Genomic DNA, 72,089 nt, shown 5'->3' on the forward strand with positions numbered 1-72,089 from the left:
GGAAATTCTCAAAAACTTAACATGAGTATTTAAAAAATGTTGAGTTGCCAAAAATGATAAATATTCCCTATAGGTGAGGAAATAAATTGGCCATTGTTTAAAAAACTCGCTGATTGTGCCAATATTATTTATTATGTAATCTTGTATTTCTTCATAGTTATACTGTATCTTCATTATAATGTATACATTATTACATGTACAAAGTAGGTGTGTGGTTTGGGCTCAATTTTTAATAGTAGTACCTGAGTATTTAGGAAATTTAACATAAAACCTGAAGCCAGCCAAGAGTGAGATACACACACACAGATATTGATTTTTATACAGTCAACCCTCCTTACCCATGGTTTCCATCTCACAGATTCAACCAACTCCTGATGGAAAATATGTGAGAAAAAAAAGAAAAAACAATACAACAGTAAATATGGTACCAAGAAAAACAATACAATATAACAAATATTGAAATGGAATTTACATTGCATTAGGTATTGTAAGTAATCTAGAGATGTTTTAAAGTATATGGGAGGACATGTTTCAAGTTACATGCAATTACTATGCTATTGTATATAAAAGACTTGAATACCCAAGTATTTATGTATCTTCAAGCATCCTGGAACCAATCTCAGAAATACCAAGGAACAACAGTATATTACCTCAACAGTGACTTTCATTTGGATGACTTGCAATTTTAAAGAGTGTCTTCACTATTAGGTCATTGAGCATTTCTTAATCCTCAAATAATAAAAGCAAATCATAGTGCCCAAAGCCTGTGCTCTTAACCTCCAATGTCAGTATTATCTCCATTTTACAAATGATAAAGAAAAGAAAACCTTATATAATGTTCTAAGATACATGAACTATTATATAGAGATGAGAAATTCCATCAGTTGCCATCTTCGAATGTTGAAGACATATGTGTGTGTGCTTTGGTAATAACCCTTTCCCCCTAAGAGAGTCTATATTCCTGTTCACTCAGGATATAGAATAGTCCTCGTAATTACAAAATCACTTAGCACATTGCTCCAATTTTCACCAAGATCACAAAATCAGAACGTAAGAAGGCATATTTATCCCTCAAGAAATTTACCAATAATTTTGTGTAAAGTTGTTGTTTTATTTAGTTCCTATGTCTTAGCCTTGGAATTGTTTCAGACATAGAAATTAATTTATAAGTCCAGTTAGAGTATAGAGATGAAAAAATATTTCAAGGCAGAAATTGAGGATTATACATTCTGTGGAATTTTGAATAGGACACATTAAATGGTTACCTTAATAGGGGAAATACAGGCTACATTGCCTAAATCATAGATAGCATGCCTAAGGAGTGCGAGGCACCATCTTAAGCTTTTTTTTTTTTTTTTTTTTTTTTTTTTTTTTTTTTTTTTTAACCCTGAAGAATAGATACTATTATCCCCAATTTTAAACATAAGGAAAGAGATGGGGCATTTTTTTTTTCCAAACAGTTGCCCAGCTTCAAAGTTAATGCTTTTCCCACTACTGCAGGTCAAAGACCCAAAGAAGCAAATATTTTGACATCACCCCATCTCATTTCTCTCGCTATATCCTTGGTACTCACTGGTAGGACCAGTTTGGGCATTACTGTGAGAGGCAGGTTTCATATGTGTTCTCAGAGACCAGGAAAGCCTAAATATTCAATGATGCTGTACTAAAATTTCATTTCTTGATGGATTTCATCATTAGAAATAGGTATTCCAGGAACTTCCAAGTTCATAAGTAATGTAGCATGTAGTCAGAATAAAACAGCCAAAACATTGGAGACATGGATATGATTTATAAAGTCATTGATACACCAAGGGCCACAACTCTTGCTCTGTCCTTATAACTTATTTTCCCCTCCTTGATCCCTGAGATAGGCTCCACTATTTTCAGGCCATAGGGTTATGAGGGTGATGTTCATAAAAAGATGCTGTGGATGAAGGGTGAAAGAAACAAGTCCCAGGACGCTGCAGAATAAGGAGTATAGAAGATAAAGGAGACTTTCAAAGACTTAACATGAGACAAAGTTCATGAATGCCTTAATTATTTGACTTCTGTGACTCAACATCAATATTTGATTGGGCCAACGTACTTTAAAAGTAACATCATTTTGAGGGTCATGGCTTTATAAACACAAAATGTAAAATTAAGCTCAACCACGCTGGATGAGATATTTACGCATTTAAAAAAAAAGATGAATTAGCAAACGTTGTAGCCATTCTTACAATATCTTTGAATAGTAATTTTCTGTAATGTACAGACTCATCTAAAAGTTTATTATTGTCATGGTTATTACCTTCATGAGTTGTTGACTTTAGCAGAAATTCTGGAGCTAACTAATGCCTATCAAGATGTATTTAGTGTGATCAAGTGATTTTCTTTTACAAATATAGCTTGTAAAATTTAAATTTGTAATTTATAAAATTTAAATTAAATTAAAATGCAATTGTCATTTATAAGATTTAAATAAAATTAAAATTTAAAATATTTAACTACTTTACAGTTTATGTTTTATTAATTTTTTTCAACTTTTATTTTAGGTTCAGGAGATACATGTGCAGATTTGTTACGTGGGTAAACTACATGTCACTGGGTTTGGTGCACAAATGATTTCATCGCCCAGGTAGTGAGCATAGTACTCTCACCCTTCTTCCATCCTCCCGCATCAAGTAGGCCCCAGTGTCTATTGTTCCAATCTTTGCATACAAGTGTTCTCAATGTTAAGCTCCACTTATCAGTGAGAACATGTGGTATTTGGTTTTCTGTTCTTGCATTCATTTGCTTAGGATAATGGACTCCAGCTGCATCCACATTGCTTCATAGGATATGATTTTGTTTTCTTTTATGACTGTGCAGTATTCTATGGTGTATATGCACTGCATTATCTTTCATCAGTCCACCACGATGGGCATCTAGCTGGATTCCATGTCTTTTCTTTTGTGACTAGTGCTGCAATGAACTTACAAGTGCATGCGTCCTTTTGGTAGAACAATTTATATGTCATTTTGGGGATATACCCGATAATGAGACTGCTGGTCTAATGGTAGTTCTGTTTTAAGATTTTTGAGAAATGTCCAAACTGCTTTACACAGCAGTTAAACTAATTTACATTCCCACCAGCAGTGAATAAGTATTCCCTTCTCTCCACAACGTTGCTAATATCTGTTGTTTTTTGACCTTTTGATAATAACCATTCTGACTGCTATGAAATGCTATCTCATTGTGATTTCGATTTGCATTTCACTGATGATTAGGGATCTGGAACATTTTTTCATATGTTAGTTGGCTGCTTGTATGGCTTCCTTTGAGAAGTGTCTGTTCATGTCCTTTGCCCATTTTTTTAATGGAGTTGCTAGGTTTTCTCTTGTTTCATTTAAGTTCCTTACAGATTTTGTATATTAGACTTTTGTTAGATGCATAGTTTGCAAATATTTCCTCCCATTCCTGTAGGTTGTCTGTTTGCTATGTTGATAATTTCTTTTTCCGTGTAGAAGCTCTTCAGATTAATTACCTTTCGCTTGTCTACTTTTGTTTTTGCTGCATTCTCTTTTAGAGACTCTCATGAAATCTTTGCCAAAACCTATATCCAGAATGCTATTTCTTAAGTTATTCTTCTTGTGTTTGTAGAGTTTTAGGACTTAAATGTAAGTTGTTAATTCATATGGAATTGATTTTTGTATATGGTGAAAGGAAAGATTCCAGTTTCAATCTTCTCATATGGCTAGCCAGTTATTCAAGCACCATTTACTGAATAGGGAGCCCTTGCTCCATTGCTTGTTATTGTTGCCTTTGTTGAAGAGCAGGTGGTTGTAGGTGTGCAGTTTTATTTCTGAATTATCTAAACTGTTCCATTCATCTCTGTGTCTGTTTTTGTATCAATACCATTCTGTTTTAGGTCCTGTAGCCTTGTAGTATAGTCTGAAGTCAGGCAGTGTGCTACCTCTGGCTTTGTTCTTTTTGCTTAAGATTGCTTTGGTTATTTTGGCTCTTTTTTGATGCATATGAATTTTATAATAGATTTTTCTAATTCTGAGGAAAATGACAACGGTAGTTTGATGGAAATAGCACTGAATCTGCAGATTGCTTTTGGCAGTATGGCTATTTTAACAATATTGTTTCCTCATACCAATGAGCATGGAATAATTTTCAATTTGTTTGTATCATCTACCATTTCTTTCAACAGTATTTTTTAATTCTCCATGTAGAGAACTTTCACTTTCTTCATTAGCTGCATTCCTAGGTATTGTTTCTGAGTGTGTGGCTACTGTGAATGGGATTGAGCTATTAATTTGTCTCTCAGTTTTGACATTATTGATATATAGAAATGCCACTAATTTTTGTACATTAATTTGTATTCTAAAACTTTAGCAAAGGTTTTTTTCTGTTTTATCATTTCTAGGAGACCATGTACAGATGCTGTGGGGTTTTCTAGGTATAGAATCATATCACCAGCAAAGAGAGATAGCTTTTTCCTATTTGGATTCCTTTTATTTCTTTCTTTTGCCTGATTGCTTTGGTTGGGACTTCTAGTGCTATATGGAACAGGAATGGTGAGAGAGGGCCTCCTTGTCTCGTTCTGGTACTCAGGATAATGCTTTCAGCTTTTGCCCATTGAGCAGGACATTTGCTGTGAGTTTGTCATACATGGCTCATTATTTTGAAGTATCTCCCTTCAATGCCTAGTTTTTTTAAGGTTTTTAACATGAAGAGATGTTGAATTTTATCAAAAGCCTTTTCTGCATCTAGTGAGATGATAAAATGATTTTTGTTTTTAGCTTTGTTTTGTGATGAAATACATTTATTGATATGTGTATGTTGAACCAATCTTTCATCCAAGGAATAAAGCTTACTTAATTGTGATGGATTCACTTTTTTATGTGCTGCTGAATTCAGTTTGCTAGTATTTTGCTGAAGATTTTTGTGTCTATGTCCACCAGGGATATTAGCCTGAAGTTTTCTTTTACAGTTTTTTGCCTTTGCCAGGATTTAGTATCAGAATAATTCTGGGCTCAAGAATGTGTTGGGAAGTAGTCTCTCTCACTCAACTTTTTGGAATAATTTCAGTAGATTGGTACCAGCTCTTCTTTGTATGTCTGGTAGAATTCAGCTGTTAATCCATCTGGTCCAGGGCTTTTTTTGGGTGGTAGGGTACATATTATTGATTCAATTTCAGAACTTGTTATTCATCTCTTTCTCATTTCAATTTTTTCTTGGTTCAGTCTTCAAAAGTTGTGCATTTCCAGGGATTTATCCATTTTTTCTAGGTTTTCTAGTTTGTGCACATACATATGTTCATAATAGACTCTTGTATTTCTGTGGGGTCTGTGGTAGTGTTACCTTTTTCATTTCTGATTGTATTTACTTGGATTGCCTCTCTTTTTTCTCTTTATCAGTCTAGCTAGCAGTCTATTAATATTCATTATTCTTTTAAGAAAACAACTTTTGGCTTCAGTTATCTTTTATATGGGTTTTCATGTCTCAATTTTGTTCAGCTCAGCTCTGATTTTAGTTGTATATTTTCTTTTTCTAGCGTTGGGGTTTGTTTGCTTCTGTTTTTTCTAGTGCATCTAGGTGCGATGTTAGGTTTTCAATTTGAGATCTTTCTGCCTTCTTCATATAGGCATATAGTGCTATAAACTTTCCTTTTGCTGCTTGAACTGTGTTCCAGAGATTCTGGTACGGTATAGCTTTGTTTTCATTCATTTTATTTTTTAAAATTTCTGCCTTAATTTTATTGTTTATGCAACAGTCTTTCAGTAGCAGGTTGCTTAATTTCTATATGGTTTTGAGAGATCTTCTTGCTATTGGTCTTCATGTTTATGGCACTGTGATCTCAGAGTGTGGTTGGTATCATTTCATTTTTTAAAAATTTGTTGAGAACCTCTTTGTGAGCGAACACATGGTTAATTTTAGAGTATGTGTCACGTGCAGATGAGAAAAATATACTCTAAGTAGAGTATTCTGCAGATGTCTAGTGGGTCCGTTTGGTCAAGTGTCTAGTTTAAGTCTCACATATCTTTGTTAGTTTTCTGTTTTGTTGATTTGTCTAACACTGTCAGTGGAGTGTTGAAGCTTCCCACTGTTATTGTGTTGTTATCTAAGTCTTTTTGTAGGTCTTTAAGAACTTATTTTATAAATCTGGGTGCTCCAATGTTGGGTGCATATATATTTAGAATTGTTAAATCTTGTTTAATTGAACACTTTATTATTATGTAATGCCCTTCTTTGTCTTTCTTGATCATTGTTGGTCTAATATCTGTATTTTTTTCTGAAATAAGAACAGCAACTGTTGCTCTTTTTTGTTTTCAATTTGATTAATAGATTTTTCTCCATTTATTTACTTTGAGCCAATGGGTATTGTTGTATGTGAGTTGAATCTTTTGACAGCATCCTGTTGAGTCTTGCTTCTTTATCCAACTTGCTACTCTATGCCTCTTACATGGGGCATTTAGCTCATTTTTGTTCAAGGTTAATATTGATATGTGAGAATTTGGTCTTGTCATCATAATATTAACTGGCTGTCATACAGACTTGATTGTATGGTTGCTTTATAGTGTCAGTGAGTTGTGTGCTAAAGTATGTTTTGTGGTGGCAAGTATTGATTTTTCATTTCCATGTTTAGCCTTCTAAGGCAGGTCTTGTAGTAAAAACTTCCCTTAGCATTTTCTTATCTAAAACCGGCTTCACTTCCCCTTTTCTTATAAAGTTTAATATGACTGGATATGAAATTCTTAGTTGAAATTTCTTTCCTTTAATAAAATTGAATATAGGCCTCCAATCTCTTCTGGCTTATAAGATTTCTACTGAAAGATCTACGTTAGACTCATTATGTGACGTGCTCCTTTTCTCTAGCTGACCTTAAGATTTTTTAAATCTTGTGTTGACCTTGAAAAATGTGATGAGTATGTGTTTTGGGATGGCCATTTTGTGTTGTATCTTATAGGGGGTCTCTGAATTTCCTAAATGTTTATGTTGATCTCTCTAGATAAGTTGGGGAAATTTTCATTGACAATGTCCTCAATAATTTTTCCAAGTTGCTTGCTCTCTCATCTCCTTTAAGACTCCCAATGAATCATAGGTTTGATTTACTTACATAAGCCCATATTTCTCGGAGGTTTTGTTCATTGTTTTCTCTTCTTTTTTCTTTATGTTTGTCTGCCTGCATCGACTCACAAGAGTAGTCTTCAAGCTCTGTTATTCTTTCATCAGCTTGGTCTATTCTGTTGTTAATGCTTCCAGTTATATTATGAAATTTTTGTAGTCAATTTTTTTTTGTTTCCAGAATTTCAGTTTAGTTCTTTCTTTAAATGGCTATATCATCTTGCAACTCTTAGACTGTGTTACTGTTTTCCTTGAACTGGGTTTCAACCTTCTCCTGTATCTTATTGAGCCCCCTTGCTAGCCAGATTCTGAATTCTATATTTGTCTTTCCAGTCATTTCAATCTGGTTAAGAATTATTGCTGGTAAGTTACTGTGGTTTTGTTAGAGGTAAGAAGACTCTCTGGATTTTAGAGTTGTTAGAATTCTTGCACTGATTCTTTCTCATCGGTATAAGCTAATGTTCCTTTAATCTTTGAAGTTGCTGTTCTTTGGATGCAGTTTTTTGCTTTACCTTTATTTGATGTCCTTGAGGGTTTCTCTCTGGTATAAGTTGAATTTAGTCAATTGGCTTCGTTTCTGGATACTTTCAGGGGGCCAAGTCTCAGCTCTCCTGAGTGTCATGTTCTAACCTTCTGGGGCTGGACCAAGTTCCACAGCTTTGTCTTCTGGTCACACGAGGTCAAGCACCTGCAGCACTGGAGGGGTCAAAGTGTTCCCAGTCTGCAGGTGCTGTGATGATAATTGTTGGTAAAAGTGCTATGGCATGGCAAGGGGTGGGCCACAAGACAGTGTGCTACAGTGAGGGGGTCACAGGCAAATGTCCATGGTAGGGCAGTAGGGGAGGGCTGCAGGTGAGTGCACACCAACAGGGCTGTGGAATGATACAGACACATGTGCACACATATGTGCACTGGCAAGGTAGCAGGTAGAAGCTGCAGGAGAATGCACAATGGTCGGGGAAGGCTGAGGGCAGGTGTGTGCCAGTGAGGGGCCATCTGAAAAAGAGTTCAAATGGAAAGGTGAGGGTTTCTGGTGAAAAATCTGTAGTGGTGTTCGCCGGCAAGTATTTCAGCAGGACAGCTAAGGCTCTGCTGCAAGCAGATGTGGCCAGGCAAGAACTGTAAGAGGGATTGTATACAGGGGAGTATTCAGATCAGACTCATCCCATCTGACAGAAAAGACAGCCCTGCTCTCTCCACTTCTGGCAGCTAACAAATGCTAAAGCCACTTGGAGGAATATGGTGGGTCTTAGGGGATGGGCACTTATGACCATGCTCCACTGCAACTGTTCCTGTGCCAAACCTTCTGGGCTCCACACAGACTGGAGTTCTGTCTCTGCCAACTCTCCAGGGAGTCAACCCAAATGTCATGACCCCCATGGGGGGTCATGAGGTCTCCTGCAACTAGGATCCCAGAGGTCCATGGTGAGAGTGGGCTGCTCCACACCTATTTCACCTGTCCCTTCCACAGGAGCCTCTCAGGGCTAGGAACAAGTCTTGGTGCTCTACAACCCCATCCATGGTTCCTGGCTTTTAGCCCCAGGGTCTGTGTCCTCCTTTGTCCATTCTCATTGCCTTCCTTCCAAAGATCTGCTTGAAGTGTCCTGGTCTACTTCATGTTCTGGTCTCTCTCGGGGGAACAAGTTCTTCCTAGCTGCATCGAGTTGGCCATCTTGGCTTCCACTCAGTTTACATTTTTAAACACAGAATCAGTTTACCCCACTAAATACAAGTTCAAAAAATGTTAACAGAGTATGAGTTTAGTCATTAATCATTAGCCATTTGGTGTGTCCATACCAACTTACTTTTAGTAAAACAGGTTTATAAAGGCTGTATATAATCAATTTTGGATTAACAAAATTACTCTCAGTTATAGTAAAAATAATTTCTTATTATCTTACTGTTGTGGACTGAATATTTTTGTCTACCCAAAATTTATATGTTGAAATTGGGGTCTTTGGGGTATAATTAGGTTATGAAACCCTCCCAAGTGGGATTAGTGCTTGTGATGGTTAATTTTATGTGTCACCTTGACTGAGCTAGAAGGTGGACAATAGCTGCCAAAACATTATTTCTGAATGTGTTTATGAGGGAGATTCCAGAAGATATTAGCATTTAAATTAGTAGGCTGAGTAATGAAAATTCTTCTTGCCAATGTAGATGGATATCATCCATTCCACTGAGGACCCAAAGAGAACAAAAAGGCAGAGAAATAACAAAAAGGAGATGAATTATCTTTTCTTGAGCTGGGACATCCATCTTCTTTTGCCCTCAGATATCAGAGCTCCTGATTCTTGGACTCCAGAAACCCCATCCTCATTTTCAGGCCTTTAGACCCCCACCTGAACTCCAACCGAATTACATCACCAGTGTTCTCCAGCTTACAGACTCCAGATGGTGAGACATCTAGGCCTCCATTATATATGAGCTAATTTCCACTTTATACATATATATGTATTTTATATATATATATGCATATACACAAACATATGTATTTCATATATATTTCATATTGGTTCCGTTTGTCTGGAGAATTCTGACTAATCCAGTGCCCTTACAAAAGAGACCTCAGAAAACTCTCTATCCCAGTTTTCCATTATCTGAGGATACATGTAGTAATTGGCAGCCTACAACCCTGAAGAGGCACCTCACTAGTCTCTGTCTATGCTGGGACCCTGATCTCAGACTCCCATGCTTCAGAACTGTGAGAAGTAAATTTCTGTTGTCTTTTATATATGTCTTTAGTTCATTTGAAGATTACTGTAGTTAATGAGTTTGGCTCCCATTTATAAAAAAAGTCACACACTTTCAAGAAAACCAACAGCTTCAAAATATGGGCAGTGTCTTCCTCAATAAGGCTGCAACAAACCTACATGAGTTGATTCCTGCCTCTTGTACACAAATGTATTGATTGCTACCGTTGGCTTTGGAAGACAAAAAATGTACAATCATTTGTGGATAAGATAAGTGATAGAAGCTGCAGGTGGTTAAAATATGCTAACACTTCAATCTTAAATAAAATTTTGAAACTTTTGGCAGATAGGGCAAGCAACAGACATTGGGAAATTAATTGTTCTTTAATATAGGACACCCACACATCCTGAAATATTTTATTTCAAATTATATTGATGACACAAATTGTCTAAGTATGAAAAATTCCCTGCCAGATTATGAGCTGAGGTTATGACATGGCTTCATAGTTTCTAAAACATAGAACTTAACTATGTATGTGTGTTAATTAGATGGATTAGAACTAGGAATAGAGATTTCCCTATGAAAATAAGCAAGTTCAGTCCTGTATTAAGTGAACGTCCACTGAGTGACTTTGCCAGTCACTGTGCTAGACAGTGAGGATAAACGTGTAAAAGGGACAGACAAAAGTGTTGCCCTTAAGAATTTACAATCCAGCAGAGAAGGTACATAGATATGTAACTAGAGTGGAGTTAACTTATAAAAGCATTTCTCATTCAGAACGAGGTACCTCAGACCTTGAAGACTGCATCATTGTCAATAAATATGTTTTTCCCAATTTAATGTTGCTGCCTCAGAGTGTTTCTATTACAGCCTTATTTATACAGGTCAAACATCAACAGAAACATATGAAGCAACTTGAGAGACGTCACATATTATATGTAAACAAGCAAGGCAGAATTTTTACATGTTCTGTTCCCTTTGTTTTCTTCTTTAGTCAAGTTTAAAAGAAATACGTATTCAATGTCTAGCATAGCACTGTGCTAGGTAATAATGGGAATAGCAACCAATATAAATCACAGGAATTCAAATATGTTAGAATCACACTGGTGTTATAGTCAGAGGGGTGTGCCGATACCAATTTACTTTTAGTAAAGCAGGTTTATAAAGGTTGTATATAAATTAACTAATTGATTTTTTATTGATAAAAATAATTTCTTATTACCTTACTATTATGGGGTGAATATTTTTGTCCACCTAAAATTTATATGTTAAAATTCTAACTCCAATGTGATAGTATTAAGAAGTGAGACCCTTGGGATATATGAGGTCATGAAGCCCACGTAGATGGGATTGGTGAAAGAAAGCGTTCCAGGGCCACTTTGAGAGAAATGGGTAAAGCTGGCAAAGAAATAAGCAGTGTGTTTTTATATAAGGAATTTCTGGGAAAGATATACAAAATCAGAGGTGGCTAAACAAATTTATGAAGCAAGTTGCTTATGAAACACTCAAAGAGTGGGAAGTCTGTCTGTATAGGAAGACGTGCCAGAGCTTTTAATATACTGCTAATATGGCAAATCTCAAAAAAGGTGCATAGCATGCAAAATTTTTCAGAAGTATTTCCTTTAAAAATCAATGTTTATACTTTATCATGGCTCACATACTTTGGAAAGTCAAAGTCATGCTAAATTTAAAAAGCAGACCTGAAAATACTAAGAGCCATCTATGACAAACCCACAGCCAACATCACAATGCATGGGCAAAAGCTGGACGCATTCCCCTAAGAAATGGACAAAGACTAGAATGCCCACTCTCACCACTCCAATTCAACATAGTACTGGAAGTCCTATCCAGAGAAATCAGGCAAGAGAAATAAATACAAGTCATCCAGATGTGAAAGGAGGCAATCAACTTATCTCTGTTATCAGATGATACGATTCTATACCAAGAAAGCCCTAAAGATTCTGCTGAAAGATTACTATACCCGACAAAGGACTTCAGCAAAGTCTCTGGCTTCAAAAAAAAAATCAATGTACAAAAATGAGTAGCATTTCTGTAGCCAATAATATTCAAGCTGAGAACCAAATCAAGAATGCAATCCCACTTACAATAGCCACAATAAATAAATAAATAAATAAATAAATAAATAAATAAATAAATAAAATACCTAGAAATACACCTAATCAACAAGATGAAGATCTCTGTGAGGTGAACTACAAAACACTGCTGAAAGAAATGGTAGATGACACAAACAAATCAAAAAGCATTCCATGCTCATGGATAAGAAGAATCAACATCATTAAAATAGTTATTACTGCTCAAAGCAATCTACAGATTCAATGCTATTCCTATCAAATTACCAATATCATTTTTCTCAGAATTAGAAAAAGCTATTCTAAAATCACATGGAGCCAAAAACAAGCCCAAATAGCCAAAGCAGTCCTAAGCAAAAAGAACAAAGCCAGAGGTATCACCCTGCCTGACTTCAAAGTATACCGCAAGGCTACAGTAACCAAAGTGGAATGGTACTAATACAAAGACAGACACATAGACCAATAAAACAAGTTGAAAATTTCAGAAATAAAGCCACACACCTGCAACCACCTACTCTTCAACAAAGTCAACACTAATAAGCAATGGGGAAAAATCTATTCAATAAATGGTGTTGGGATAACTGGCTACTCACATGCAGAAGATTGAAACTAGAACCATTTCTTTAACCACATAAAAAGAAATCAACCTAAGATTCATTAACAACTTAAATTTAAGGCCTAAATCTCTAAAAACCCTAGAAAAACAACTAGGAAATACTCTTCTGGACATTGGCCTAGGCAAAGAACGTATGATGAAATCCCCAAAGGCAAGTTTAACAAAATAAAAGACAAATGTGGTTTAAAGTAAAGAGCTTCTGTACAGCAAAAGAAACTACCAGCATTGCAAACAGATAACCTACAAGAATTAGAGAAAATATTTACAATCTATGCGTGTGACAAAGGACTGGTATCCAGAATCTATAAGGAACCTAAATAAATCAAGAAGAAAAAACAAACCCATTAAAAAGTGGGTGAAGGACATGAAAAGACCCTTCTCAAAGAAGACATACAAGCAGCTAACAAACATATGAAAAATGTTTGACATTGCTAATCATTAGAGAAACGCAAGTCAAAACCACAATGAGATACCATCTCACATGAGTCAGAATGGCTATTATCAAAAAGCCAAGAAGATATTGGCAAGGCTGTGGAGAGAAGGGAACATGTACACTGTGGGAATGCAAATCAGTTCAGCCCCTGTGGAAAGCAGTTTGGAGATTTCTCAAAGAACTGAAAATAGAATTACCAGTCAATCCGGCAATCCCATTACTTTATAGATACCCAAAGGAAAATAAATTGGTATATATTTCCTTTGGGATATATATCCAAAGGAAAATAAATTATTCTACCAGAAAGACACATGCACTCATATGTTCGTTGCAGCACTACTCACAATAACAGACATGAAATCAACCTACGTGCCCATCAGAGGTAGACTGGATGAAGAAAATGTGCTGCACTGACATCATGGAATACCACACAGCCATAAAAAAGAGTGAAGTCATGTTCTTTGCAGCAACATGGATGCAGCTATAGGCCATTATCCTGAGCAAACTAATGCAGAAATAGGAAACCAAATACCACATATTCTCACTCATGAGTGGGAGGTAAACACTGGGTACACATGAACATAAAGATGGGAACAATAGACACCGAGAACTCCAAAAGGAGGGAGGGAGAGATGGGGGCAAGGGCTGAAACACTTCTTATTGGGTACTGTGTCTGCTATCTGAGTGATGAGATCAAGAGAAGCCCAAACCTCAGAACCACTCAATACACTTGTAACACTCCTCTGCACAAACCCCCAAATATAAAATAAAAATGGAAATTTTTTTTTGAAAAGTTATGCTACAAAAAATACCATTCAGTAAAGGCATTTTAGAACTAAAGAGAAGGAACTAGCCTTAGTCCAACCTTCTTCTATTTTAAGATACCATATTAAAGCATACATTCTTTCCTTGCCACAACTTGGAACAAATTCCTTAGCTGGGGAGATTTTCCCCTCAAATAGGAAGAAATATGTGCTAGCTATTTTTGAGTAGTAGGAATGTAAAAAATGTATATTTTTGAAAATTGGAGACTTTTTTGTCCTTGAATAACTCAAGACTTCTTTGTTCTTCAGAATCAAATTTAGCAAGTAATTAGTGCATAATCAGAACCAGTTGTAGCATCAGACTCTATTTAGTTAAAGTGCATTTAAAAATACATAAGAAGACAGATAAAATGAATTTTCTTTCTAATGATGCCAACCTCATGAGTACTGTTGTTGAAGAATACACGACGGGGCTGAGAGATCTATTTTGCTGACTTCCAGAAAGTCACTGGTAATTAATTTTCTCTCCAACTTTGGTTTAACAATATATTTGAAGCAAATTGGAGTTTTGAATCAAAGACTAGAAGCATAAAATCAAAGAGAAACAGTCCAGGATTCTAATTCCAGGTTTGCTATCTATCAACTGAGAAACAGTGGGCAAATTATTTAACCTCGCTGAGTCCTGATGTGCTCATCCTCCCTTTTCAATTCACCTAGCCTCTATGTCAAATTTCACAGCAGTTTCCAAACAGGAACAAGGTGGATATAGCATCTCAGCTTACCTGATGTTTTATACAATGTTAATAAATAGTTGAATAATACAGAGTTATTAAAATAACACAATAAATTATTATAATAATTATTACAACAGTACAATGAATAATACAAAGAAATATAAAGCTAATACTTGAATAAATACAACAAAGCCACATAAACCAAAAGATACAAAGATAAAATAGAAGCAGTTACAAGAGAAGCAGCTCTATCAACCTCTGTTGTCAGACTATTAAGACATGCATCCACATCTTCATTTTCTTATCATATATCTTCTAAACACAGGCTTACAATCTAGCTTTTTCCCCCTACTACACCACTGAAACTACAATAATACAATGGCTCTCACATTTTAGTGTGCATTTGAATCATCTGGAAAGCTTGATGAAAGGCTATGTCCAACCACGCTTGTTTCTGATTCAGTATGTGTGGGAAATGGCCCAAGAATTCAGACTTCTGATAAATGTAAAGGTGATGCTGATTCCAATGGTCCTGGTCGTACTTTGAGACTCTCTCTCTAGTACATCATTCTCAATCTTGACTGAATGTTAGAATCTACTTGGGATTTTTTTTTAATGTCTATTCATTCAGACAAATTAAATCAGAATTTTTGAGTGGTAAAACCAAGGCATAGCTTTTTTTTGTTTTAGATCCCCAGGTTATAAAGTATTGCTCAGGCAAAACACAAATGGTTTTCTTTTCTTTCTTTCTTTCTTTCTTTTTCTTTTCTTTTCTTTTCTTTTCTTTTTTTTTTTTTTTTTGAGAGTGAGTCTCACTGTGTCGCCCAGGCTGGAGTGGAGTGCAGTGGCGCGATCTGCACGCTCCGCCTCCCCGGTTCAGACCATTCTCCTGCCTCAGCTTCCTGAGTAGTTGGGACTACTCAGGCGCCCGCCGCCATGCCTGGCTAATTTTTTGTATTTTAGTAGAGACAGGGTTTCACCATGTTAGCCAGGATGGTCTCCATCTCCTGACCTCGTTATCTGCCCACCTGGGCCTCCCAAAGTGCTGGGATTACAGTCGTGAGCCACCGCGCCCAACCTGGTTTTCTTTTGTATACAGTCAAGTATAATTTGCTGAATCATAGATCTGAAGATATAGTTTGGGTCTGCTAGGTTTACCTTGGAGCCATTGCCTGGAGTACTGCTTGGTTGCATAGCAGGCACTTCTCCACTGAAAAGTAGTTGAAGTTCTTACTGAAGTAGGAGTTGATTTTCTTAACCTGTCTACTGTAGTGGAGAATGCTGACCTTTCTTCTTTTGGACACACCTCTCAATTCATAATTTGCATACTAGGTATTCCTATTTCTTACTGGCATTAATGACGGTTTGCTTATTTGTTTGTTTTGATTGTTCCTTCTCCTTTACTGTATTCAAGTCTTGCTTTTGGTCTTGTGTGTTCCTTTTCCTATTAATATATTAAAGTTGTATTCCCATCCTTCCTCCATGCAAGTGATGTTAGCATTTTCTTTATTTTCCAGGGACCCCCTAATATGAGAAAGGGTTTAGGTTCCTTCCCTTAAATCACTCTAATTTTTATCTTGGAAAGGTAACTCGTCATAGATATCATCCTGGAAAGTAAAAATGTAGTTAGACATAGATAATAATAGCAAAATACCCAGCAATTACTGAACACAAAGCAGTGTGCTAAGGGCTTCATGTGGATCATATAATTTATTTTTTATAATAAATTTATGTCTTGGATACTGTACTCATTCCTATTTTACAGATGAGAAAAATAAGGCACAAGGAAGTTAAACTAGCCCAAAGTTATGCAGCTAGTGAAACTCAGTAATTTCAAAGAGGTAAATTGGCTTCAGAAATCAAAACCTAACAATTCCATTATGGGAGATTATAGAGAAGAGGTTCTAAAAATAAATAGAACCAAGTTACAAGATGTTTAAAAAAGAAAAGAGAGAGAATACCTCCATGAGAGTAGAAAATGATACTTGATTGAATATAATTTTAAAAAAAGCACTAAAATAATGAGGCTCAAATCAAGGAACAAGAAAAAGACCACCGCAGATGTTCACGGAAAAAGAGCTACAGGGTAGGGAAGACCACACATGTCAGGAGATATTGGAGGGAGGAGGGGCAGGTGCATTCCCTGAGTTTGCCAGTGGAAAAGTTTCATGATTATTTCCCATGGATCTGATGTGGGCTAATCAGGAAACATAGAGCTGACTTGTAATCATCATGGTATTTTTGTAATAGATAAGCCTTTGGGGACAGAAAAATGTAGCATCAAGATACTGGATGTTATTTGAAAGCCAGTTTGTTAGGAACTTCAGGAAATGTCTGAGTCAAGAAACTGAAATAAATAGGGATGCAACTGTACGCAGGTCAAGGGAACTGCAGTTGGGGAAGCCTAGCAGGAACCTTCCGAAAAGCTGCAAAAGTGACCCTGTGATTTCAAAGAAAGAGATCTAAGTTCATGCATGAGGCAGGACCAGAAAGCATAAAGTCAGTTATGTGAGAACCAAATGAAGTAAATCTCTTTTCATATGTCACCATGCCCTCCTCCCTTCCTCTAAACTTGAAGTTCTTAGAACCTGGAAAGCAAGCAAATGGGAATGAAGGAGAAGCAGAAACAGAGAAATAGCATAGAAGCCTACCGATTCAGTTTACACTCTAATGCAGGTTAGAGGTTGAGGAGGGAGTGACATTAAACCATTGTCAAAGTTTTGTATATCAATTTACACTGGACATTCAAATTTCTGAAGTAGTGTGTGTTTCTTAAAATGACTATCAGACTGTGTATTGCCTAAGAGTGAGCAAAAACATGGAGGAAGACCAAAATACAAGTCTGTTTTGTTTAAACAGTGAGCTGTGCTTATTTAATAAACTGTTCACACATGGATAACAGCATTCTCAGGTGATATCTTAATGTGTTCACCTTGGAACACGAGTTGGTCTGGAGAGGGCACAGGCAACGCCTGCAGAAAGTGGTTTTCTGTGAAGAACAGAGAAAGCCTTTAGAGTATGGAAAATGAAACTCAAGAGATCATATATTTTCAAAGGTTTGGTTCAAGGAATGTGAAGCCACGTTGGGTAGGAGAAATATCTAAGTGTGTTCATCTCACTGTGACCAAGATTACCTATTAGTCTTCCATGAGTCCTGATATGAGCAATAAACAATTAAAAAAACACATTTTTCTTTATATTTCTAAGTAATATGGTAGGTACTAGAACCCATGTGATGTATTAGTCAGGTTTGGGAATTTTAAAAAAAATTACTCTTGGTATTTCAAGCAGGAATGAATTTAGTACTCAGAATTTGGTCCCTATGTAACTGTTGGAAGGGCTGAGGGAACCAAGATCAGGAAAGGCTGACACTAGCTCTCAGGTTCCTCTCACCAGCCTGCAGATATTCGGGAAATTTCCACGATCAGAAACTCCATAAAACCACTTTCAAATGGTCACGGCTGACTGCAGAATTGAGGCAGGTGACTTCCAAAATGTTCTTAGAAGGCACTAATCATGCTGAACCTCGCATCTGCTGAATTCCAGGTGCTGCCTGTCACTGACAAAAGTATCATGGCATCTGCGCCTTTCTACCATTCCATTTTCATGCAAGCAAACCACAAACACGTAGTAAGAAAAGCTGGGAAATTTTTTTCATGAACGTTTGGCAGCTAGTGAAACTCAGAGCACACAGACACAAGAACACACAAAACAGAACTTGGTGCTGAGGATTATCACACTATTCAGCACACGATTCATTCCCAATGTGACAGACTGCATAGTAGTTTCAATCAATAAACATTTCCAAATAAAATAATAAAAATATTTAGCTCTGTTTGCTCAAATGATTCTGAAAGGATCAATGTTTGACATCACTAAAGATTTGGGGTTTTCCAGAGATGGGAGTTTTTTCTCTTCCCTCTGCAACTCTTTCTGGGAATGCAAAAATATCAGACAGCCTGAAACAGGTGCGGGGAACAATGCACAAAAACATGGCAACTACACAAGCCCAGGCCTCTAATCTCAGAAACAGGCAGACACGCATCATGCCCCACACCGATTCTTATCATGGACAAGTTGTGTGCTGATCAGAATGGACATAACGCTAAGCCAAATTCATGCCCTCAGTGGCATGAAGGTATTATAGTTTAACCTGCAAAAACTAATCAATAGAAATTCTGAGGAAATTCTAACCTTAATCCTGATCAAGGTTCAACAAATCTTCTCAGTGAAACATCTGTTTCAAAAGCTGTATACTGCATGTGTTTTCTCTTATGATAAAAAATTAATCATTTGAAAAGCAAGATTAAAATGTATGTCAAAAACAATTAAGTAAATCTTGTATTGCTGATCCTGCTATCTTCATTCTACCACTTTCTTTCACTCCTAATCAACTTTCCATCCTGCCACCATGGTTGATCTTTCTAAAACTTAGATGTCATTATGTCTCATTTAAAAGACTTCAAAAACTCCTCATGAGATTAAAGAAAAATTATCTTTAACAATATCTACAGGCTTTTCAAAATTTAGTACCTATCAACCTCTCTAGCTCTAATTCTTACCATATTCTTCAAATTCAAGTATAAATGTTTTCATTTCTGAACATATTTTTAATAAACAATATTTATAAAACAAATATTTTACATGGATGATCACATTCTAAATTTATGTGGAAAATTGTTAATGAATAAAGATAAATAGAAGAATTTTCAAACTATATTAAAATTATAACCTGTTGCAAAGAGAAGTTGCTTAATTCAGATCTCCCAACCCAGACCTATTGGCATATAACTTTAAAAAGATTGAATTTTTCTAAATCTCAATTACCTCAGTTGTAAAATGCACTATACATTATACTATGTATATATGTGTAGTATATAGATACTATATATAGATAGATACTATACATACACAGATAGATACTATATTTGATAGTTATTTGTAAACTGTAACCTCAACTTAAATATTGTGAAACTATACAAATATAATTGGATGCATTACTAAGAGGCAGGTTTTTATTTGAAGTTTTACTTTAGATACAGGGTATTCCTAAAATAACTTGAAAGAGAGCCACCATTTAACCCAGCAATCCCATCATTGTGTATACACCCAAAAGAAAATAAATTATTCTACCAAAAAGACACATACACTCATATATTATTGCAGCACTAGTCACAATAGCAAAGACATGGAATTAACCCAGGTGCCCATCAGGGGTAGAATGGATAATGAAAATGTGGTACATATATACCGTGGAATACTATGCAGTCATTTAAAAAAATGAAATCATATCCTTTGCAGCAACACGAATAGAGTAGGAGGCCATTAACCTAAGCAAAGTAATGCAGGAGCAGAAACCAAATACCACATATTCTCACTTTTAAGTGAAAGCTAAGCATTGAGCACGCATGGACATAAATATAGTAATAATAGATTCTGTGGACTACTAGAGGGTGGAGGAAGAAGGGGTGGGTTTGAAAACTACCTATTGGGAATTCTGGACCAAATGGTAATTCTACTTTCAGTTCTTTAAGGAATCTCCACACTGTTTTCCATAGTGGCTGTACTAGTTTACATTCCCACCAGCAGTGTAGATACTTGCACACGCATGTTTATAGAAGCACAATTCACAATAGTAAAATCGTGGAACCAACCCAAATACCAATCAATCAATGAGTGAATAAAGAAAATCATATATATATAAAATGGAATACTACTCAGCCATAAAAAAGGAATGAATTCACAGCATTTTTAATGACCTGGATGAGATTAGAGACTATTATTCTAAGTGAAGTAACTCAGGAATGGAAAACCAAACATCGTATGTTCATACTGATATGTGGGACCCAAATTATGAGGACGCAAGGCATAAGAATGATACCATGGGCCATGCGCGGTGACTCACGCCTGTAATCCCAGCACTCTGGGAGGCCGAGACGGGCGGATCACGAGGTCAGGAGATCGAGACCATCCTGGCTAACACGGTGAAACCCCGTCTCTACTAAAAATACAAAAAAAATAAGCCGGCGTGGTAGCGGGCGCCTGTAGTCCCAGCTACTCGGGAGGCTGAGGCAGGAGAATGGTGTGAACCCGGGAGGCGGAGCTTGCAGTGAGTGGAGATCGTGCCGCTGCACTCCAGCCTGGGCGACAGAGCGAGACTCCCTCTCAAAAAAAAAAAAAAAAAAAAAAAAAAAAAAAAAAAAAGAATGATACAATGGACTTTGGGGACTTGGAAGGAAGAGTGGGAGGGGGTGAGGGATAAAAGACTACAAACACGGTGCAGTGTATACTGCTCGGGTGATGGGTGTACCAGGTTCTCACAAATCTCCACTAAAGAACTTACTCATGTAACCAAATATCACCTGTACCCCAATAACTTATGGAAAAACAAAATTTTAAAAAATTCATTAAAAAAAAAACTACCTATTGAGTCTATGCTCACTACCAGGCTGATGAGATTCATACTTCAAATCTTAGCATCACACAATATTCCCATGTAACAAAGCTGTACATGTACACTCTGTATCTAAAATACAAGGATAAATGTTTCTAGGTATCCCTACCTATAGATATTTTTGAGAAGGTTAAGTGAGGTGATGTAGGTGAAGCACAAAGAGAGTTCCTGGTGCATGGTAGGTGCTTAATAAGTCATCCTCAAACAGACCCTTTACAATGTATGTGCACAGATATTTTTCTGTACATAATTTTCTTCATCATTCACAGATGACAGCAAGATTTTGACTATGTGCAGGACGTGGGAGGCATTGATGGGAGACTGAAGGCGGGAGAGAAGGAGAGTCTAGACTATTTCACACTCTCTCTCTCTTGTGTCTGGTTGCAGCTACATCTCCTCTATGGTACTACGCTCTTCCAGGAAACTCCCACCCAGTCCTGAGGTCCAAGCTTCCGACTGAACCTTTGGCTCCTTACGTTGGTAACGCATCTTCTGATATCTCACTAATACTAATACTGAAGGGTGGTTGTACTTACTACTATTAATAAGTCTTGGGTTACCTCTTAGTCCCGTATTTAGCCTTTTATCTTTTCTGAAGCCACTGTATTAATTCTGTCAGATTGAGTCATAGTATCTGTTTGAGCTTTAGAAGATCTTAATTCATAGTAGCCACACAGATAATTTAGAAAATCTTAATCCAAATTGGAATCAAAGACTTCATTTAAATCAACTTATCTCATTAGATACACATATGTTCTTTTCAGACAGAAGTCTGAGTGTTCAGACAGACGTCTGTCTCCTCTTTTGCCATCTTAACAGAACCTTGATTTGTTGAATGTGAATGTATTGACTAAAGATAAATAAATAAATAAAATAAAAACAATAAAAATTTAAAAATCAACATTTTCCAAGTTCCTTTGCAGTTGGAAGTGGACATGTGATTAAATTTTGGCTAAGAAAATGTAAGCAGAAGTTGTTGGTAAACCTTTAAGGAAAGTACAAGAAAATTACTTCACTTAATTGCTGTATAACCATATTCACTCCCCTTCCTACCTCTTCCTGCCTAGGATGCCAAAATGATGGCTGGAACTATGCAGTCACTTTGTGACCATAAGAAGATCTGAAGGATGTCCCTCTTTTTTTTTTTTTTTGGAGGTAGAATTTCGCTCTTGATGCCCAGGCTGGAGTGCAATGGCACGATCTTGGCTCACTGCAACTTCTGCCTCCCAGATTCAGGTGATTCTACTGTCTCAGCCTTCTGAGAATCTGGAAATACAGGCGTGCACCATTACACCCGGCTAATTTTTTGTCTTTTTAGTAGAGACAGGATTTTACCATTTTGATTAGGCTAGTCTCTTGAACTCCTGACCTCAGATGATCTGCCCGCCTTGGCCTCCCAAAGTGCTGGAATTACAGCTGTGAGCCACCGCACCTGGCCAGGATTTCACTTTTTAAGGAAGAAGAACAGAAATAAAGAGGAGCTTGAGTCACTGAAGACACACATGGCACATGTGTACTAGCGTGGGACCACCTATTACATCATGTTATGTGAGAACCACTATTTTCTAGGTAATAGAATCTGTTACCCAATGCCGATTGCAGTTCCAAACTGATACAAAGGGAAATTTTATCCTTCTTGTATTTATTTCTTCTTTATTCATTCTTATATGTGTCAAATACTTTGCAAGAACCTGTGTATGTAAATATAGGTAAAGTAGAGGGAATATAATACAAAATAGAACCAGCACAAAAGATATATAAGTGCAGAATTACGTATAAATATAGTAACATTTATTTTTAGAAAAGGACACATGTGAATATGTACATTCACAGAAGTAAATGCATGAAAAGCAAACCGAAAGAATGTACCACAAAATGTGATAGACCAGTTTCTAATTCTGGGGATGGAAAGTGTATGATTAAAAAGGATAGAAATGGGGAACATTTATATTTTTCCCTGGGTATCTCTATATTATTTACTTGTTAAAATGAGAATGTATTTATCTATTACATGTATAAAAATAAAGGAAATAGAATATGCTCAAAAGAAAAAAAAAGGAACAGCATAAACTCCAATGTTTCGTTTAATGTGACTGGAGAAGCACACATAGAGCTTGTAGGAGACAAGAGTCAAGTTATAATGGGCCAGATCCTGAAGGGCCTTGTTTAGACCAAAGCAACTCCATCTTGGATACTAATCTACCATAATGACTTCTGATTAACTCCAATTCTGGAAAAACCTATAAGACTTCTATTTTATTGATTGTTTCTTGTAGCACATGCTTTCCATAAAGTCTGCTCTTAGGCCAAAACAACATTGATGTTATTGTACTTCAATTGTTCTACTCACTGCTGCAGAATCATCCTTTACCTGGGGGATATATACCATGAGTCTGTGGGGTAATGGCATGGGGATCCACCATCTTGTTTTGTTGCTGCCTGAGACACGGACAAGGGCTCTGTTATCAGTTCCTATTAAATGTTTCTTCTTGAGAAACTGGATATGCCAGCCTCTTTCTTTGGCCTTTCAGCTTCCTTGGACTTTTTAAAGTAGGTTTGCATAGACCTGCTTACCCTGAAACAGCATATGAGTGGTGCTATCAGAGCATGTAGACTTCATTTTATAAATGTGATAGACCATTAAGACATATAAGAAAAAGAGTGCAGTGAGGCACATTTAAAAAGATAGCTGGTAATGGTGCAGAGAATATATTTAAAAGAAAAAATATGACACCCAGAAGAATAGTTGCAAAGTATGTTAGTCAGAATAGGCTAGACTATGCTGTGGTAACAAATAAACCCTGACATTTCAGAAGTTGTTCCCATCAACTCTGACTCATAGAAGACATTTCCTCTCCCGTGTTGAAGCTATAGCATCTGGAACACATTTAACCTGAAAGACTGATGGGGCAGGAAGAAAATAATTGTGGAGGAAGCACTTCTACTTCTGAATTTCTCAGACTCAGAGAGACACACACTAATTCTATTAAAAGTTCATTGGCCAGTATTGTTTAGTACCTCTGCACTAACCAAAAGTGAGTCTGGGAAATATAAGGAAGCTCCAAGATATGAGCTTTTAAATCTATGTCATAAAATGTTTTCAATTTTGTCCATTAACTATAAGATATATGATGAAAATAGAAACCAGAGCTCCAACTTAAGAACTATTTATGGGTATAATTGATAAGATATATTAACTGCTATGTGATTAGGCAGAAGGTAAGTTGGATAAGGAGAGGGAGGTAAAAAGCATAACATGATATTAAAGAATAAAAGAGATTAAAATGATGAATCAGTTTCTCAATGTGCACTTAGTTGAATGATGGTTCTACAAACTGACCTCAGGGATACAGGTGGGCATGTATGATGAGCAAGTGGTAAGTAGTACAGACCTAAAATTTGCCTGATGCGAATGCAAAACTACTATTTAGAGATGTTAACTAGGTAGATGGAAATACTCTTTGGGAGTCACTGGCACTTAGGACAAGGTAAAAGTTCTTGAATCTGCTGAGACTGTGACTAGCAGAAGCATGGAAAAGTAGTGGGGGATCCCAGTAGATATGTGAATCACAAAACCACTTTCACAGGTTTGCTGCACTTGCATATCTCTTTAAAACCTATTTGGCTGCAGAATATTCTAAGAGGCAGAACACTGACCGAGGAGTACTATGTAATTTTTTTAGGATGGTGATGTTTTTTGCAGGGTGATTTTTACCATAAGAAGTACAGGTCTATTATAATGTCAGTCTAGTGCCAAAGAATGACTGGGTTGGGAGTGCTGAAAATGTGTTAGAAATTTATCTGGTAATCAATTAGAGTATACAATTGAACAACATTCTTACCTCCACTGCATTGAGAGTGCTCATTCAAGAAGGGCAAAGATTATGGATTTTTCTACATCATGAAATACCATTACTCAAACTCTGTCATAATTGTTAATGATTTTTAAATTTTATTTTAGTCTTTTAATGCCCTTGAATATGGTGTTCACCAACAAATTTCTAATTTTATGTATGTGTCATAAAACCTGTACTTAGAGCATTAGGAATGTGTGGTGCAGAGTCAGGAGAGAAGAGCCTTAAAGATGGGAGTCTGAGGACAAATCACATTTGAATGTTGATATGGTTTGGCTCTGTGTCCTCACCTTTGAATTGTAATAATCCCCAAGTGTGGTGAGAGGGACCTATTGGAAGGTAATTGAATCATGGGGGCAGGTTTTTCCTATGCTGTTCCTGTGATAGTGAATAAGTCCCAGGAGGTCTGATGGTTTTATAAAGGAGAATTCCCCTGCACATACCCTCTTGCCTGCCACCATGTAGGATGTGGTTTTGCTCCTCCTTCGCCTTCTGCCATGATTGTGAGGCCTCCCCAGCCATGTGGCACTGAGAGTCAAACTTCTTTCCTTTATAAATTACCCAGTCTCAGGTATGCCTTTATTAAAGCAGCATGAGAACGAACTAATACAAGTGTCCTGAGAAGAGCTAGAACAGAGAGATTGGGAGTGGCCATGGAGTAAGGAAGGAACCAGGAATAAATGGTTTCATAGAAGGCAAAGGGGCAAGACAAGAAAGATGTCAACTGATGAATATATGAAACATCTTGTACCAAGTCCACTGCTTGGAGAGATGATTGGAAGCCCCGCTAGAGCTATTTCAGTGGAAAGCAGAGGTAGGGAAGTGTCTAAGCCAGACAGCAGTGAAATGATCTGTGACTATAGCACATTTTTAATAACTTTAGCTGTGTTGTCCAGAAAGCAGAGACAACATTTCCCCCATACTTTTCCCTTATTCCATACCATTGTAAATCTTTTTGGAACACAAGTGATTCACTTTGTCCAGAAGCAATGGAGCCAGCAAAAGAAAAACAGTCATGTTTAGAGCAAAGAGGTACACAGAGCACATATGTCTGGTTGGATAATGCACAGATCCATAAGGACCCCTAATTCAATAATATAACTAATGCTCAATGTCCTTCTCTTTCTTTAAACAAAGTAAGAAATAGGTAGACTAATGTGTTTCTTGTTTCCTTATTCACATTCCAAACTGGTAACATGTACTTTATGTTTTTTCCTATCCTAAATAGTAAACTTTTTATAAATGTCCATTTAAAAGTCAATGAAGGAAATGTTCACAAATAAATAAATATGGCAATTGTCAAGTTTTGATTATGCCACAAATCAGGATCCCCTTAGCAGCTTGAATATGTATTTGTCACGGAACTCATTTCATATTTCTTCTTCTAAGTAAGTAACAATGTGACAATCATTTCCATCTTCCCACAGAGCCAGCATGCCAGCATCAGCGGTCAAAGCTCCAGCACTCAAGCTTACCATGCTGTCAATTATGCCATAACATGTATTGCAAGTACGGAAAAAGCTTTCCCTTATTTTTGCAATAAAAGGTGATGTTTACAAAATGCTGATACTGTGTAGAAAAGTGGTATCAGCAGCCATGTTTTCAACACAAGTGCTTTCTATCAGTCAAGCAACAAGTTCCGAAACATGTTTGAAGGAATAGTCACAGAGATTTACTATTTTACTCTTAATAGTAACATTGTATTTTTCTATTTGATGTTGACAAAAAAATTTCTGTGCTACTCAAAGAAGGAAAATTCTTAGATACCATTTTTGATGAAAGGGATTTTTTTTTTCCTCCTGGACAACACCCTACTCTGTGAAACTTGAACTTATAATCACTAAAGCAACATCACAGTGTTTTATTTATCTACCTATCACTGAACTCTCAGCATTCCCCAGCCTTTTTCCCTTGGTCCTCTTTCCTTCTATATGTTTTTCTAATTACTTTGCTTATCCATGAGTGACTGCATCTATTTCCAAGGTTTCGAATTAAGTGTATATATTGCGTTCTTTCTAGGGGTAGTTCATTCTCTTTAAAATTCTGACCACATATCTCCAACAATCATATTAAACTCAATGTGAAAAAATACAAACTAATTATTCTATCCCGAAATCCATTCCACTTCCAAAAGAATATTTGATAAATGATGCCACCATCCTCTCTAGTTCAAAACCTAGATGCTTTAAAATCATTTCTCTCTTCCTATGTTACACATAAAACTCCTATCAGATCTTACTGATTTTTCCAAGAAGTTATCTGCATAATTTATCTTGTCTTCGTCATCTTCAATGCAATTCCCATAATAATCGAAAGCCCCTCTTCTAGGTAAGTGCAACAGCTTCCTATACATTATATTCTCTTGCCACAAGGCTTTCCTCTCTCCAGTCTATCTTGCAAAGTCTTATTAGAGTTGCTTATGTGAAATAGATATACTTATGCACTCACGTTGAAACATCTACTGACGTAGAGTCATTTATAATAGAAAGTACAAAATTCCTAACATGACTTATAAGACTCTTTACAGTCTATTTTCAAGCTGTATCCAGACACATCTATCACCTGCGCTTCTCACAGTTTTTCAAAAGCTCTTACATTTTTTAAAATTTGTGCTTCTTATTCATGTCTACTTTATCCCAATAGTAAATTCTTAAACACTTTTCAAAATTTGAGATAGAAACTTCAAATACTCACATCCGTGTCCCCCTCTTTTGCTTGGCAAAGTACTAGATGTGGGTCTATGTTACCAGCTTGCAGACAATGAAATGTGGGCAGAAGTAATGTCAGCCATTCCTAGGCTTGGGTCTCAAAATTATGTGCCTAGATCTCTGTGGGGAATATCTTTTCCTGGCAGTGAAAAAGGGTGTACAGAATCAAATAAAAGTCTCTGATACCTGAGAATATGGTTGGAGGAAGCCTGACTCACTGCATGACTTCGTAGAACAATGCTCCTCTGCTAATTAACATTGTGATTGTGACATAAGCAAGAAATAAACTTTTCTTATGCCCAGTCATTGAGATTTAGGAATTATTTGTTACAACAGCTGTTTTTACTTATTACTTCTTACCCTAACTAATATAATGACCTAACAAGGTTATCACTCTCAAAGCACTTCAAAGAAAAATATAGCTCTTTCCATTGCATGCTTATGTTAGCACATGAATGACACTTTGGAAAAAACATATTTTGTTCTTAGGTTTTTTTCTAAATTAGCTCGTTTCCCCTTAGGGAAAACTTTCAAACAGAAGATAATCATTGTTTTGTTCTAAAGAATGAGTTTCACAAGCAAATATGTTTGTGGAACACTGTTTGAAACAAATTTAAATAAGTACATGTGACTGTATGTTTGGGTTTGTGTGTGTGCTTGTGACTTAGAGTACATTTAATTGCAGATTCTGTCTTTAATGTGCTAAAGACTTTTGTCAGTCTCCAAGAAGAATAAGATTACTCACCATTTTTCAAATTGCTTTAACCAACAAATTCCTTTTCAGGGCACATTTACCCATGATTCTCTATACAGGTTTTCAAATAATACACTATGGGATTTATAAGACAGGCTTTACTGAAGAGTGTTACTTCTATGAGGGCAGGGTCTATTTCATACTTATTTCTGTACCCACATCACATAGCCCATAAACCAGCATATAATAGTAGTAAAATTATTTGTTAACACATGCTTATGTTTCAATAGATAACCTTTGTTTTCACCAAACAAATCTTTTTTAAAAAATTAGCCATTCAAAAACATATCCTTTCCTCAAACTACTCACTGGCAATGCAGATTTAGTGAAGTTTACTGGAAACATTCATGGTGAATGAAAGTGCTCTTGTTGCACACCAGACTACTAACAACCAAATAAGAATCTGTTGTCATCATTGTTCCTCTTTGGTGATCACCTACAGGATTCCATCTCTGCTTCTGCTACACAGTCTCTAAATCCCATTCTGTTTCTTTTACAGATTATTTTGGTCCTTTTGTTGTTCTCTCCATCCTTGGCATGGTGAAATCACAATAACTGGAAACTCAGACACTCAGTGGCCTTTCCAGGGATCCATCCATCTTCCTAGGAAGGATGCACATAGTAGAAAAATATTTTGTCTCATCATTCCATAATAGTATTCTTTCCTTGTATTAGTGTTATAAAAATTTCATATATTTCCCTTGAATTTTTCCTTCAGTCAGACACAAAGAAAATTTTACTTACTTTTATTAAAAATGTTATTATTTTGTATATTCTATCTTACCCGAGACTGTGTAGTAGGATATGTAATATACTAAAAATCTATGGCATATATAATAGAATCTGGAATATGAATATATTATCTAGGTAGTGTAAGATATGGAATATCATCCTAGGAAAACTCAAACTGATCACAGTGAGCAGAATAAAAAAGAGCAAGAGGAAAATGATGATAACAGTGACGAAGAACAAAAAGGTAACATTCATTGTTTATTATGTACTAAGCACTAAACTTAACTAGTATCAAATACAAAACTTATTTAATACAAAAAAATGCTTATAAGTTTAATGGTATTTTTAACTGAGAATCCCAAAGCTCTATTTATATGGAAAAAAATCAAGCCCACTTTTTTCCCTCTCTACATTCCAAAACAATTGATACGTGGTAAAAGATGACAGGTGGCTACAAAAATATTAGCTTTATTACAACAAGTGTTCATTGGAAAAGGTAGTTTGAAGATGTGGGCAAAATTAGACTTCGTATTTTTTTTCTCCTAAAATGAGTTACCTGGTCAAAACTGCAGCCACTCCCAAACAGAGCCAGTTGAAAAAATAATAGGCTGCACATAAAAAGCTGAGGAAGAAAAATCACATGATTATATTAATAGACATACACAAAAAAGCATTTGACAAAATCCAACAGCTATTCAAGACAAAAACTCTCAGCAGACTAGGAACAGACAGTGATATGGTTTGGCTGTATTCTCTCCTAAAATCTCATCTTGAGTTGTAATCCCCATAGTACCCACATGTCAAAAGCAGGACCAGGTGGAGGTAATCGGATCATGTAAGTAGTCTCTCCAATGCTGGTCTCATGCTTGTGAGTGAGTCTCAGAAGATGCGATGATTTTATAAGCTTCTGGCATTTCCCCTGCTTGCACTCAGTCCATCTGCTGCCCTGTGAAGAAAGTGCCTTCTTCTCCTTTGCCTTCTGCCATGATTGTTAAGTTTCCTGGGCCCCCCCTAGAAATGTGGAATGGTGAGTCAATTAAACCTTTTTCCTTTATAAATTACTCAGTCTTGGGCATTTTTTCATAGCAGTTTGAGAACAGACTAATGCAGTAACTTCCTAAATTTGATGAAGAACATCTGTTAAAAACCTATAGCTAATGTAATACTTAATGATGAGGAACTAGAAGCTTACCTGTTAAGATCAAGAAAAGGCAAGGATGTCCCCTTTCTTCATACTTTATCAACATCATACTGGAAATCTTAACTGATGCAACAAAACAGGAAGAGAAAAGTAGACAAACTAAGGAGCAAGAAATAGAGCTGCATTTGTTTTCAAATGACATGATTTTATATGCAGAGAATCTGACATAATTGACCAAAAAAAAAAAACCATTCTGGAACTTATAAGCAATTATAACCAAGTTGCAGGATACAAGTTTAATATACAGAAGTCCATAGGTTTCCTATAGAACAGCAATAGACACACGGATTTTTAAATTACAAATACAATTTTAGTTATAATAATCAGTCATATTAGTAACAAAAAAGTAATCAAATCAAATCAAAACTAAAAAAATGGAGAGATACTTTATATTTATAGAAAAAAGACTCAAAATTCTGATTTGATCTATAAATTTAATGTAAATTCAACCAAAATCCCAAAAGTTGTTTTGTGGATATCAACAAACTGATTCCAAAGTTTATATGGAGAGAAAAATGACCAGAATAACAAAACAATTTTGAAGAACAAAGTCAGAGGACTGACACTACCTGGCTTCAAGACATGCTATAAAGCTATAGTCATCAAAACAGTATGGTACTAGTGGAAAAAAAATGTACAAATTGATTAATGGAAAAGAATAGATAGCCAATAAGTAGACCCATATAAATACAGTCAACTGATATTTGACAGAAGAGAAAAGGCAATATAATAAAGAATGAATATTTTTTCAAGAAATGGTGCTGAAGAAACTGGACATTTACATGCAAAAAATAATAATCTAGGCACAAACTTTACATTCTTCACAAAAAAATTAACTCAAATGTATCATTGGCTTAAATATAAAATGAAAAACTATAAAGCTACTAGAAGATAACATAGCAGAAAATATAAAGGTCTTTGGGTATGGTGGCAACTTTATTTACAAAACCACTCATGCTATATGAAAAAAATAATTTTTAAGCTCGCTTCATTAAAATTAAAAACTTTTGGCTGGGCATGGTAGCTCATACCTGTAATCCCAGCACTTTGAGAGGCAGTTGTGGGTGCATCACTTGATGTTAGGAGTTCGAGACCAGCCTGGCCAACATGGTGAAACACTGTCTGTACCAAAAAAAAAAAAAAAATTAGCTGAAGTTTGTGTCATGCGCCTGTGATCCCAGCTACTTGGGAGGCTGAGGTAGAAGAATCACTTGAACCTGAGAGGCAGGGGTTGCAGTGAGCCGAAATCATGCCACTACACTCCAGCCTGGACAATGGAGTGGGACCCTGTCTCAAAAAAAGAAAGAAAGAAAAAAAAAACTGCTCTACAAAGAAAGACATTGTCAAGAGAGTGAGAAGACAAGCCACAGACTTGGAAAAAATATTTGCAGAAGACACCAAAAAATGATTATCCAAAAAATGATATCAAATGATATCTAAAAACTGGTATCAAAAAAGTTATCCAAAATAAACAAAGAGCTTTAAAACTCAACAGCAAGAAAATGTACAAACTGATTTAAAATTGGAACAAAGATTTGAACAGGCACTTCATCAAAAAATATAGAAATGGCATATAAGAATATGAAAAGATGTTCCACATCATATATTATTAGGAAATTAAAAATTAAAACAATTATATTACCACACACCTAATAGGATGGCATAAAATCTAAACAACACCACCAAATGCTGGTGAGGATATACAACAACTCTCATTTATTGCTGATGAGAATGCAAAATGGTACCATCACTTTGAATGGCAGTTGGACAGTTTCTTGCATAACTAAACATACCTTTATCTTACAATCCATCAATCATACTTCTTGGTATTTACCCAAACTGGTTGAAAAATATGTCTGTATAAAAACCTACACACAGATGATTAAAGCAGGTTTATTCACTATTACCCAGAACTTGGAAGCCACCAATATGTCCTTCAGTAGGTGAATGGGCATATTCAAACAATAAAATACTATTCTGCACTAAAAAGAAATGAACTCTCAAGCTATGAAAAGACATGGAAGAAGCTTAAATGCATATTAGCAAGTGAAAGAAGCCAGTTTGAACAGGCTACAAACTGTATTATTCCAACAATGTGACATTTTAGAAAAATAAACTATGGAGATGGTACAAAGATCAATGGTTGCCAGGGGCTGAGAGGGAAGAAGGAATGAATAGGAAGAATATGGATAATTATTAGGGTAGTGAATTCATTCTATTTTATAATATAATTATGGATACATGTCATTATACATTTGTCAAAACCCATAGAATGTACAATACCATGAATGAACCCTAATGTAAATTATGGACTTTGGGTGATGATGATGTATCACTTATATTTATTAATTGTAACAAATGTACCATTCTGCTGTGGCATATTGATAGTGAGAGATACTGCACGTGTGTGGGGTTAGAAGGTATATGAAAAGTCTTTGTATTTTCTGCTCAACTTTGTTGTGAACATAAAACTGCTACAAAAACTAGTCTTTATTTTTTAAAATAGACTACACATCTCGGTGTGACAACAGAATGTACATTTGATAGCTAGTGAATGAATCCCTATAAAGTTGTACAATCCAAAAGGATAGGATAGAGAGCCAGAAAAAAATATATCACAGGCACCAGAAAGGAGATTTCAGTGACAGGGAACCCAACTGAAGAATGTTGTCCCCTCTTTATTCCCAGCAAGGCATCAGGAATACTGAGCATTATTTCTGGAACATAGCAGAATGGCAAAAGAAGAGGAAAGGGATTGTAACAAATTGCTTCTAAGACTGCCGTCAATAATTACTGTAACCTCATATCTACAACCTTTCATAATTCTTTCCCTTCAGTAATCAGTGAAATACTTCAAAGTTAGGAGATGTCACTTCCATGATTACACTACAAAAAAGTCTCATTTCCACCTTGGTAGCTGACTCTCTCCCTTGAGTGTTTAATGAAGCAAGTTGACATGTTGGGAAGACCCATGGATCAAGGAACTGATGATGACCTCCTGCCAACAGACAGCTAGAAACTCTGGCTCTCAGTCCAACAGCCCCAGTGAAATGTGATTTTTGCATACAACCACGCAAGTGTGTTTGGAAGCAGATTCTCCATTTGAGCCTGCATATGAAACCGTAGCCCTTGTTGACATTTTGAATGGTGCCGCATGAGAGACTCTGATACAGAGGACCCAGGAGAGTTGTGCACAGACTCCTGACCTACAAATACTGTGAGTAAACAAATGAATATTATTTTAAGTTCCAACTTTGTTGTAATTTTTATGCAGAAATAGATAACAATGGGTTGTCAGTTTCCTCTGCCAGTTCTCAACTTAATTCTAAATGTTGTGCTTTTATTGATTACGTTGATATTGCTCTGTGTCTGTGAAGCTTAACCAAAACATTAAGCTGAACCAACACATGCATTTGGAAACTGCCATGCAACTTAGTGAGAAATACTACTTGATTAAGCACATAGTGACAATGTAGACCTATGCATTGTCTGAGTCATTTTGCTCAATAGACATCATCCTCTACTAATAAGTTAGATATCATCACTGTATTTTTGTTAGTAGCTGTAATAACAGCTGACTTTTCTTCATCATTAACTGGTACTAACTGTGTGACCTTAGACAAATTATATAAATGCTCTGAGCTCCGGTTTCCTCACTTTTTAAATGGCTATAGGATGAGGATTACATGAGTTAATATCTAGAAAGTTTTATTACGATTCTCAGACAACAGAATGCATTTAGCAAATCTTAATTCTTCTTATCATAAAGATTATAAAAGGAATTCCAGTTACCTGTTAAATCAGTTTGCACCAGTAGAAAGCCTATGGTTATAGAGCTAAGACAGCTTTCCCATGACACTTTACTGATATAATTTCCTAATTACTCATTCTTACTCATTGTTTACTAATGAAAGAAAATTTTACAGTTTACAAAAAAAAATAGTTTGCTAGGTAACTGTGATGTAAAGACTCTATAGAATTATCCAAAGGGGCCTCAGTGGTACTTCTTAGAAAAAGAATCTAAAGAAAGAAGAAAGGGAAAAGCTGGTCTTTCAAAAACTTAATTAACTAAATATGTTATTTTCATCATGAAATCAAAACAAAATAGTAAATCAAAGAAATCCTTCTTTTCTTGTGAACAATCCTGTTCCCAAACCTGAATAAAATAGACTGCTGAAAAGCTTGGCAAAATGAGAAAATCATGGATAATCTTCAATTGCATGTACTCCTTGGGATTTAAAAGGAACAAGTTCTGTTTGTTTCTTGTATAGAGACAAAAATATTCTTGATTCAACAAAGCATGCATGGAGTTAAAATTATTACTTAACCATAATACATTATCTTTCCTTATTGAGTGTATTGCCTTTATGATCAGCTCATTAAACAAGGATTGCACATCTTTTCTAAATAAACACCTAACAAAAATTCTTATAAGGGTTTAATACATATAGAATACCCTATAATAATGTTTCTCTAAAAAACTATTTATAAGAAACATGTACTTAAGAAAACATATAAAACAGATGAGATTGAAAAAGAAAATCTATTTCAAGTTTATTTAAAGCCACTGGCAAAATAAAAGCAATATGGACTATATGTCTCTGTTCCAAGAACTATATTAGGTATCACCTAATTTTCACAGTTATCTTGCAAAGATTCCTACAAGGTAGGTGTTATTTCCACACTCTTTTTACAGACTAGGAAATTGCACCTTTGAGATTATTTTATTTACTAAGGTTTATATAGATTTATGTTCTCACTATACTTATACTAAGCTTTTATGGGATTTCCCAAAATTAAAGCCCTCTTCACCTAGGGACTTGACAAAAATCTGGTGACTTCTAATATTACAAAGAGGGAGCAAAACAACTTTTTAGCCAAGAATAAATTTCCAGAAAATTAAATCCTTTTTTAATTTTAATTAAAAATTCCCTTTAAATTTAATTTTAATTTTAAAATTAGGTAAATTTTAATTTTAAAAAAATGAAGTAGGAATGTTTATTCTATGCCTGTTTCCCCACTGCATTTTGGAAATAGATAACAAGTTTTGATTTCACAGGCTCAGAGCTGCAGAGAAATTTGCTTCAGGAATTAAAATTAAAAGGAATTAAAATTCCTTTTAAATCCCAAGGAGTATATGCAATTGAAGTGGCTATTTCCCACTGAACCAAATATCTATGATAAAACCAAATAACACATCAAAACTCTGAGATTTCAGATTAGAGAGTTTACATGCGTTGTAGCCTTAACTTTCCTACTGTCTCACTGAATAATTATAATCTACTTTTCAGATGATCAGAGAAAGGAACTGCTTCACGAACACTATGACTAACTCTTTAATTTTGAAACGTTTTGCATTCTGTTAATATTGTATTTTATAGTTCAAATAAAAAAATCAGAGCCATTGCAATATTTTGTCAGTAATTTCTGAGCCATGATTTCATAAGGAAAGTTCGCTGCACTCACAGTACAGAACGGTGGATATCTTGCTGAGGCAGTTGCCATGCATGTGGGTGATTGCAGTCACCCTAACACAGCTAAGGGTTATGGAGGTGTAGGGTGGGTTGATCATTGCCAAGTACAGTTTTCTACTGGCTGGTGGCAACTAAATGACCTGGAGTACAAATATCATCCTTACTTAATTTTTGTGAACTCAAGCCCTCCTGTCATTACTGAAGAAGAGCTTCATATGATTTTGAAGAACCACCAGATTCAAGCTCTGTTAGTATTCCAGATTCATTGTAAAAATTTAACTCAAACCTGCTGGCTTAAAACAACAGAAATTTATTCTCTCACAATTCCACAGAAGAGAAACCTAAAATTAAGATGTCCTCAGGGCCACAGTATCTCCAAAGGCAATAGGTGAGAATCCTATATTACCATTTCAATCTTCTTGTGTCTCCAGATGTTTCTTTTTTTTTTAAATATGGAACGCTTCACGAATCCAGATGTTTCTTGCCTAGAAGTTGTATGAGTCCAGTCTGCTTCTGTCTTTACCTGGTTTTCTGTCTTGTGTGTCCTCTTCGTTGTCTGTTATAAAAGCAGGTGATACTAGACTTAGCGACTATTCCTAACCTAGTGTGATTTCTTCTTGAGGTCCTTAACTTAATTATATTCATGAACAACCTTTTTCAAATAAGTTCACCTTCACACATTGGAAAGGTTAGAACATATCTTTTGGGGACCATCGTTCAACTCGCCAAATAAACCTAGAGTTTAAGATCTCAGGCTCTGGAGTCAGGTGCCCCTGGGTGAAAATCTGATGTTCAGTTACCAACTGATGACCCAGAGCCCTTTTTCTCATCTCTCAAATGTAGCGGATAGCATAAGCACCTACGCCCTGGATTTGTAGTGAAAAATCACATGATAGAAACAGTCAGATTCATAGCATTGCATCTGATACGAAAGTTCTTGGCCGGGCGTGGTGGCTCACGCCTGTAATCCCAGCACTTTGGGAGGCCGAGGAGGGCGGATCACAAGGTCAGGAGATTGAGACCATCCTGGCTAACACAGTGAAACCCCGTCTCTACTAAAAGCACAAAAAATTAGCCGGGAGGGGTGGCGGGCACCTGTAGTCCCAGTTACTCGGGAGGCTGAAGCAGGAGAATGGCATGAACCCAAGAGGCAGAGCTTGCAGTGAGCCAAGATCACGCCACTGAACTCCAGCCTGGGCAACAGTGCAAGACTCTGTCTCAAAAAAAAAAGAAAAACAAAAGAAAGTTCTCTATTATTACTAGCTATTTCATCAATAGCTCATGTTATTGGAGATGTTTCAGTCTTGTACAGACAATGGTAGCAGGCCAGCATACAGTCAGAGAAAATCTGAAATGTGTAAATCATTGGTCTCTTGCTCCAATTGTGCTAATTTGGTAAGATATCATCTCAAATATAATAGGAAAATTAATGATTATCCAGGCCAATTAACCAGATTACAAAGATGATAAAAATAATACTGAGAGAGTGTATCCATAAATACACAGAACGTTGGCAGCACAGCAAAAACTAGAACTCAGGAATTCATGCTGCTGATTTAGTTCCTACCCTTGTATACTATTGCTTGTCAGATAAATCATCACTGGCAATTATCTTCCTCAACATAAAGAGAAATGTGAATCTTGAAAAAAATAGGTATTTTTCATTTTAGATATTTTTCCAGACTAACTCTATGTGATGGTTAATTTTATGTGTCAGCTTGCCTGGGCCATAAGGTGCCCAGATATTTGGCTAAACATTATTCTGGATGTGTCTGTGAGGGTGTTTCTGGATAATATTAACATTTGACTTCATAGACTAAGTAAAGTAGACTGTTCTCCCTAGTGAGGATAGACCAATTCCCTATAACAAATCAGTCTCTGTGTGTGTGTGTGTATGTATTCATAGTATATGTATATATGTGTATGTGTGTATATATATGTGCTATATACTCTGTGTATATGCTTATGTGCTCTCTCTATATACATATATTATCTGTGTGTGTTTATATGCATACACACATATATACTTATATGCTTTGTGTATGTGTGTATGTGTGTGTGTGCTCATAGTCATACACTATATTGATATTTTGGTCAACAATGGACCAGATATGTGACAGTGTTCCCACAAGATTATAAAGGAGCTGGAAAACTTCAATCACCTAGTATTATCTCAATGATCCTGACCCTGTATAGGCCTAGGATAATGTGTGTGTTTATGTCTTTTTTTTAACAAAAATATTTAAAAGGTAAAAAATAGAAAAATAGAAAAAAAGTTCATAGAATAAGGATACAAAGAAAGAAAATATTTTCTAAAGCTGTTTAATGTATTTGCATTTTAACCTGTTATTATAAGAGTTAAAATGTTAAAATAGTTAAAAATAGTTAAATGTTATTACAAAAGAGTTAAAATGTTAAAATAGTTAAATGCTAAAATAGTTAAAAAGTTTATAAGGTAAAAAAAAGTTAAATAAGCTGGTAAATTTGTTATTGGATAAAGAAAATTATTTTTAATCTAATGTAGCCTAAGTGTAGCTGCAAGTGTATAATGATGTCCTAGGCCTTCAGTCACTTATCACTCACACACTGATTCACCAGAATGACTTCTAGTTCCGCAAACTCCATTCATAGCATGTGCCCGATACAGATGTACCATTTTTTATCTTTTATATTTATTGTACCCTTTCTATGTTTATATACGCAGATACTCACTATTATCTTACAATTGCCTAAGTATTTAATATAGTAATGTGCTGTACAGATTTGTAACCCAGGAGCAATAGGCTATGCCACATTCATAAGTTTATGGAAGAACACTCTATCGTGTTCACACAATGACATTGCCTATGTCATGTTATTGACATTATTACTAATGTTATTGGAACATTATTAAGTGACTCATGACTATATACATGCGTATGTGTGTGTATATATATACACACAATGTCCATATATACACCATACATATATCTACATATTCTATATACCATATATACCTACATATTCTATATATATCCATATATATACCTACCATATATATACCTACATATTCTACATACCTATATACCTATATATTCTCTCTGTATATATACCTATACAATATCTATATCTATATATGTTCTATATACACATATATATTCTCAGAATATATACATATGTGTATATATCTGTATACATATATAGATACATATACAGAGAGAATATATGTATGTATGCAGGACATATATTTACACAAAGAGTGTATATATGTGTGTATATATAGACACACAATGATTATAAGAAATTGTCATATATACATTGTGATGGTTAATTTTATACTTCAACTTGACTGTACCATGGGGTCCCAGATTAACCACAACTTCTCCGCGTGTTCATGAGGTTTGCATTTGAATCAATGGATTCATAAAAGGAGATTGTCCTCTGCAATGTAGGTAGGCATCATTGGTCCACTGCGGGCCTGAATAGAATAAACTGTTGAAGAGCAGAAATCTGCCCCTTTTTCTTTCAGTGTGCCTACTTGAGCTGAGACATCAGTTCTCTTGCCCTTGGACTGGTATTTACACTGTTGTCTTCCCTGATCCTCATGCTTTCTGACATGGACCAGAATTACAACATTGGCTTTCCTGGGTCTCCAGCTTGCGTATGGCAAAACATGGGACTTCTCAGCCTCCAATAGCATGTGAACTAATTCCTTATAATATAAATTCATGTGTGTGTATATATGTATATATATCCTTAATATATTAATATATTTTATTAATGTATATATTAATATTATTTATAGTATATTACTATTATATATACTATATTAATATAATATATAATATTATTTTAACTATTCTGTTCCTCTAGAATCACTCTTGGTACCAAAACCTGTGTTATTCAGGGTTCTCCAGAACCAATAAGATAAATATACCCTTGTTATTGATCTTTGCAGCCAAGGATAATCATTTCAAGACAATTATATAAAATTTTTTGTTTTTACTTTAAAAACCTTTGTCTCCCTTTACGTTCCTGAATATGCACATAGTTTACTATGATATGAGTACTCCCACTGCAATGCTCTATTCCTCAATAAACCAATAGGATATATATATATATCTATATATCCTATTTGCACCAGAAGTGGTTCTGAAGGAACAGAATATTAAGAATAAGTTTCCTGAATTGGTTCCAGATTTTCTGAAACTGGGTCTGTAATCTGACGAGATTGAAAGATACTAATGACTCTACTATTAGTAGTAAAGAAAGCCCTGATAATCCATGACATGACCTAGAAATAGAGATACACCAACATGTAACTCTAGCCTAGAAGAGCTGCAGGTATGAGACACACAGCTTTCTACCACAAAAGCTGCTGTGTAGGCTGTTCCCATTAAAGTCACATGAGCTGGGCTGCCTTGGAGCCTTAGGGATCCAACCCCATCCCAGTATATCCAGGAGGGCAGACATGGAACCAAGAAAGATTATTTCAGAGTCTTATGATTTAATGTTGTTGTTCTGTCGGAGTTTGGACTTACTTGGGGCCAGTTATCCCTTTCTTCTCGCCTGCTATTTCTGCCTTTCGAAATAGGAATGTTTATTCAGGCCGGGCGCGGTGGCTCACGCCTGTAATCCCAACACTTTGGGAGGCCGAGGTGGGCGGATCACGAGTTCAGGAGATCGAGACCATCCTGGCTAACACGGTGAAACCCTGTCTCCACTAAAAATAGAAAAAAAATAGCCGGGCGTGGTGGTGGGCACCTGTAGTCCCAGCTACTCCGGAGGCTCAGGCAGAAGAATGGTGTGAACCCGGGAGGCGGAGCTTGCAGCAGTGAGCCGAGATCGCGCCACTGCACTCCAGCCTGGGCGACACAGTGACACTCTGTCTCAAAAAAAAAAAAAAAAAAAAAAAAAGAAATAGGAATGTTTATTCTATGCCTGTTTCACCACTGCATTTTGGAAATAGATAATATGTTTTGATTTCACAGGCTCAGAGCTGCAGAGAAATTTGCTTCAGAATGAATTGTACCTTAAATTTTATCCATGTCTGATTTAGATGAGACTTTGGATTTTGGAATTTTGAGTCAATGTTAGAACGTGATAAGATTTTTGAGGCTTTGGGGTGGAATAAACATACATTGTACATAAGAAGGAAATGATTTTTGAGGGACCAAAGTTAGAATACCCTGGTTTGAATGTTTGTCTCCTCCAAAACTCATGTGGAAATTTCATTGCCATTGCGATACTATTGGGAGGTGGGACATTTAAGAGGTGTTTAGGTTTTAAGGTTTGTGGACTCATAAATGAACTAATTCTGTTTTCATGGGAATGAGTTCACACCCTCTTTCACACTCTCTTTCTCTTACCTTTTTGTTTCTATGTGAAATGATGCAGCAAAAAGGCCCTCACCAGGTGTCAGCCCCTTGATCTCAGACCTCCCAGCCTCTGGAACTGTAAGAAATAAATTTGGTTCTTGATAAATTACTTAGTCTCAGATATTCTGCTATAACAATAAAAATGAACTAAGACAGTTATCCCAAAGGCTGTATTTGCTCTGAATCAGTATCCAATATATGGGACTGTTTCTCCAATAGCCAGAATTCATGGGTCTAGGAATCAAGGAATGGAAATGGGTCTGACATGACATACTATTGTTTCTAGTGACCCACTAGCAAAATTTTTGTTTGCTCTTCCCACAACTATATGTAGTGCTGGCTGGCCTAGAAGTCTTAGTTCTAAAAGGACAAATGCTTCCATCAGGAGACACACAATGATTTCATTGAACTAGAAGTTAAGATTGCCACCCAGCCATCAGGCTCCTTATGCATCTGAATCAACAGCAAAAAAGAGAGTTATTGTGCTGCCTGGGGTGACTGACTGACTACCAAAGGGAAACTGGAATGTCACTTCACAATGCAGGTAAGGAAGAGTATGTCTAGAATATAAGAGATTTCTTGGTATCACCATGTTCTGAGATGAAGGTCAATAAAAAGCTAAACCAACCCAATTTAGGAAGGATTAATGAGGAATAATCATCCTACTAATGAATTTCCAACAGGTTAAAGACCAACCAGCTAAGGGGCTTGCTAAAGGCCAAGGAAATTCAGGGTGGGTGGTAGAAAAAGGTAATTATAATTACCAGCTATGACCACATGAACAGTTACAGAAATAAGAACTACAATTGTCATGAGTGTTTTTCCTTATATCATTAAATGTATATATACACCAAATATGTTTTCTTCCCGCTCTTACTCATTTCTCATATAACATACAATATTAATATCACATCATAGTTTAAGTATTGTGATACATAATAGTATTTAAGTTACAGAATACTAAGTGGAAGAGTAAATACCACTCAAAAATTTTATTTCTTTTTTTCCTCTGGAAGGAGTTAGTGCATTTTTGTTTGTACTAGGATAGTCATATCATGTTAAGTGAAATTATGATTTTGTAATTACCTTTATTTGTAGATTAAGTACACATGTATACGAATAAAGTACAGATGCATATGAATGAATAAATGTAAGTATTGATGTATTTGAATGAATGAAGATGTAGATGAATGCAAATTTGACAAGGGGTGAAGTTATGATCGTTTACTTTATGAGTCAACTTAACTGGGTCATGAGGTGACCAGATATTTAGAATAGCATTATTTTTGTTGTGCCGGTATGGGTGGTTCTAGATAAGATTAACATTTGCATAGATAGACTTAGTAGAGGAGATGGCCCTCCCCAGTGTTTGTAGGCCTGATCCAATCTGTTAAAGGCCTGAGTAGAGTAACATCTAAGTAAGAGATAATTCACTTTCTCTGCCTAATGGTTTTGAGCTGCGATATCAGCCTTTTTTCTGTTTTTGGACCTAGACTGAAACGTACACTATTACCTCTCCTGGTTCTTGGGCCTTTGGGCTACAGATCTGGGACTTCTCAGCCTCTGTAATTGCATTAGTCAATTATTCAGAATAAATCAATCTCTCTCTCTTGCTCGCTTTATGTATCAAACTCTCCTTCTCTCTCTTGCTCTATGTGTGTGTACGTGTGTGTGTATATGTGTATGTATTCTATATGTATTACATATATCCCCTATATTATATATAGATATATCCTATGTATATTCTCTATGTATGTATATATATTTTATTTGTGAATCTTGACTAATCCTCTAGCATTCAAGTGTTTTTATTCACGTTTGATTTTAATATACTTATTTTTCCATTTATTTTATCTCCCTTTTAGAGTACATGTTCCTTGAGAACCTAAAAAAGGTCTTTCCCCACAATTAAATGTTTTTGATAGAAGAATGACTGTTTCTGTAAGACATAGCATAGGGCCAGGCAAATAGTGAGTTTCAAATAATCAATTATTGAATGAGTTAATATTCCTTATTCTCACTTACTAAATATTTATTAAGTTGGACATTGAGAGAAACTGTTTAAAAATTCACTGTTGTATCTTCTACAGAGTATGCTGCACACGGTTAATGTTCAAACATGTCTGTTGAATGTACAACATAAAGAGTTTTGAAAGATTGTAAGCTGGTAACCTGATTTCCTTCAAATTAAGATAAAGCTAAGCTCATCTTAAATTACCTCGATGGTTCTAATGCCACTTCTAACATACTTCTAACATTTCACTTGGTAAACTTTATTTTCAGAGTAAAAGATAGTATATGGGCCAATGTACGAAAAATGAATTGTGATACTAGTTTGGCAGCCAAAAGTACTTTTCACATGACCTTTCTAGCCTGGCATGAGGAAAGGTTTGCTATTGTGGCATATTGCTGGGCTTTGGAGAGTATATAATCACTTCCACAGAACTTCTAGAACAAATGGCAAGTGTGCCACTAAGCTGGTTGATACTGAGTCTGGGTGCCAGTCCTGGATTTTAATAAAAGAAGCAATTATGATAGAACAGCTCTATTGCAAAGAACAATTCTTTGGCAATTATAATAGCAATTATAGTACAACAGCTCTATGGCAAAACCCGATCTCTACTAAAAATATAAAAATTAGCTGGGTGTGGTTGAGCGTGGCTGTAATTCCAGCTACTCGGGAGCTGAGACAGGAGAATCGCTTGAACCCAGGAGGCGGAGGTTGCGGTGAGCTGAGATTGCACCACTGCACTCCAGCCCAGGTGACAGAACAAGACTCCACCTCAAGAAAATAATAATAATCAATAATAATAATAGAACAGCTCAAGGCAGAGCCACCTGGAGAGGAAATTCAGACTGCTTTTCAGGCCAAGGTACCAAGATGTCAAGTTTACCTTTATTTCAATGGACATGCTCATGAAACAAAGCTAAAACCAAAATTTTTGTTAAACCCGGGAGATAGTACAGTAAACAGGGTATATTAGTTTAGGACTGATGTAACACAACGCAACAAAGTGGGTGGCTTCAATTACAGAAATGTGTTTTCTCACAGTTCTGGAGGCTAGAAGTCCAAGATGAAGGTATTAGCAGAACTGAACTCCTTCTGATAGCATTCGAGAAGATTCTTCATGGAGTTCTCTTCCTGTGTGCATGTCTCAGTGTTGACATTTCTCCATTTTATAAGGACACAGTTATATTGGGATAAAGGGTTCATCCTCCTCTAGTATGGCTTCATCTTAACTAATTACATCTGTAACAAACCTATTTCCAGATAAGGTGTTATTCTGAGATAGTTGAAATTTCAAACTTCAACATCCAGGAAGTGGGGGCTAGGGAGGCACACAATTCAACTCTTAGCACAGAGTAACGGCAGCAGTAAAAGACAGGTGCCAACCAGACAAGATTTTTGGATGGGCTTGGTAATTCAAGGTTCTCTTATTTCATGCACCAGCAGCCTCATGTACAGGTTGGCTGATCTGGTTTGAAAGCTGAAGGTAATTTTTAATGCAAGGTTCTCTGAGGGCACAGTCTCTCTTTACTCACTCCAGTGGCAGCCTGCTGAGCTGAACTAGGAAACCCAAGCCAACCACGCCAAATTTGAAAATTCAGGCACAGGGCCATTGGCCAGAACAAGTTCTGTGCTTATCACCTGGACAATTTGACTGACGTTAAAGAGCAGGATTTGATGAATGTCAAAGAGCAGCGGGCAAAAAGCCTGATGTCTTTTAGAGGAAAGACATCATTCAATTATTTGTCCTCACTCCAGAGCTGATTTCTTTTCAGGCTGCTTAACACTGTACAGTTTTAGCTCTTTGAAATAAAGCACTTAGGAAGAGATTGCATGTTGTTTCAAACTGAAAGAGACACTGTGCTGCTTTCCCACTCTTTCTTGAACTAATGTGGCTATTTTCCAACATTAATAAAAAGTTCTATTTCTGCAAAAATAACCTCAAACTGCATTCTCTCTCCTGAGTTTCAAGGATTTGATGACAAACTTGGCATACTAAATTTTATAGATCCCCAAATCGATGTTGAACACAAAGGAAAGCCCAGTGCCCTATGGTAATACAAGAACATTATTATTTTTGGACTGAAGCCACTTAACGCAAGCACAGCTGTGAAGGTCTTGTCTCACTTCCAGAAGATAGTCTTTATATTCCAACGAGTATCCAAAAGTCAGAGAAACCAAGCTCAGACAGCATTATTAATATGAAATATTATGTCACACTTGGTTTTCAAAGATAGTAAATCCACCAACACCAGTAAAATTAAGTAAATATTTGACGTCTGAAGTTAGCATCTATAAAGGAGCCAGGAAAAATGAAAATTTCAAAATTTTGATTTAAGAAATATCTTTTTATTAGTTTTGTCCCTGACCATTAAAGATAAACTATATGTTGACTACAGAGGTGCTATTTATTCAGTGATGAAACGTTCATTTAAATTGAAACTCTTAAGGATAAATATACAGTCCTGTGAAAATGACTGAATGATGGAGCAACATGCATCTGTAATGAGGCTTTAGATACACCCAATCCGATCGTGTTACTCTCCTACCTAAATGTCCTACCAATGCCCTGTTGAATGCAGGAGAGTTTTCAGTCAGCCTTTAAGAACCTGGCCTTTGGTCTACTATTCAGCCTCCTCTCTATACTCATTTCCATGTCACTAACTGTCTTCTAGAACCACACTACACACACAATCTTCCCTGTTGTGGTTCCCTTCTTTAGAAGCCTTGTCCATCTTCATTCCAGGGCTTGGTATTCCATGAAACAAGTCTCCAAAATGGGTTAAGATGCTTGTTTTAAGTGCCATGCTTTGGTTACCTGTACTGCAGCTGTTATCATACTTTTTGTAATTGGAATTTACAAATCTATCTCATTCACCAGCTGAATGCTCATCGATAGCAGGAACTAAAGCACTCGTATGTATTGGACAGTAGATGTTTACTAAATAATTGTTTGAATGGATAAGTGAAAGTTATTGTAAGATTTTGATTAACCATATCACACATATGAAATAATAATCAAATGGGGTTGCAAAATATAACTAAAATAAATAAATACTATTCATAGAAAAATTATGTTCAGTACATGAGGAAATAGTTGTGCTCCATTCTGTACTGAACTAGCAATTCTCCAGGGGGTTTTCCTCACTTTTGGACACCATGCTCTTTAATGACTATTTTTTGTTTGTTTTTACAAACAGTGCTAAGTTTATTTATGAAATCCTCAAAAAAAATTATTTCAAATATTGAATTCCCTGGAATCCAGAAATAACATTTGTTGGTTATTTTTGTGGCTATTTTCTAGTCTTCTTCTAAAATTTAAAAAGCATCAACATTTCAAAGTAATGGTGACAGATAAAACTATATTAATATAATGTTTACATGATGGTAAAGAATCGAGAAACAATTACTAATACTAAAAATGGGAAAAGTGGCTTTTATTAGAGGCACAATGACTTCTTTGTTTTTTTTTTTTTTTTTTTTTGCAGTACCTAAAAGATCATCATGCAGAAGAATAATTAAGTTCAAATCCATATCTTTTTTGAAAGAAAAGTAGTATCAAAGAGGTAAAGTTGTATTAGCTATACTTCAGCTTCATATATAAATGATTGCTTTTTTTAAAATTACAACTTTGTAAAAATCAAGGTAGCTTCCTTTTCAGGAAATACATTTCTTTTACCTAGAGATAATTAAACTGAAGCTGGTTTACTACTTTGTTGATAATATTAGAGAAGTGACACATACATCAAATTATTCCTGGAGATAAACTCTAAAATTCTCCAAAATATAATATTTAGTGATGATGTGACAATGAATTATTTAGATTTATTATTGAGAATAATTTCAAATAAATTACTTTCTTATATTATGGGCAAGAAATCATACATTAAAGGAAGATAAGTCATTTCACAGAGGTTCAACAAATAGAGATTGTATTTATAAAATATTACATTTAAAAACAAATATAAATATGTGTGTTGTTAAATATATATAGTTGAATATACATACATATATATGCATGTATTTACAGATGCATTCATATATATCTATGATACATATACATTTATGTCTATGTATGCATATATACACACACAAATACATCTATGCATATATCTATATAGACATGGACATATGTATGTGCATATCTACATATATACACATAAATATATATATATGTATATTCAAAAACAGCCATATAATCAAATGTTCATTATCATGCTATTCATAGTAGCCTCTATCTGGAAATGATCCAAGATCCCTCAACAGTAGAATAAGCAAAAATTATACGTTTACACAATGAAATGCTTTATACCCATGAGAATAACAAAACACCACTATACATAACAGCATGAATGAATTTCACAAACATCAACTTGACCAAAAGACACAAAAGAGTAAATATTACAATCAGGCAAAGCTAATGTGTTGGGTTTGAAATGAGGATGGGGTCAGCCTTATGGATGAGCTTTTACTCAAAAGAAGAATCTGGAGCCTTCTAAGAGGGTGGTGACTTTCTGTTTTTTGACATACAGATTTAATCTGTGAGAATACATTGAGCTGAGTACATGACATGTGCATCTTTCTGTACACAGGTCTTACTTTGATACAAAGTTTTTAAAAAGGCCTCTACATTTATTAGTTTTCTGTTTTCAACACTACAGAAAAAGCCCAGCTACGAGATTTATATTTTAAAGAATTCAAACTTCTTAGTCCTTGATTCCTTAAGTGGATCTAAACAATGTGAAATGTTTTAAAAATTATCTAAACACTTATGAATGAAAACAAGTGTTTTAGAGATAAACATTAGCAATGAACTCTGGTCGCCTTGATGTATATCTTCTAATTTATGCTGAAATCCATATACAGTGCTGTAAAAATTAATGACATATATGTTTTAGATTTGTTTCCATGCTGTTTTATAAATACGTTAGTTTGTTTGTCACGGGAATATAGTTTATTTGTCACAAATAGTTTATCACAGGAATTTCTGTCCAGCAGAAATTGAACCTCCTACAATTTTTAAGCATCTTCATTTTTGAATAAAAATATATTAGCCATAATACTGTGCTTCCAAAGGGCCTTCCTCTTACTCAGTAAAGTAGGTGCGCTGGCTTATCAGACCACAGACCACACTCATCCGGATAATCTCTATGCAAACAAGAATTTAACAGCCAGCTCCTTCAGATTTTCCAAAGTCAACAAAATAGCTATGGATGTTACTCCTGAAACTAAAAATTAATATGGTGCCATGTAATTAACCAAAAAATAATATTTTTTAAATATTAGCACCTTTGCTCTATGAGAGTGATACGGTTTTAAGAGGTGAAGCTAGCTGGGCTTCCGGGCCAGGTGGGGCGTTGGAGAACTTTTCCGTCTAGTTAAAGGTTTGTAAATGCACCAATCAACATGCTATAAAATGGACCAATCAGCAGGATGTGGGTGGGGACAAATAAGGGAATAAAAACTGGCCACCTGAGCCAGTAGCGGCAACCTGCTGGGGTCCCCTTACATGCTGTGGGAGCTTTGCTCTTTCACTCTTCACAATAAATCTTGCTGCTACTCACTCTTTGTGAGCTGTAACACTCACCGTGAAGGTCTGCAGCTTCACTCCTGAAGCCAGTGAGACCACGAACCCACTAGGAGGAAGGAGCAACTCTGGACCTGCCACCTTTAAGAGCTGTAACGCTTACTGTGAAGGCCTGCAGCTTCACTCCTGAGGCCAGTGAGACCACAAACCCACCAGAAGGAAGAAACTCCAGACATGTCCAAACATCTGAATGAACAACTCCAGACACACCATCTTTAAGAGCTGGAACACTCACCGCGAGGGTCTGCGGCTTCATTCTTGAAGTCAGCGAGACCAAGAACCCACTGGAAGGAACCAATTCTGGACACAGTTTGACTGTGTCCCCCCTCCCCTCGAATCTCATCTTGAATTATAGTTCCCATAATCCCCATGTGTTGTGGGAAAGACCTGGTGGGAGGTAATTGAATCATGGGGGTGGTTATCCTCATGCTTTTCTTGTGATAGTGAATTAGGTCTCACAAGATCTGACAGTTTTATAAAGGGTTTTCCCGCTTTTGCTTGGCTCTTCTTTTTGCTGCCACCATCTAAAGAAGGACGCGTTTGCTTTCCCTTCTGCCCTGATTACAAGTTTCCTGAGGCCTCCCCAGCCATGAGGAACTATGAGTCAATTAAACCTCTTTTCTTTATAAATTACCCAGTCTCGGGTATGTATTCATTAGCAGTGTGAGAATGAACTAATACACAGAGTTTGGCAAATGCTTTCTGAAAATGTCCAGATAGTAAATATTTAGGCTTTGCAGGTCATATGCTCTCTGCCACAACTACTTAGCTCTGCTTTTGCAGTGTGTAAGCAGCCACAGACTATAGGTAAATAAATGAGTGTTGCTGTGTTCCAATAAAACTTTGTTTACAAAAATATTGAGTCAGCCAGCTTTGGCCCGTGGGCTGTAGTTTTTCCAAATCTAGTTCTAAGAGAATAAAAAGGTGTTTTGATTTGTTTTATGTTTTCCTTTTCCATGTGGTTAAGAAACCATTAGAGTATCTATTGTCATCATTCAGCAGTTGCTAATCTAGGATAACCAGATCTTTGAATTTTCTTAAACTTTTCTCAATGTTAAAGTTTGATGAAGACAATATATTTATCTAGTATGCACTAACAGAAATATCAGTCTTCCATACTTTTCACTACAATTTCCCCATGTTCTTCTCATTAAAATATTTTTGCGGCCTTTTTTTTTTTTTCTGGTTAATCACTCTCCACCCCTTAAAACAGCCTAAGTTTCAAATCTTTACAAAAGCCTTTCCTGTGCCCATGGGTCATCTCTTCTCACGTGACACCCACTATTTCTCTTTTTTATCACTTATAGTTGATAAGCAACTTGGAGCAGCTGGTAATATTTCAGAATCTAAAGCTAGACATCTAGGCTTAAATCTCGGCTCTGAATTCATTACCTTTGCAACGTTTAACAAGTTGTCAACCTCCCTATGCCTGCGTCTTTGTCTTTAAAATAGAAATAATAATAGTTACCTAGTACATGAGGTTTTGATGATTAAATGGTTGAATGCATATAAAGCACTTATAACAATGCCTGCACAGAGAAAAAATTATGAGTTAGCCATTGTTAGTAATAGTGAAGTAAACAAATAATTTATTCATTCACTTACTGAAAAATATTTTGAAGCAACTACTATTTACAGAGTATCCTTCTTTATCATATAAACTCCATAAATGCAGAAATTGGGTTCCCATAGTTTTCTATTGCTGAATAACAAATAGGCACAAATTTCTGGCTTATAACAATACTAATTTATTAGCTGTTAGTTCCCTAGATCATGAGACACCCAGATCTATGCTGAGGGTATCACAAGACTGACATCAAGGTATTGGCTGAACGAGGCTCTTCTCTGGGGACTGGGGGAAAGAATTCACTCCTGAGATTATTCTCTCAACCTTACTATTAGCAGATTTCAGTTCCTTACAGATGAAGGACTGAGATTTCTTTCTTGTAGGCTTATAGCTGAGCCCTAGCTCAACTCCTATGGACGGGAGCTTTTGTCTTTGAACCAACAGTGAAACATTACATCTCCCTCATATTTTGTATCTCTGACTTATTCACTTACCACTAGCCAGAGAAAGCTCTGTGTTTTAAGAGCTCACGTAAAAACATTGAGCCCACATGGATAAGTCGGAATAAACTCCCTACTTTAAAGTCATTTGTGCCCTGAAGCATAATATCACAGGAGTCACATCTCAGTGTTTTCACAGGTTTCAGGAACTAGGGCAGGCCATCTTTGGCAGCAGTGAAAGAGGAGTGAAGGGAAGGTTAAAATCCTGTCTACCAAAAAACATATAAAACACATAATGAATGCTCAATAAATATCATGAAGGAAAAATAACTTAGCCATATTACTGTGCTTCCAAAAGGTCTTCCTCTCACTCAGTAAAGCAGGTTTACTGACTTAATCCACAGACCACAGTCATCCAGATTATCATGTTGACCAGAGGCTTTCATTGATTAAAAATAAAGTTATTTATTATTTCTGAATAATGTCTTCTGGATAGACCATAAAAATTCCTAAAAATATAATTTGTGGAAGAATACTTTTAAAAGGTTCTTTAAATTCCACTTTCTCATGCTATATTATCTTTTTGATGTGCTGTTGAATTCAGTTTTACCAGTATTTAGTTGATGATATTTTTGCATTTATGCTCACCAGAGTTATTGGACTCCATTTTCTTTTCTTGTAGCATCATTACCTGGCTTTGGTATGAGGGTATTCTGGCCTTAGAAAATGAATTTGGAAATGTTTTATCATCTTCAAGTTTTTCAAAGAGTTTGAGAAGAACTGACATTATTAATTCTTTAGATGTTAAATAGAAATCACTCATGAAGCCATTTGGTCCTGGGTTGTTGTCGTTGTCATACGGAGGTGCCTGATTACTCATTCAATCTTTCGTTCATTGTTGGGCTGTTCAGATTTTCTACTTTTATTTATTTATTTATTTTGAGATGGAGTTTCACTCTTGTTGCCCAGGCTGGAGTGTAATGACACGATCTCGGCTCACCACAATGTCTGCCTCCCAGGTTCAAGCTATTATCCTGCCTCAGCCTCCCGAATAGTTAGGATTACAGGCATGTGCCACCACGCCCGGCTAATTTTGTATTGTTAGTAGAGACGGGGTTTCTTCATGTTGGTCAGGAGATTTTCTACTTTTTACGATTCAGTTTGGGTAGATTGTATGTTTCTAGATATTTATTTATTCTAAGTTATCCAATTGCTTGGCATATTGTTCATGATTCTTTGTATTTCTGTAGTATCAGTTGAAATGTCTCCCCTTTCACTTGTAATTTTATTTGAGTCCTCTCTTTTTTCTTGCTTAGTCTAGCTAAAGGTTTGTCAATTTTATTGATCTTTAAAAAAAATTTCTTAGCTTTGTTGGTTTTTCTATTGTCTTATCAGTTTGTATTTCATCTGTTTTTATTCTGATCATTATTATTTCCTTCCATCTGCCGACTTTGGGCTTAGGCTACTCATTTTCCAGTTTTTTCTTTGTTTGTTTTGAGATGGAGTCTTACTCTGTCACCCAGGCTGGAGTGCAGTGGTGTGATCTCGGCTCACTGCAACCTCCACCTCCTGGGTTCAAGCGATTCTCCTGCCCCAGCCTCCAGAGTAGCTGGGATTACAGACGTGTGCCACCACACCCAACTAACTTTTTGTATTTTTAGTAGAGACGGGGTTTCACCATGTTGACCAGGCTAGTCTCGAACTCCTGACCTCAGGTGATCCATCTGCCTCGGCCCACTAAAGTGCTGGGATTACAGTCGTGAGCCACTATGACTGGTCTCTAGTTTTTTTAGGGTATAACATTACATTGTTTATTTGAGATGTTTCTCTTCCTTTAATGTAGGCATTTGTAGTTATAAACTTTCTTCTTAGCACTGCTTTTGCAGCATTTCATAAGTTTGGGTATGTCGAGTTTCCATTTTGTTTCTCTCAGGATACTTTTTGATTTCTCTTTTCATTTCTTCTTTGACCCATTAGCTGTTCAGGAATGTGCTGTTTGATTTCTACATATTCATATGCATTTAAAAATTCTGTACATTACTGATTTCTATACAATTGCTGTCAGAAAAGATTTCAATGTTTTTAAATTTATTAAGACTTGTTTGATCCAACATATACTCTATTATGGATAATGCTCCCTGTGCAATTGAGAAGAGTGTTATTCTGCTAATGTTAAATGGAATGTTCTGTATATGTTTGTCAGGTCTTTTGGTCTAAAGTGTAGGTCAACTCAAACTTTTTCATTTTGATTTTTTTTGTCTAGATAACTTGTACATTGTTGAATATGTGGTGTTGAAGTTGCCTACTATTTTTGTGTTGCTGTTTCTCCTTTTAGTTATATTAATGCTTGCTTTATATATTTTGGTTCTCCAATGTTGGATGCATATAGATTTTCAATTATCATATTCCTTTGATTGACTGATCCATATAGCATGATACAGTGACTTCCTTTTTCTCTTGTGACAGATTTTGACTGAATGTCTATTTTCTCTAATAAAAGTATAACAATTCCTAGTCTGTTTTAGTTACCATTTGCATGAAATTTTTTTTTCATCGGTTTATTCTCAGTCTATGTGGGTTCTTAAGGCTACAATGAGTAGGCATTGAGTCCGTTTGTGCCACTATAACAAAATACCAGATACTGGGTAATTTATTTAAAATAATAGAAAATTTTTCTGATGATTCTGGAATCTGGAAAATTTCAAGATCAAGGTGTAGGTAGGATTGGTGCCTGATGAGCATTGCTCTTTATTTCCAGGATGGAAACTAATTGGTGCAGTTTCTGGAGAGGAACAATGCAGTGTCTTCACTTGGTAGAAGGAGGTAGAAAACAAGAGAGAGCTTCCTTCAACTTTCAATCTCGAGCCCTTTTATTAAGGGTGATAACCCCATTCATGTGAGTGGAGTCCTCATGACTTAATCACCTCCCAAAGCCCACATCTTTTAAAACTGATACATTGGGGATTAAGTTTCAACATAAATTTTGGAGGGGATACCATTATTCAAACCATAGCAGCAGCATATTGCTGGATCTATTTTTTAAAATCCATCCAGTCATTCTTTTTTTGAGTTGAGAATTTATTCCATTTACAATTAAAGTAATTATTAATAAAGAGGGCTTACTATTGATAGTTTAATAGCTTACTGACTGTTTAGTTATTCCCTTGTTCCTTTTTTCCAACCTTGTTGTCTTCCTTTGTAAGTTGTTAAATTTGTGAAGTTATATTGTTTCCCATCTGGGTTGCCAAAATGTGTCTGGAATTGGTTCCTTCCGGTGGGTTCTTGGTCTTGCTGACTTCAAGAATGAAGCCATGGCCCTTCGTGGTGAGTGTTACAACTCTTAAAGATGGTGTGTCCGGAGTTTGTTCCTTCAGATGTGTCCAGAGTTTCTTCCTTCTGGTGAGTTCGTGGTCTCACTGATTTCAAGAATGAAGCTGTGGACCTTCCAGCGAGTGTTACAGCTCTTAAAGGTGATGCGGACCCAAAGAGTGAGCAGCAGCAAGAGTGCTGATTGGTGCATTTACAATCCTTTAGTTTGACAGAAGTTGATAACAATTTAACTTCAGTTAAACACAAATCCCTGCATTTTACCTCTTCTCTCCCACTGAAGTCACAATCTACATCTTTTATTTTGTATATCCATCAACAAGTTTTTGTAATTTTAGCTAACTTTATGTTTGTTTGCTTCAATTACTTTTTGTTGAAAGTATTTCTAAAACATATCAAATTCTTGCATTGTCTTAGTAACTACAAGCTGTTGACAGTAAGAGTCTGATTTTAATGATTACAGATTTTTCCAGTATTATAAGCATCACTGTTCTGAGAGTTCAATCTTCTCATAGAAGACTTTAGATGTCTTGTATTGGGATATTAAACACAAAACATAACCTCATTGAAGATTTTTTCTTCCAAATTATCAATATTGGTTGTTGTCTTGTTACTGGCTTCACTTCAAATCCCCAAAATATACCTGTTTCAGATTAATTATACCTGTTTGAAATTACAATGAAATCACTAAATTCCATCCTTGGGATAGCTAGTTCAAGTAAATATTAAACTGTAATAAAACATGAAAGATATTAATAAAGTGGTATTGTGGGAGGGAATTATAATTCTTCATTCCCTTGAAGTCAGACCTAGTCTTCATGTTAATTGGCAAATGAAATGAGACTGTACATGAGGTATCTCACTTTCAAGCAAAAACTTTCAAACCAGCATGCGGTTTACATCACTGTCCTCCTTTCCTTCTGCCAGGAGACTGGGAATGTTACAGAAAAAGGGTGTTTTATACATCTTGATCTCTGAGTAAATATGTTATGGAACAACCAATTTGAGATCCACTTGCAGCAAGCATGAGAAGTAATCCTCCAGTACTGTTTGTTACCAGAGCATAACTTAGCATATAGTGACTGATGCATGTAATCATAATTATTTCTTTATTGAACAATTTTGTGCTTTCTATATATAACAGGCTTAACAGTAAATACTTTCAGATAAAGAAATAGAAGTAATGCCTGTCCCTAAAGCAGTTTATGCCATAGTGAGATAAAAATACTAACTGGAGAATTAGATTACCTACAAATTGTCTTCCAATTTTATTCCCATCCCTTGAATTCTAAAATTGTCTGGTTCGTTACAACAAAGTAGAGAAAATTAATGAATACGTGAGTCAGTCTGATGAGAGAAACTTGGAGACTGGAATGTTCCATGAAACTAATCAACAAGGGGATTATCATTCCTTTTGGCAACCACAATCCATACCAGGAACATGGATGCAAATAGGAGAGATTCTATATCCAGCTACAGTGAAGAAGCTGTGAGAACTTGTAGGGAAGTTTCCTTCTTTTTCAATGTCCATGAGGAAAAAAGAGAATCCACTTTGCAGCCAATATTCTTCCATCTCTGAATGGAAGCCATGGTTCCCAGCAGTTCTTGCTGCTGACTCTGCTACCCAGAATTGCTTTCCAGAGTCATGAAACACCACTGTGTAGCATGGGGTATGGAGTGTGGAAGACCTAGAAAAGGAACGCTAGAGAAACACAAAGACCAATTTATCATTAAGCTATGTCTTGCTTTTGGTTTTCCAAAAAGTCTCCTGTATGGAAATGAAGGAATTGAAGCCAGCATGAGTTGGGTCTGATGGCTGTCCTCTTCTTTAACTGGAGTAGGCAGCATTTTATGGGCCTCATAAAAGGGTTTATGAGGCTTTGATGGTAAGTTGGCAGCTCAGGCTGCCTACAGTGACCTGATGAAAAACAGCTTTTCTCTACACCTTCACAAAGGGTTTATGGCTGTGGTTGTTTACTCAGACCCAAGGCAGAGCAGGGCCAGTGGAGTCAGAGAGATGGACTTCAGAAATTAAGACGGGAAGAATTTAGCTCTCACATGTTAGAACTTGGAAAGGCATCAGCCCGCAGCAGGGATTCCTAATTCAGATCCTGGGGAGGTTGAAAAGGCTTCGTTCACTGGTTCACTGAGCACACTTACAGATGCCTTTCTTCCAATTTTACCTAGTGACTGCTGTCTTCCTCTCACTTCACATTAGGACACTTCTGCCTGATGACTAAGTACATAGGCTTTGAAGACATAAGATCTGACTTCAAATTCTTTCTCCAATGTCTTGCTAGCTGGGTGGCTTTAGGTAAGATATTTAACCTCTCTGATCCTCTGTTTCATACTCCTGCTCAATAGCAATTAAATGAGATTATGTTTACAAAGTTCTTAAACAGTGTTTGCTACACAGTGACCATTTGGAAATAAATGGCTATTTGCCAGAAGATCTGAGTTTGATATTCAGTTTTATCATCCTTACTGACAACATGGAAGGAATAGGAGAGATGTAGGAATAAATCAAGATATTATGTGCCAACATGGTTTGTAAATTTTAAGATTAAATGCAAATTTAAACAGATTACACAGTCCTACAAAATAGGTTCTCGAGTAATAAAAATAATAATGACCAAACATTAATATAGTGTGAACCGTGTGTCAAAGCCTATTCCAAGCACTTTTCATGTATTAATTCCTAATTCTCATTGATCACTATAAGCTACCTAGTTTATTATCTCCATTCTACAAAATGGAAGAAACTGAGGCACAGAGAGATTAGAGAACTGGCCTAAGGAAGAGTAAATAGTAAAACTCAGGTAATCTCATTTCTTATCTTCAATACATTAATTTTCCATAATTTCTATAAATATTTCCAAATTTAGATATACATTTTGAAATTGTCAAGCATGTAGATTTGTTTTTTTTTTTTTTTTCTTCCTTAGTGAACCAGGTGGCTGGTTTTATGTACATGGTTAAGTGTAGCTATAGCTAATTCCACAATGAGAAAAACATGTAGCTTATCAAGTTTATCTATCTTTACCTTATTCATTACACAAATACTCATTGAATCCTTACTATGTGGTAGTTACCATGGCAGATGCTAACAGGGAAATACCTGTTAATAATAAATTTTAATAACAAATTTATTAAAACATTTATCAAGATTTTTTTATCTACTATTACCAGACTATTTAGTCACTGTTTTACATCTTACTTTAACCTAGCTTCCACCATGATCATTCTAATTAACTGTATCTCAAACAACCCATTCTAGTCACTCCAATGTTTGTGTATGTGTGTATGTATGCATCATTACACCAACCTTATCAAACTCTTCATTTCCCAACGTTTGTTTAAAATTCCATGCTGAGCTCATATAACACTCCCCCCTCAGAAAGTAGTTTTCATTGACTCATTTTCCTCCCCAAGATTTTATGCATGAAACATTCAATGACTCCCCACTACTTCATAACCAAACTCTGTATTTTATTATTCAGTGCTCTTCAAGATCAGTTCCTATGCTACCTGGCTATCTTTACCTCTCATTACGTTCTTCATGCATGAAATCCTTCAATAAAATTAATTCCTCAATCTTCATTATTTGTCCTATCTCTGAATATTTATCCAATTTATTTCTTAGAATTAACTGTCTTCTCCATTAGCCTTCTTCTCTCATCAGCTTGAGTCTCAGTTAGAAGTAACTTTCCTTTCTCCATACCTCAGTGGTAATTAGCTGTGCCCTTCTCATGACTCTCTCAAGACACTGCATTTTACCTTGAACATTCTATGACTATATTTTAGCCTCCAGTACGCTGTAAGGACCTCAAAGGCATGGACTAGTTCTTTATCATTATATTCATTCTCAAGTCTAGCACAGAATTGTACTCCTAGTAAATAAGTTCCTGTTCAATGAGTGTTACTGGATGTTCGGCAGGCTGGATGAACTAATGATCATTGGGTCACATAACTAATAAGTGAATCTGCCTACTAAGAAATACATTGAATGAAATTTGGGGCAATATTTGATTAAATATCCATATTGGCAGTTGTCATCTTCTGCAAATATTTTCATTTTAGAAAATATTCTTAATTTCTATTGTCAGCAAAATTATAGAAAAGGAATAAGCCTTAAACAAAAGTAATTGTTGTTGTTCATACTGGATTGAAACTCTGGAATTCTGCATCCTGTACATTGGGCACAGCCCTGAACATCTCCAATGTCCCTATTTCCATGCCTTTAGTTCCTCTGAACTCTGAAGAGAACTTAAATAGTGAGCCTCTGTGTATTTCTCTGGCTCTGGAAATTTTTCAGTCTATCTTGCCTTTCCATGGATAGTTTGGACTCAAGATGTTGTAAATCTTCCAACAAGGAAAAATTGAGAAGGAAATTTCATAGCACACAATTCACAGTCATTTGACAAGGTGTCTGGGAATAAAGCAGAGCTTGTGCCAACCAGGGAGCTGTTTTAGAGGTGTTATAAGAAAAACTTCAGCTGAACTAAATTTAAAGGAGTTTAATTGAGCAATGAGCAATTCTCAAATTTGGTAGCCCCCCAAATCACAGCAGATTCAGAAAGACTCCAGAAATGTTTCATGGTCAGAATAAATGTATAGACAAAAGAAGGGAAGTGACATGCAGAAATCGGAGGCGAGGTACAGAAACAACTGGATTGGTTACAGCACAGCATTTGCCTTATTTGAACACTCAGCAGTGTATGACTGGTTGAAGTATGGCTGCTGGGATTGGTCAAGACTCATCTATTGTTACAGGCAAATACTCCCAGATTAGCCTTTCAGTCTTGTCTACCTATTAAGTTAGGTTGCATTTCATCCACAAGGACTTCAAATGTAGAAGTACAGAGTCCTTCTCAGGCCATATTCAGAGGGAAATTCTGAAAAGGAGATTTATGAAAGGAAAAATGTCAGCTACCAATAGTCCCTCCCAAGTCTAAAACTCTAGAATTGTGTGTTGTGTTGAGATCATGAATTACATTGAGCAGTGGTTCTTAGAATGGAGAGATAATAGACAGATGATAGAGAGAGAGAGAGAGAGAGAGAGAGAGAGACACATATATTGATAGAGAGATTAGAGATAGAGATGGAGATGCAGATACGTATCGATGGGTGCATAATGTACACACACATATATCAATATGTAAATGTATATATGTATATACACACATATTTTATACATATGTATACAAATAAATATTTGTATATGTGTACTCACATGATATATTAAAAAATTGAAACTTTAAAGGGGCATAAAGAATGAGAAAGAAGACAAAGAGATGGGGTAGAAATGGTGCTAACTCCACTCAGCTTCAGTAAAACAGGTTTTTGATTTCTATGCTTTAAAAAGAGAGAAAGGGACTCTTTTGAAGATATTTATCATTACTCTGTAGGTAATGCTATCACTATATACTTCTCAGCAAGGAGTACAGAGAAAAGTTGTGATGGATTAGCAATGAATGTGTTTTCTATCATGTCCATTATTTCATTAGTTTTTTCTAGCCCCTAAATTTGGCCTCAATAAAACAAAATAAACTAATTCAAATAAAGGTAAATAATTTTGCTGCATTTTTTAGTGAAGGCATGTCCTGTTAAAGTATATATTATGTGACTTGTAGAGAGCCTTTGACTCATCTCCACTTACTCATTTGCCAGGGAAATGTGAAAAGAGGAAGAAAGATGGGTGCGAGAGGTGGTCCACAAGTTATCCAAATTCAAGCACAAGTACCTCATTTCTTAAAACAAAAAATAAATATTAAAACTATGATAGAAAGCAAGTTATGGTAATTACAAGTGAGAATGTATTCAACTAATTTCCCCCCTAAAATAAATACTTGATTTGTTTGGATTTAGAGACATGGTTAGAGGAGAGAGCCCTGGGATTGCTAATATTTGAGTGTCTGGCATATGAGTATTAGAAATGTCCTCCCCGTGGATTCCTCAAAACAACTTTGTAAGGCACATTCTTTTCCCCCCTTATACAAATGAGGCTATAGAACTATACATTTTAAAATAGTTAATTTTATGTTACATGAATTTTACTTCAATAAAATACATTGTAAGCATGAGTAAAAAAAAAAAAGAAAGAAAGAAAGAAAGAAAAAAGAAATAAGATTGAGTACTCTAACTAACCAGCCTAAAGCTATCCAGTTAGTAATTCGCAGACACAAAATATGAGCCCAGTAGCCTGCCCGAAAGTTCTGGGCTCCATAATAATCTTTGTTTAATCTGTTGCTGTACATTCCAGGATTAAAGTGATTTATTTTTACATCTCTGATTATTTTTAACATTGCTAAAAGTAAGAGATAAGAAAGTTGAGGCATTTTAACATCAATATCATAGATAGGCAAACTGAGCCTCAGAAAGTTTAAGTTATTTGCTCACTTGATGTTGTAGTGCCTAAGACATATATTCAGCCCTGGTTCAAAAGCCTGTTCTTCTTTCAATAGAGCATTATGTGTTTCACCAAACTCAGCATCAAGACAAAGTATCGCATATGCTTTTTTAAATTCCTTTAACACTGCAGAATTATTTGTAATATACATTATATGTGAAATGTGTAATTTTTCATTAGCACAAAGAATCCTAGCCAAATTGTTCTAATGTAGGAAGGCTGAATAAAGAATAGCAGAAACTCCTCCAGCAGAAGAAAATTGCATAAACACAAAAAACACTAATAGCTGTACTCGGTAATAGTAATAGAAGCATGAGTGTGTCTTTGCTTGAATGGACTAAAACAGTATTTTAATGAAAGAACTTTAATTTGACATTTAGTTAACTACGACTTCACAGAATCATGTTTCCCTACAAAATGAGAGCCAATCTTAGCAATGATTACAACACTAGTCATTATAGAAATATTTCTTATTTTATTCTCCCAATCGATATCCTCCAAATTTTATACTAGGATTTCTTTTTCTGCTTCTGAATTGAAAGAAGAATTAAAGAGAGCCAAGGAACTTCCCAGAAGACATTATCCCAATAAACAATATTGCTTCACAATCTCCAAAAAAGAGTCACATACGTTAGCACTTTTTTTGTTGCTTGGTTTTTATAGTTGTTGTTTTTGGGTGTGTGTTTTTGTTTGTTTTTTGGTTTTTGTTTTTTTGACATGAAGTCTCTGTCACTAGGCTGGAGTGCAGTGGCGCAATCTCGGCTCACTGCAACCTCCACTTCCCAGGTTAAAGAGAGTCTCCTGCCTCTGCCTCCCAAATAACTGGGACTACAGGCACGCACCACCATGCCCAGCTAATTTTTGTATTTTTAGTAGAGTCGGGGTTTCCTCTTGTTGGCCAGAATAGTCTCAATCTCTTGACTTTGCGATCTGCCCGCCGCGGCCTCCTGAAGTGCTTAGATTACAGGCGTGAACCACAATGCCCAGCCAGCAATTTTTAAACTTATAATCACTATTTAAAGATTAAAGATAGGCATTATTTTCCCTTAAATAAAAGAGGAAATTGAAGTCAAGTGTATCCAGTGACTTACCGAAGTTTGCATAGCTAGTGTGCGAGGGTTAGAACCAAAATGTAGTCATGTCATGACCCATCTACTGTATCTCCTCTTTACATTTGGGCTTCATTCAGCTTTTCTCAGGTCTAGAAAATATTAAGAAGTTTCATCAGTATCAGGTAGCCATGATATCCTAGAGGCAATTTGGAATTCAATCTAATTGTTTCTAATCTTAGAATCCACTTATTCTTTTAATCTCAGCTCATTAGAACGGGAAGAACTATAGATGATATTCATTGAACAAATATTACTTTGTCCTCTTAGCATCCAGAGAATACACTAGTTTCCAGAGACACAAAGATGAGTAAGACATAATCCGTAACTCTAAATAACTGAAGTAACTGATTATAATGCAAATTATTTGCACACAAGAAGAAAAAAAGTATTACAGCTGCTGGGCTTGAAGTGTGTGCAAGATAGAGAATGCTTAATTTTGCCACTGGGCACATGAAAAGGAAAGATTCACAGAGGAGGTGACGCTTTAGTTGGAATTTTTTTAACGTATTGATGTTCACCGAAGTGGAGGGGTTGGATAAAGAGGTGGGGGATGAAAGACGTAATGTCTAGCTATCTTTCCCATTAATTGAGATGATGACATTATTCACAGCCACAGAGAACACAAGCAAACTGTTAAGATGCCTGCCTGGCTCACATTTGCATGTTGGCCTTGAGATATCATAGGAATCTTTGAATGAAGATGTCCGTCTATGTTTCAGAATCTACACTGAGGATCTATATGTATGAATCCTTAGCACTGAGAAGGTATTTGAAGCCATGGAGAGATGATCTCATCCAACTCTCTCTCCTCACTGCCACCAACTTATTTTACAGTTTTGAAATCTGTTGTTTAGGAAAGTTTACTCAGAGACATATGCTAGGGCAAATGGCTACTTTTAAGCAGAGTCAGCCTAAAGATTTCTTCACTCCCAGCCCAACAGTGAAGTCCATAATAAGTTCAGGCACAATGCTTCATAAGGAAAGATATGAAAAAGCAAACTGAATCTACACATCTCAACCAAAATATTAGGTTCAGAGATATTACACATGTGAGAGAATTTTAAAGTTAAACTATCCCTGGTTGAACTGCTTCCTGAAACACCTGCCACATTTAGTTGTCATCAAAGTGAATTCATTAAAAAGCAGAACAGCCCCCAGGGCAAGAGATTCTTTGCATAAATTAGGTGTGAGGGATGAAAAGCATATTTGAAATGTCTCCATAGGAGAGCAGAGAAATATTAGTTTGCTGCAGAACTGAATAACTTCCTAGAACAAACTCTTGAGAGTCTGTGGTTCTGTTTCTGTAACATGAAGAAAAATTACTACTCATGAGAAGAACAGCAGTTCTGAGGGGAATATCAGGTTACCCCACCATTGGTTAGCAAATATCTAAGCAGGCAGCTCTTGTAAAATGCAGTCTCCAAAGTAAACCCTGTGTCTTCTCCTTCAGATTGATTGATCAAAGTACAACTGATATGCCCTGACAATTCAGAATATCCACCTCCATAGAGTCAAAGACTGGGACTCATTTTCTAAAATTATTTACTTTTTTTATTCAAACATGTCAAGGTGCCTAATAGCAAAGTTGGTTCTATAATTTTAAAAACTTTCAAATTAAAGGCAGTAGAAATTTTTTAAATTAATCATGGGGTGAGTAACAGAACGGTGTGCTCCCATCACCCCCCTCACATAACCATACACTTCTCATCCTTTATGACACGACCTAATGGTGTATCTCAACACCTCATGTTCTCAATGCAAGCTTCAAATATCTGAGAAAATAAGAAACAACTCTGTCTGGAAAACTAATCAGAAAGTGATAGATAATCATTTATTAAATTATGTTTTGAGTTTTAAAACATAATCTACTGTTTTGTGTAATATCACAAAATTTTCTCCAGGATAAAAAATAACAAAATAAAAAATGAGAAAAACTCATGTAAAATGTACTCCCAAACCCATTGCCCATATAGACTTGCAGGGAGTCTGTCCTTCATTCATTATTCATTCACGTAACTATCAGAGCTAGGTTCAAACCACAGCTCCACTATTGGTTACATGTTATGTTCCAGATACTTCACCAGGCTGTGCAGAGAAATACCTTTAAAAAACATAAACACTGCCCTCAAGGATTTAGCAGTACAATGTGGACCCAGACATTCAAATAAAGAATTGTCATTTAGACCAGGTGCAGTGGCTCACACCTGTAATCCCAGCACTTCGGGAGGCCAAGGCAGGCAGATCACGAGGTCAGAAGATCGAGACCATCCTGGCTAATGTGGTAAAACCCTGTCTCTACCAAAAATACAAAACATTAGCCAGGCATGGTGGCGGGTGCCTGTAGTCCCAGCTACTCGGGAGGCTGAGGCAGGAGAACAGTGTGAACCCGGGAGACGGAGCTTGCAGTGAGTGAGATGGTGCCACTGCACTCTAGCCTGGGCAACAGAGCAAGACTCCATCTCAAAAAAATAAATAAATAATTGTCATTTAAATTACTGAATGAAGAGGAGGAGGATGTGGAGGTGGGAAAGGAGCAGGAGGATAAACTTGTGTGCAAGGGAGCTCAGGGGAAGGAATGGGTAGGTCAGGGAAAGTATTCCAGAGGGAGGAAACGTTAGAGAACCTCAATGGAGGAGCAAGAGATTTATAAGCAATTTCAGGAGAGATGGTCTTTCACACAGGTGGCAAGGAATACTTTACAACAAAATTTTAAGGTAGGTACCATCTATCCACAGACTTGTTGTATTTCATCATTGTCTTATTCAGTCCAGGATGCTATAACAAAGTGCCATAGATTTGCTGGCTTATAAACAACAGAAGTTTATTCTCACACTTCTGGAAGCTGAAAGTCTGAGATCAGAGTACCAGCGTGGTCAGCTTTTGGTGAGAACCATCTTCTGGGGTGTAGAGTGCCAACTTCCCATTCCCTCCAATTCCATCCATGAGGGCTCTACCCTCATGACCTGTTACCTCCTAAAGGCCCTACTGCCAAATACCATCACATTGGGGGTTAGAACTGCTGTACATGATACTGGGGAGGAAATAAGCATTCAGTTCACTGCAACCTTTTCTCTCTTACTTAAGTGCTTTAGAGTATTTCCTTTGTTTCCCAGAATCTCTACAATAACCTTCAACCTAAGAATGTACTATTAGGTTGCACATTACTGTTAGGTAAACATGAACCCCTGTTTACCTGACCTTTCCCATCCTTAGCTCAGATTTTAACACTAGTTCCCTAAAGGGAAGCATTGGTATAGCTAATTCTAAGGTGTCTTAAGAGTGTCTTGGGCATAAGTTATAAATGGATTCAAATCCCTCCTTCCCTCTGTCCTAGCTTTGTGACACTGAGCTTAAACTTTCTGAGCTTTAGTTTTTTCATCTGCATAGGTAAGACTGTAACTCGTGGGGTTATTTGAAATTGAATAGTCAATATCTTACTTCCCTAAGTAAAGACTGATACCACTTTCTTCGATAAGAATACACAAAAGGAAATTTTTGGCAAATTTGATATTTTACGTTTCAATAGATATGTTTAAAATATGCAAATGCATTCTCATAATACTATGATATGAACTCTTGTGTAAGATAATGTTTTATGTAAAGTAGTATTTGAATTTTAAAAATTGTTATTTCAACTCATATTTTGTGAACCTATTTTATTGCAGTTGTTCAAATGTATAGTCAACATCATTGCCTTTATCATCACTAAAGACAAGATTCAAGTCATCCAAAACCAGTTTCCAGAGCACAGTATTGTCACTTTCTTGAAATATGGCACTTTTCATGCTATAACACTGTTTGACTCCTTGTATAATGCTGTCTCTGGAATTTTATCACTGGGTACAAGTGCCCATTTGCTTTTTCAGACTGTGCTATTAAAAATATTCAAGGTTTAGTCCAGCTGTGCAGAAATAAATCAAAGTAAGAAGCTTGAGAATGACAAAATTAAGTTTAGAAATGAAACAAAGAAAGAAGGAAAAAAAGCAGGAAGGGATAAAGAAAGAGAGGGAGGGAGGAAGGAAGGAAAGAAGGAAGAGGAAGAGAGGGAAGAGAAGGAGGGAGAGAGAAATCAAGAGAGGGAGGGAAGAAGGAAGAGAAAAAAGGAAGGAAGAAAAGACAGGAAGAAAGAGAGGAAGGAATTGAAAGATAAAGGGAAAAGGGACCAGGAAAGAGGGAGGAAGAAAAGAGAAAATGAGGCCAGGAGTGGTGGCTCACAGCTGTAATCCCAGCATTTTGGGAGGCCAAGGCAGGCAGATCACTGAAGGTCAGGAGTTCAAGACCAGCCCGGCCAACATGGTGAAACCCTGTCTCTATTAAACATACAAAAAAAGTAGTGGACTTAGTGGCAGGCGTCTGTAATCTCAGCTATGCTGCAGGCTGTGGCAGGAGAATCACTTGAACCCAGGAGGCAGAGGTTGCAGTAAGCTGAGATCGCACCATTGCACTGCAGCCTGGGTGACAGAGAAAGACTTTGTCTCAAAAACCAAAACAAAACAAAACAAAGGAAGGGGAAAAGGAGGAAGAAAGGACGGGAAAGAAGAAAAGGAGAGAGGAAGAAAGGAAAACTAGTTAAATGTGGCTACATCTAAAATGCTGTTTAATATGATTATAAAATCATTAAAAATATAAAACTAAACATGAAACAGAAGGTACAGGTGCCCACCACCATGCCCGGTAAATTTTTGTATTTTTAGTAGAGACAGGGTTTCACCATATTGGTCAGGCTGGTCTCCAACTCCTGACCTTAGGTGATCCGCCCACCTCGGCCTCCCAAAGTGTTGGGATTACAGGCGTGAGCCACCGTGACCGGCCTTATGTTAACATTTATAATTTAATACTAACAACAATGAATTGAAAACTCTAAACTATATCATAAAGAGATGATGGGGAAAGAACTAAGAAGAGGTAAAAAATCCATATTCAAGGAGACTACTTTTCCTTTTACAACAGAGTAATCTCTACCTTATTTCTCTTTTTCCAGAAGCAATCACTCTCAATTCTTTGAGTTGAATATTCTTGTGTATCTTTCCTTTTGTCTGCTACCACTCTATTGCTTTCTTTTTCAATTTTAGCTTTATCTGTTGACTTTTTCCGTGAAAGATAAATATTTGCTTCTATTTCCAGTGTCAGCCTCCAACACATACACTCAAATATACTCATTTATTTTTATTCTCCCTACCTCACAACATGGTTAAATATGTTTACATTATTTTAACTATTAAAATGCTATTCACAGCTTCTATCAGACTGGGTAGTAATGATTAGTTTTTCTTTTCTGTAACATGTTGACTTTTGGAAGAAGCCTCTTTCAGAAACATCAGCTCAAATTAAAACAGACTATCCTACATGGACACACACCTCTTATCATGGCCTATGGGGGGTGTTGGCATGAGGGAAAACTCAGAGGAAGATTAATAGGATGATGTATAGCCCCTGTGGCTGCAGTTGACTTGAGACCAACTGCTTATGGCCTCAGATCTTGAGAGACGGGTGCTCATCTTCTCCTGCCTCCACTAGCCGGTTCTAAATTCCGCTCACCCTCAGCTGTCATCTTGGCAAAGTTTGGTGGATTACTTTGATAGTGTGACCTAACCCTTCATACCTGAAGGATCTGAACACTTGATAGCCATACCCTCTTCAGTGCAGGGTTTGTCCACAGATCCATTAGCAGTTATAACGGGAAAAGGGAGTACCAGAGGCACCCAAGTAGATCACCTGGGTTCCCCACATACTCTTCTCTACCACCACTGGTATAAGCAGCCCTATCTGTTCCTGCTGATCAAGGTCAATTCACCCTCCCAGTATAGCAAGTCCTCTTATTGCCTGATGGTTTCTGGGCTCAGAGACTCCAAAGTGCCCAGGTGGTAGCTATAAATTATAATTCAACAGGACCTTTGTTGTGTTTATTGGTTCCTTTTGAGACCAAGAACCCCAACCCAGGGAAGCTCAGAGTTGAGGAGACAGGATAGAGAAAATCCCCTGGAGATCTTTAAGAGGAATGGTAAATGAGGCCAGTCTTGCTTCCATGCCTTGGGTCTTGGAACCATTCATCTATCTTTGTGCAAACACAGAGCCATATCAAAATATCTCATTTAATAGACATACTCCCTTCTACAGGATGGCACTTCATATTTTTAGAGTGTTTTCTGTAAACTAGTACTTCAGTTGTACAACTAGAAGTATTCTATGAGGCCAGTGGCCTTTGGATGATAAAGTACATGACATGACTAGTGGGCCCCGGGACCACGGCCTACTTCTGCATCCCCTTCACTATAAGGTAGGTCCCCTGGTTGGATGTTTTGTTGTTTGGGATTCCAGGCCCATGTACCAGGCATTCTTTAAGCACCTGGATAGTGGTAGTGGCTAAGACTCTACTAGCAAGAAAAACAAATCTATACTTGAAATAGAGGAACGACTGGCCCTTTGTGGATATAAGGGACCTGATATCAAATTGCCACCAGGTGGCCAGGTGGTCTCCCTGAGGAATAGTGCAATAAAGGAGTTCCGGGAGGAGGGAGTTCAGTGTTCATTTTTCTTGCTGAAAAGTTGAACACTCAGAGGAAGCAATAGCAGGATCAGCCTTAGTAATGGGTTGTCCATGCTGTTGGGCCCTTAGGTAGCCTCCATCTTTGCCTCCATGACTCTCCAGTCATGTATTTTTCCTGGCTTGTAGATGACCACCTTCTCACTGTGTCCTCCTATGGCCTTTCCTTGGTGCATGTACATGGAGAGAGAAGTCATGTGAGCACAGCAAGATGGTGGCTGCCAAAAGCCAAGAGAAGAGAACTCAGAATGAAACCTACCTCGCCACGGTGTTGATCTTGGACTTCCCACTTTCCAGAGCTGTGAAAAATAAATTTCTATAGTTTAAGCAACACAGTATATGATATTTTGTTATGGTACCTGAGCAGATTGATAAAGTTTTGGGTATTAGAAGTAAGGTGCTGCTGTAACAAATGCCTAAAAATGTGGAGGTGGCTTTGGAACTGGGTGATGGGTAGGGGCTAGATGAGTTTTGTGGTGCTTGCTAAAAATAAAATTAAGATTGTCATGAAAAGTTTGTTGTAGAAATATAAATATTAAAGGCAATTCTGTTGAGGGCTTTGAAGAAAAGAGGAGAGCTAAAGAAAAAGCCTCCATGTTCTTAGAGAATATGTAGAGAATAATCCTGAATAGAATGTTGGTAAAAATAAGAATGTTAAAGTCATTCCAGTGTGGTATCAGACAGAAATGAGGAAATTGTTATTGTACAATGGAGAAAAGGTGATCACAGTTATAAAGTGCTAGAGGACTTGCCTAAATTGTGTTCTAGTGCTTCAGGGGAGATACCACTTGTGAAAGGTGGAAATGCATGTTTATGTGAGGAGATTTCTAAGTAAAATGTTCAAGGTATAGACTGGATCCTTCTGACTACTTATAATAAAATGCAAGAGGTGAGAGTTGAACTGACAAAGGAAATGTTAATCAAAAAGTAACAGCAACTTAAAGATTTGGAACACTACCTGCTTGTTCATTTTTCAAAAATATGAGGAAGTATAGTCTGAAAAGAGTGCTAGGGATGTGGCTGAACAACAATTTGATAGGGAGATTGGTATGGGTGTGAACAAAAGATCTAATCTGATAAGAAATAGACATGGGACTACACCAGCAGAAACACTGCCAGCTGGGACTAAAGGACATAAAAAACTAGATGGAATGGAGGAAGTTGGACTTCTGCGATCCTGTAGAATGGGACCGAAGTGCTATTCAGCTGCAAACATGCATTATCCTTCAGGAAAAGGGAAGAATGACCCTAAAAGTGATTCAGAGATCAGCAGGGCTTGCACCTTAATCTTGGACTTCCCAGCCAAGATAAATACATTTCTAATTTAAATTTAAATTTTTAATGTTTAAGCCTGTAGTATTTTGTTTTGACAGCCTGAACAGGCTAGTTCACTCCCCAATTCAAAAAGGCCTACTCAGTGTCATGTTTGTTTGGTTTATGGGTATGGATGCCATATTAGTTTCCTTGGTAGTTGTAACAAAGTGCCAAATAACAGGTAGCTTAAAGCAACAGAAATCTATTGTCTCACAGTCCTGAATGCTAGACATCTGAAACAAAGGTGTCAGCAGGACCATGCTCCCTCTGAAGGCACTAGAAAAAGGAATTTTCCATACCTTTTTTCTAATACCTAGTAGCTTCAGGCATTCCTTAACTTGCAGATGCATTCCTCTAGAGTTCCATTTTCACACTGTGCTATCTCAGTGTTTTCATGTTATCATCTTTCTGTTCATGTCTGTCCTCTTGTTTAAATGTTCTCTTTTAATACAAATCAAAACCACTCACACCAGTCACGATGGCTATTATTAAAAACTCAAAAAATAATAGATCCTGGCATGGTTGCAGAGAAAAGGGAACATACACACTTTCGGTGGAGGGTAAATTAGTTCCACCTTTGTGGAAAGGAGTACAGCAGTTCCTCAAAGAACTAAAAGCAGAACTACCATGCTATCTGGTAATACCATTACTGGGTATATTAGTCTGTTTTCATGCTGTTGATAAAGACACACCTGAGATTGGGTAATTTATAAAGGAAAGAGGTTTAATTGACTCACAGTTCCACATAGCAGGAGAGGCCTCACCATCAGGGTGGAAGATGAAGGAGGAGCAAAGGAACATCTTACATGGTGGCTGGCAAAGAGAGAATGAGAGGCAAGTGAAAGGGATTTCCCCTTATAAAACCATCAGATCTTGTGAGACATATTCACTATCATGAGAACAGTATGGGGGAAACTGCCCCCATGATTCAATTAACTTCCACTGGGTCCCTCCCACAATATGTGGGAATTATGGGAAATACAATTCAAGATGAGATTTGGATGGGGCACAGCCAAACCATATCATTCTGCCCTGACCCCTCCCAAATTTCATGCCCTCACATTTCAAAACCAATCATGCCTTTCCAACAGTTCCCCAGAGTCTTAACTCATTTCAGCATTAATTCAAAAGTGCACAGTCCTAAGTCTCATTTGAGACAAGGCAAGTTCCTTCTGCCTATGAGCCTGTAAAATCAAAAGCAAATTAGTAACTTCCCAGATACAATAGGGATACAGGGATTGGGTAAACATACCCATTCCATATTGGAGAAATTGGCCCCCCCAAAAAGGGACTAAAAGTCCCATGCAAGTCTGAAATCCAGTGGGACAAATATTAAAGCTCCAAAATGATCCCCTTTGACTCCATATCTCACATCTAGGTCATGCTGATGTAAGAGGTGGGTTCCCATAGTCTTGGGCAGCTCCACCTTTGTGACTTTGCAGGTTACAGCCTCCCTCCCAGCTGATTTCACAGGCTAGCATTGAATGTCTGCAGCTTTTTTAGGTGCACAGTGCAAGCTATCAGTGGATCTACGATTCTGGGGTCTGAAGGATGGTGGCCCTCTTCTCACAGCTCCACCAGGCAGTGCCCCAGTGGGGACTATGTGTGGTGGCTTCAACCCCACATTTCCCTTCTACACTGCCCTAGCAGAGGTTCTCCATGAGGGCCTCATCCCTGTAGCAAACTTTTGCCTGGACATCCAGGCATTTCGATACATCCTTTTAAATCTAGATGGAAGTTCCCAAGCCTCAATTCTGTGCACCTGCAGACTCAACAGAATGTGGAAACTGCCAAGGTTTGGGGCTTGCACGCTCTGAAGCAATGGCCTGAGCTGTACCTTGGCCCCTTTTAGTCATGGTTAGTGCAGCTGGGACACAGGGCAGTAAGTCCCTAAGCTGCACACAGCAGGGGGCCCCTGGATCTGACCCACAAAACCATTTTTTCCTCCTAGAACTCCAGGCCTGTGATGGGAGGAGGTGCCATGAAGCCCTCTGACATACCTTGGAGACATTTTCCCCATTATCTTGGGGATTAACACTGGACTTTTTGTTACTATGCAAATTTCTGCAGCCAGCTTGAATTTCTCCTCAGAAAATGGGTTTTTATTTTCTATTGCATCATCAGGCTGCAAATTTTCTGAACTGTCATGCTCTGTTTCTTTTTTAAAACTGAATGCTTTTAATAGCACCCAAGTCACCTCTTGAATGCTTTGCTGCTTAGAAAATTCTTCTTCCAGATACCCTAAATCATCTCCCTCAAGTACAAAGTTCTACAAATCTCTAGAGCAGGAGCAAAATTCTGCCTGTCTTTGTGCTAAAACATAGCAAGAGTCACCTTTACTTCAGTTCCCAACAAGTTCTTCATCTCCATCTGAGACCGCCTCAGCCTTGATTTCATTGTCTATATCATTACCAGCATTTTGGTCAAAGGCACTCTACAAGTCTCTAGACTTTCCCACATTTCCTGTTTTCTTCTGAGGCCTCCAAAAAGTCCCAAATGCTGCGTGTTATCCAGTTCCAAACTCACTTCCACATTTTCGAGTATCTTCATAGCAGTGCCCCACTCTACCAGTACCGATTTACTGTATTAGTTTGTTTTCATGCTGCTGCTGGACACAGTGGAAACTGGGTAATTTATAAAGGAAAGAGGTTTAATTGACTTACAGTTCTACGTGACTGGGGAGGCTTCACAATCATGGTGGAAGATGAAGGAAGAAAAAAGGGCCATCTTACATGGCAACCAGCAAAGACAGAATGAGAACCAAGTGACAGGGATTTCCCCTTATAAAACCATCATGTCTTGTGAGACTTATTCACTACCA

This window comes from Mandrillus leucophaeus, unplaced genomic scaffold (assembly GCF_000951045.1).
Source record: "Mandrillus leucophaeus isolate KB7577 unplaced genomic scaffold, Mleu.le_1.0 Scaffold449, whole genome shotgun sequence".
Taxonomy (NCBI): Eukaryota; Metazoa; Chordata; class Mammalia; order Primates; family Cercopithecidae; genus Mandrillus; species Mandrillus leucophaeus.